This window comes from Uranotaenia lowii, chromosome 1 (genome assembly GCF_029784155.1).
Source record: "Uranotaenia lowii strain MFRU-FL chromosome 1, ASM2978415v1, whole genome shotgun sequence".
Classification (NCBI taxonomy): domain Eukaryota; kingdom Metazoa; phylum Arthropoda; class Insecta; order Diptera; family Culicidae; genus Uranotaenia; species Uranotaenia lowii.
This window is the reverse complement of record NC_073691.1, coordinates 121,041,252-121,113,340: the sequence shown is the minus strand read 5'-3', so window position 1 is coordinate 121,113,340 and position 72,089 is coordinate 121,041,252. Positions and strand designations below refer to the sequence as shown.

At 37.7% G+C, this 72,089-nt stretch overlaps 1 protein-coding gene across 1 annotated transcript; it reads right to left on the bottom strand.

Moving 5' to 3' along the window:
- Positions 1-20,264: 20,264 nt before the first annotated feature.
- LOC129737870 (uncharacterized) lies at positions 20,265-55,066 on the bottom strand. Its single transcript, XM_055729034.1, has 4 exons — positions 54,968-55,066; positions 54,814-54,906; positions 24,867-25,280; positions 20,265-24,788 (listed from the first exon to the last, which is right to left on the bottom strand). The coding sequence occupies exons 1-4, from the start codon at positions 55,064-55,066 to the stop codon at positions 20,265-20,267; spliced, it is 5,130 nt and encodes a 1,709-aa protein (XP_055585009.1).
- Positions 55,067-72,089: the final 17,023 nt, after the last annotated feature.

Below are 72,089 nucleotides of genomic sequence, written 5' to 3'. Positions count from 1 at the left end.
GTAGAATCTTTTTGAAGTTGGGAAAATTTTAGCTCTGAGACTAAGAACATGATACTTGAGACCTGAGACCTGGGACCTGAAACCTGAGACCTGAGACCTGAGACCTGAGACTTGAGACATGAGACATGAGATCTGAGACAAGAGACATGAAACTTTAGAAATTAGACATGAGACCTGAGACCTGAGACCTAAGACCCAAGACCTGAGACCTGGAACCTGAGACCAGGAATCTGAGAAAAGGGATATTAGACTTTAGACCTCAGCATAAGACATGAGATTTAGGACATGAGACAAGAACCATGAAACATGGGACTTTAGACCTGAAACATGTTGACCATGAGACATGAGACATGAGGCATGAAACATGAGACCTGAGACCTGAGACCTGAGACATGAGACTTTGGACCTGAGACCGAAGACAAGCTGCTAGTATTAGTACCGCGAGAAATTAGTTTAGCTCCGATTTCAACATGCGACCCCTCTAGTGAAAGGGTTTGACTTGTAGGTGACGAAAAATAATATCGCTAGATCGCTAGTTCGCTAGTCCCGAGCAGACTTTTTTAGCATAATTATAGCAAATTTTGCTATCACGCCCTGAGAGCCAAATCTGCTGTCAATTTGGTTGACATAAGGTGGTACACAGCAAAAATGAGAGCACAAATTTTCATACTTGGTTAGCAAAATGAGACCAAATTTTGCTAAAACTGAGGCCCTAACTACACCTCGTTTTCCGAGAGCTTGGAGAGTAAAATAATGCCAATATAAAGCATCACACATTTTTCGAAAGCAAAATTTGACATCATTATGCTCTCAAATCTTTCGATGAATGAGGTGTAGTTAAGGTCTCAATTTTATCAATATTTGACCAAGCACGAAAATTTTGCTTTCATTTTTGCTGTGCACCACTTTATGTCGAGCAAAATGGAAGCAAGTTTTAATCTCATAACGTGATAGCAAATTTTGTTATAATTTTGTCGTAGAATTATTTGTTTTCCTTTTTTTATAGGAATTGAACCTATAAGGTCATTCTAGCAAAAACATAATTTTGGAGTAAGCAGTTCTATTCAATTAAACGCCGGAATTTATATATTGATGTCTCTTGAAATTTGCGTTTAGATCAGAATCGTATTGAGGAAAGCGCCTATCATCATGAACTGCATATGCACGAAATAAAAAAATATTATAAAAACCTTGCCTACACAAAGGCGTTTAAAATAAGCTTTACACAAGTTACCGAACAAAATATGTTCTTGAGATGCAGCAAATCAAGAGAACAGAATTTGTTCTTACCTTATGTCGATCCGGAAAGAGCTGTCGCATCAGTCGCATCGTCCACAGTCGGTTCCCGGTTGAACATTTGACAATCGATGTATTCGGTTCGGCTTACTGGATTGTTCCGGGCTGTACCTTCGGTTCCAGAAGATATTTCGGAAGCGGGGATAGATCTTTCTTCTCACCGACCACCAGGTAATTTTAGAGTGATCGGTGACCGGGATTTGTTTCAGCAGTATTTTCTGCTGTGATGTTAGCTCGTCTTCCATTTCGAATCAATTCTTCATTACATCCTCCTATTCCGTTCTTCAAAATCTAGAAGTCCTACAGCAGGTTCCAGACAGTCGGACGGTTTCGTCTCCATTATAGCTCGTGACCAGGATTAATTATCTGAAACGATTCATCGAATAGTTGCAGTTATGGGTGCATTACTTAACTCAACGCTGAGAGTTTCTCCGGATGGTCTGGCGGAAACAAAAAGGATGCTGATTGCTGGTAATTTACCTTGCCTGTTGAAATCGCTGCTTTAACTGTTTACTTGATACTGGATCGGTTCCACTAACGTTATCGAACTTCTACTTCCGAACCGTTGATCTGCTGGCCCAGTGCCCAGCAGCGCAGGGGACGTTATTTTGCAGTTTCGTGTTTTCATAACAACATGACACTTTCTTGCGGTTTTACACTGTTGTGAAATAGAACTTATTTTTGGTTGAACACAAAAAAGTTGTTTACTTAAACTCAAAAGTGAGCATAATTTTATTTAACCAAAGAATTTTTATTTCGAAAAACATTAAGTTATGTTAAATTTAATTTTGCTTTAAAATTTTAGGTTGGAATTTAATTAAATAATGCCTTTTTTCAATAAAACCAGTCTTTATTTTGATTTAATAAAATATTATCAATACATTTTTCATGTGTTTTACGAACAATTTTCAATCAAACTTCTGCTTGCAATGAAAAATTGATTGATTAAACAACTAACAAAAACAATTTCACTTAATTTTGAGTTAATATTATAAACATTTTTGTGGTTTGCCAAAAGTTCTCTTTCTATTCTCTTAAAGTGGTCATGTAGACTGGTTGATTTTTTCAATCAGTGTGAAGCAAATAACAAATTGTGTCATGATGTTTTGAGATGGAGGATGCGTTAATATTTTCTCCATTTTCCCAATCGATCCTAATCTACCACTATTAATTGGACCATTCCAAACAATCGAATTGGAAACGGAACCGTTCTACCATCTGGAACACCTGGAGGTGAACTTCATCGAAATGGAAGACGAGCTGACATCCTAGGGGAATAAGTTGCTGCAACAAGTTTCATTTCCAGAGGTACAGACGAACGATAACTATAAAATAACCCGGAGAAATGAACAATCTGTTTTCGCTGCCGAAAATTGGCCCGGAACAGAAAGTGCGGCCACGGTAAAATCAGCGGAACCGAATCCACCGATTGTCAGAAACCGAGAGTTGACGCGACGATGGACAATAGGTGAAGATGGTTGCGCAGAACATCTCGAACCATAATAAGGTAATATCTGTTATTCTAAATTTATGTTTGAGTTCTTGAGATAAAGGCGATTAGGATCTCAGAGGTGCAAGTGTTTTTTAGTCAACACTGAGATAGGTAAACATTTTTGGAAAACTTTTAGAACATATCACAATGTAGGAGGCATAGGAAGAAACTAAACTTTTCATGGTATTTTAACTCATTGAAAATCGGTTCAATTAAAATTTGTTATCTTTAAAAATTAATGATATCTCAAAAATGCCTCATTTTGCTGTCAGACTAATTGTTACACCAAATTATGCTAAGTGGTTGCTTTAACTATCTTATTTTGGTCTCGGTTTGCTGTCAAATAAAAATGATAAAAACCTTAATGACGCCTAATTTCGCTGTCTTGAAAAAGTCAACAGCAAAATGATGATCTCATTTTGCTGTTGACACCTGATTTTGGTCTTAGTTTGCTATCGATTTGGGCATCAATGTCTGGTCGGGAAGCTAATAGGGTTAGTACCGCGAGAAAATAGTCAAGCTCCGATTTCAACTTGCGACCCATCTAGTGCTAGTGAAAGGGTTTGACTTGTAGATGACGAAAAATAGTGTCGCGAGATCGCTAGTACAAGCAACTAGTGTTATTACCGGTAGAAAGAAGTTTTACTTCCGGTTTCAACTTGTGACCAATCAAGTTTAAGTGTTTGAAGCAAACAGAACTCAAGGTAAGTTGTGAGATACGTCTCGGTGGTCGAGTGGTTAGCGTGGTAAGACGGTAATCGCTGGTCCACTGATGGCATGGGTTCAATTCCCATCTCGGTACTGGAGTTAAATGTTAATCTTAAGTTTTCAACGTAATTAATTCAGTCTGCAAAGCCTAAATCGGCTTAGAAGATGTATGTCTTTAAAACAGAGATGCCGTCTGGTGCATCTGGTGCATCATGCATCAGTTTTCAACTTCAATGGCCTTTAAAAACATAATTTCCGCAGAAAATCAAAAAAGTTTAAAAGTTGATTGCACATGAAATTGAGGTAGTCAGAAAAATTATTGGTTCCACCAGTTAATTAAATTTGTGATTTTCACCCTACTAAGAAAAAGGGCTAATTTGCTACAAACTTTGTTTTTATTCAAAATCTTTAAAAACTTTTGAAAATTTATAGTTTTTGATGCATTTGTGATGTCGTAACGCATTAAGCACCAATTGCAGTAATTTTTGGCTTTGTTCGAATTAAATTTTATGTTTTTTAAATCAAAAATGCTTTTATAGAAAAAAAACATGAGGGTACTACAAACATTTAGGGGTGAAAAATACTGCAACAAATTCTACTAGCTGAAATCATAAAAATTCATGATTGGATGGATAAAAATTTTGAAGTTATATTTTCATTAGCTGTCATTAGTTTCATTAGTGTCAGAACTTCAGAGCTGCAGAATTTGAATGTTCTTTTTTAACACGGTTTTCGGGAATTAACACGATTTTTTTTGCACGGTTTTTTTTACGCGGTTCGTATATCAGTGTAAAAAAAACCTTAACCCCGTTTGAAGATGGGGTTGAACACTTAAGGGTTAAGTGTATTATGTAGAAACCCCTTGAATTTGTAATGTTGATTTAAAAAAAAAGAAGCTAGAACGATTCATCCATTTGTAATTTTCCAAGAATCTGAACATGGTACAGCTTTTTAATTATGAATCGATCGATTTACCAAAGGGCAGAAAACTTGTTCCCAGTGTGACAAATTTCATCATACCACAGCTTGTGGCGTAGTGCATTAGCAAATTAAACACCGATTTTAGCACACGAAATCTGATTTGAATAATACAATGCGTTGTTGGTCTTCGGTCTTATTCAAGTTCTAAAATCAACCCCCAATACATTATGCCCCAAATTCGTCCCATAACATCCCCGGATTCTAGGCGAAGTTCCAATCCGAGCACATATTCGGACAACCGGGATTATGGGGAACCCAATTTAACAAATGGAATCACGCATTGTTGTGCATATCTGCTCGCTTGCCAGGTACCTACCTCTTATAGTTACTGTGTTAATGGGAGGACGCTTTTCATGGGAGATTTGAGTGCTTTCTACTCTGCGTTGATGCGGGTCGAAACATGTTTTCGAATGCGGATAAAAGGTATTTGGCAATCCAATTATTTTTCTATTGCATTCCAGCAACAACGAACTTCCTGCCGACGATTTTGAAACTCAATTTGATAAAGTAGGGCATTAAATGTATGCCGAATGAAGCCGCATATCTTTTTTATTTTGTTTATATTTTTTGAAAACGAAAACACACATACAAGGTTATATACGGTCGATGGTATTGATGGCTGATTGGCCTCAGACATAACCTCAAAACTTGATTTGGATTAGACCTCATCAGAGTTGCCAGGTTGTTAAGACAAAAATTAATATTTGTTCTCTTTCCATTTCTCGAATCTGAATCTTTTAATTCAATTTTAAACTATCAATATTCTGTACACATGTCTTGCGTATGAAAAAAAGATCATTTCAGTAGATGAAGAAAACTGTAAAATTTTGAGACATGATATCGTTTCAAATTTTGTGTGTTTAGGCAGTAGAGAGTGATAGAGAAGCTGAAAATGTTTCATATTACAGTTCAATCCACCACAAATAACAAGAATTTTGAGCATATTTAAAATCGATTGTTAAAGGTTGTTTTCAATCAAGTAACAATTACAAGCCTGAACAAATTTAATTCGGACTTAAGGAATGAAGTCACTACTGAACATGTGTACATTTTACGTTAAATTTATTACTTGAACTGAGATATGATGAGTAATTTTCAAATATTGTGAAATTTGTTTAAAAAATGGTAATGATTTACAGCTTAAAAACTAGTGCGAATTTTGAAAAATTATATTACTTGGCTCCACTTGGCAGTATTCAAATTAAAAACATTGAACACTCAACTAGTTTCTCGCAGAGGCGAAAACGGTTATTTTAACTAAGGAAAATCGCGTTTTGGGTACATCCTTTTGATAAAATTCATCGTCAGCCTAACTTTAAGAATCTCAGTAAAATTTTACACGCTCCTTTATTTTAACTCAAAATTAAGTATGACCGAGGTTCAAAACATAGTTCGATTCTATGAACTTAAAGTTAAGTACCGTAAACTGGGGGAACTTTGATCAGCGGGGTAACTTTGATCAACATGAAATTTTATCAGATAACCATCATTAATTAAGTATAAAGATAAAATATCTGAAAACTGTTAACTTCGTTCAAAAGCCTATAAAGTGAGTTACAAATAAGCTAAATTTGGATTTTCTTAGGAGATTTTTAATGTTACTTAAAATGTAATGTTTGTAGTGTGTTTTCCGTTTAAGAGATTGGTTTACTGGCAGCCCGGCGGGGCGAGCTGTCAGTTTGTGCGTTTCGTATGATTGCGTTTCCGTCAAATATGAATGTCTGAGTGTGTGAGTGAGAAAAGAGGCCTTTTGTGTGAAAACAAGAACGAACAAGTCAATTGTAATCCAACCGTCGAATAAACCAGTTCATATTTAAACCGCGTGTTTTTCTTTTATCCCGACTGACGCTACAACATCAGAAGTGGGATTCGTTTGGTGCTGGAAAATGGCCGCGCTCAGGATACTACAAAAAGCAAAACTAATTGCTGATCTTCGCCGGGAGCTGGCTGACACTCAGCCTTTACTCCAACCAGCCGGGTTCCAGGACGTGAAATGGCTCGTACCATCATTCGCGGGCGGTGACTCATGCGTCCCCGAGAGATGGTTGGAAATGTTCGAAAGTGCTTGTGATTCCGTCGGAGGAAATTCCGCATTCCGCCTGAAATGCATACGCCGACTGATGCAGCCGGATACCGAAGCCGGGTGGTTCCTACGACTTGACCGTTCCGACACCTACGAAGAATTCCCTGCAAGTTTTTTGGAAACTTTTGGACACTCCTGTACGTCAGTGGAAATCATCGAATTGCTCAAGAAAACTACGTTCGCCAGCAGCAAGATGTCGGTGTTGGGATATATTTTCAAGATGGAGGAAATTGCTTCGCGCGCCAATATTGAAGAAGCACAAACCGTTCTGTTTATCATCGATGGGTTCCGGGATCGTTCCGCAGACATTACAATTCTTTATCCGGACAAGGACGTGGCACAACTCAAGCAACTGTCTCGACGGTACGCAAGACTCCGAGAAATACGTTCCAGTTCCGTCACCATTCCGATGTCAAGAAGCAACACAACGAAAATCGAAAGTGGTTCCGAATCAAAATTGCGCTGCTATAACTGTTCCGAGAAGGGTCACATTTCCGCTCGGTGCTCGAAACCTCGTCGAGCACTGAGATCCCGTTTCCGCTGTGGTTCCGATAAACACGTCACCAAGGATTGCCAAACAAAAGCGCCAACCAACATGGATCGAGTGGCGCTTGTGGATGACTTCAGTCGCAGGAGGCCGCCAGACGTCAGCAACCAACCCATCGCAGCTCTCTCCGAAGTGAATCTGGTAAGTGTTGCTTTCCTTTCTGGCAAAAGAGTGCATTCAGTTAGAAGTTTCCTTTCGCTTTTTGATACGGGTAGTCCAATCAATTTGATTAAAAGGTCAGCTGTTCCTAGTGAGTTAGTTTTAGGAGAAAAGAAGTTTTCAGGATTCCGAAGTGTAGGTGGTTTTCCGTTGTGTGCTTACGCTATTGTTCCGGCTCGTGTTACTTTTTCCGCTCATTCCGAAAAAATTAAGTTTTACGTTGTCCCTGATCATTTTATGGTGCATCCTCTTTTGCTAGGCCGAGAATTTTTGAAGGCTTTTGGTATAATTTTGTATAATACACGATCGAATCAATACAAGATAGAAGTGAAAAACCAAAGGGAAATTAAAATATCCGATAGCTTGTTACATTGTGTGTACGATCTGTTCCGAAGTGACGATACGGGTACGTTGAGGAATTGTTCCGTTTGTTCGGCATATTTACGGTTAAATAATGTGAACAACTTGGTCGTTGATGTTCCCGACATTTTCGCAATTGAGGTCGATGAGCAAATCAGTATTAATCCGAAATTGAAATTAGTCACTCAACATGAGCTTATGAAAGTGATCAAAGATAACTATTTGAACCTCGAAAATATTCCGGAAAGACATCACTCTTATGAAATGAGGTTAAAATTGACTTCCGATATTCCCATTAGTTATGGTCCGCGGCGACTTTCTTATGCTGATAAAGTTGAGGTGGATAAAATTGTGGATGGGTTATTGTCTGCTGGTATAATCCGGCCCAGTCATTCCCCCTATTCGTTTCCTATTGTTTTGAGGACGAAGAAATCCGGTGAACGTCGTATGTGCATTGATTATAGGTCGTTGAACAAAATTACTGTACGTGATATTTATCCGATTCCGCTTATTGATGATTGCTTGGAGCGAGTTGAAGGGAAGAAATATTTCTCTGTTTTGGATTTGAAGAATGGATTCCATCAAGTAAACATGGCACCAGATTCTGTTCCGTTTACGGCTTTTGTGACACCCGTTGGACAATATGAGTATGTTAAGATGCGCTTTGGATTGCGGAATGCTCCTGCCGTGTTTCAGCGTTTTATCAACATGGTATTGGACACGTTTATCAAGGAAGGTTCCGTTGTGGTGTATATGGATGATGTTACGTTGGCCACTAATACGATTTCCGAGCATTTCGATTTGTTGCGCCGTGTTTTGCGAAGATTGGCTGAGTTCCGCTTGGAGATAAAATTAAAGAAGTGTCAGTTTTGTTTCACTGAAATAGAGTTGTTGGGCTTCCCAGTTAGTGATAAAGGTATAAGGCCAAACAATTCACATTTAGAAGCCATCCAGAAAATAAGCTATCCGACAGATGTCAAACAAGTGACCAAGTGTCTTGGGTTATTCTCTTATTTCCGGCGTTTTGTACCGTCTTTTTCTTCCATAGCATTAACATAACGAAACTTGGTAAAGCCAGGGAACAAGTTTGAGTTTGATGAAAGTTGTAAACGGGCATTTGAGTCTCTACGTGATAAGTTGATTTCTGCTCCCGTGTTGGCCCTGTACAATCCATCACGGGAAACTGAGTTACATTGTGATGCCAATTCTGAGGGGTTCGGTGGAATTTTATTGCAAAAACAAGATGATGGGAAGCTGCATGCGGTTGCTTATTTCTCTAAACGAACAACTTCTGCTGAGTCTCGTTATCATAGCTTTGAATTGGAAACATTAGCTATCATTTACTCATTGCGTAAGTTCCAAATCTACTTGGAAGGTATTCCGTTCCGGATTATTACGGATTGTAATTCTCTTGCTATGACGTTAAATAAGAAAAGCGTTAATGCCAGAATAGCACGATGGGCATTAGAGTTGGAGAACTTTCACTATACCATTCAGCATCGTAGTGGGACACTTATGAATCATGTTGATGCCTTGAGCCGTATTTATAGTAATCCTGATCAAATTGTTTCTGCTATTAGTCCTGATGACATTGATTTTCAATTGCAATTGGTTCAAGGACGGGATCCTACAATTCTAGTATTGAGAGAGGAACTCGAAAAGGGAATTGTTAAGAATTTCGCTTTGGATGATGGATTAGTTTATCGTTCGTCTGTTGAAGGAAAACTTTTGTTTTACGTTCCTGCCGAAATGGAAAATCATGTCATACGTAATGTCCATGAAAAGTTGTGTCATCTGGGTATCACGAAAACATTGTATCAATTGAAGATGCATTATTGGTTTCCGAAAATAAAGGATAAGGTTGGGAATTATGTCAAAAATTGTGTCCGTTGTATTATGTATTCCGATCCGAATTCCGATAGAGGTCGTATTCTGCATAGTATTCCGAAGAAACGTGTTCCGTTCGATACAATTCATGTTGACCATTTTGGGCCCCTTCCGTCGATTTTGTCTAAAAGAAAACATATTTTGTTGATGCTTTTACGAAGTTCGTCAAATTGTACGCTGTAAATTCTACGAGTACGAAGGAGGTATGCGCTTGTTTGGATAAATATTTTGAGTGTTATAGTAGACCACGAAGAATTATCAGTGATCGAGGATCGTGTTTTACCTCGTTAGACTTTGAAGCTTATCTGTTGGACAACAATATTGAGCATGTGAAAATAGCTACAGCGTCTGCTCAGGCCAATGGTCAGGTTGAACGAGTGAATCGTGTTCTTAAGTCTATGTTAGGGAAACTCTCAGAACCTGTTCAACATGCAGATTGGGTGAGAATGTTGTGTAAAGTTGAATACGCTATGAATAATTCCGTTCATTCGAGTACGAATGAAACTCCTTCAGTTCTGTTATTTGGTGTTGGTCAAAGAGGACGCGATATTGATAGTTTGTCTGAATATTTGGAAGATAGGTCTGACTTGAAAGTTGTTCGGGATTTGCCTGCATTGCGTGAAGCTGCTTCTAGTCGTATTGAAGATTCTCAGTCTAGGAATTCTGCCTCATATGGCAAGAACCATAAAGGTCCGCAAGTCTTTTCTGAAGGTGATTATGTTGTGATACGTAATGTTGACACTACTATTGGCACTAATGAGAAATTTATTCCGAAGTACAGAGGGCCTTATCGTGTTCATAAGGTGCTGCCAAACGACAGATACGTGATCCGAGACATAGAGAATTGTCAAATCTCCCAACTTCCTTATGATGGTATCATTGAGTCCGCTCGAATTAAGAAATGGGCCGATTGGAGGACCCCTTTTGAAGAAGGATGCACTCACGTAGAAAGCAACACTTGCCAGACGTAGTTAGTTATGTGTTTGTGTTTATGTGTTTACTAACCCCGAGCAGGACGCGGGTAATCGTCTTTTCTAACCTTTATGTGATCGAGACGATCATTAGTCAGGAATGGCCGAGTTGTAGTGTGTTTTCCGTTTGAGAGATTGGTTTACTGGCAGCCCGGCGGGGCGAGCTGTCAGTTTGTGCGTTTCGTATGATTGCGTTTCCGTCAAATATGAATGTCTGAGTGTGTGAGTGAGAAAAGAGGCCTTTTGTGTGAAAACAAGAACGAACAAGTCAATTGTAATCCAGCATTTAGGAGCAAATGGGTGATTTATTGTGAAAGATCAACTTTTTTTGGCTTAGGTTTAGTTTAAGTGTTATTTTTATGGTTATTTGATGATAATTTTTGGATGTTGAAAAAAAATGGTAATTTTCCATGAAAAAGCCCGTATAGAAAAAATGGTTCAAACCCCTATCAAATGATTAAGTTTGAAGAAAACAAGAACATGGGTACAGTGCGAGTACTTAGGGAATTGCATGAAGGTAAAATTTCAATTGTTTTTGAAGCCAAAAAATATTGAAAAATGTTTATAATTTTTGCCCCTAAATGTATGCAACAACTTTGATCATCTTTTAAGTAAATTTGTTTTTGAAAGAAAACGTTTAAAGTTCAATTAAGTCCAAACAAAAAATAACTGTTATCAATGTTTTGAGCCTGCTTTACTAAATGGCATCAAAACAATAAATTTTGAGACGTTGAGATACGTAAAAACCATAGTGATCAAAGTTGCCCCGAAACTCGAAGTCTGGTTTTGTAACAAACAATTAATTATTGCCACCAATGTCGTTTGAATTAACAGCAATCAATGATCATGTTTAATACTCCTTACCTCAGTAAATGTTTTAAAGCTTTCAGGTGTTACGAAAAAGCAACCTCTTCCAAAATATTTAAAAATGAATGAAAAAAGTGATCAAAGTTCCCCCAGTTTACGGTACCCTTTTTCATCCTTTTGTTCAAAACGAAGTTCGAACTGCGACCTCAAAATTGATCCATTTTTTTCTTTTTCGCGAGGGAGCAAAGCTGTTTTTTCTGGGATTTTAACACTGCTGAGTTCGAACTTATGAATTAAAAACTTAACTCTCTATGTTGGACTGAAAACACTTAGCGAGTTCACTTCGAACCGGAATAGCAACCAACGAACACGACGCAAAATTTTATCGTTCCGGAACAACTACCGGAAGACCATGAAGGAACTTCATAATGAAATGTTCACCGTGTCAGCGTAAAATTCTGTCCGTCATTGTCATCATAGGGTGAGCGTCTTGGAATGTCCGGAAACTTCCAGATGTTCCAGACAAAAACTATATACACGTGTGCAGGCATCTGTTTTCTATTCATTGTAGTAATTTTTATTTTAAAATTTTCTTCTGATTCCAAGGAAATGATTTTATTATAAGTGTTGTTTAAAATGCCGAACCACAAACCGTGCGGGCTAAATGCGCCTATTTATGTTTTGAACAAAATTTCTGTTTTTTGTGCAATATTTCCGTATAATTTCATTGAAACTGCTAGAAAGTAATAATTTCCGTACGACAAAGCTGAAGTTTTATAAAAATCTATGTATATTATAATGTTATAGAATAAAACAAAAGTTAGGGTTGCCATACTATGGAGGCAGTTCATCCATGAGAAAAACTTTATCAAATCTGTTTTTAGATCCTCAATTCTCTCTTAAGATGTTATTCAGAGCTTAGATTTGAAGGTTCAATGATAAAAATCATTTATTTATTCTATTTAACCTGTTATTTTAGGATGGAGGCATTTTACAAACATGATGGGGGCATACAAAAACACTCTATTATTCGACTATATAATCATTATTAAACCTCCACAAAAACTGAAATATGTTTAGTTTCTTAAGTTTATTTGAGTAAGAAACAGAAACTATCCAAGTTTTTGTTTTAAGCTTCTTTACGTATAATTTTTAAAAGTCGAAATATTATAACAAAATGTATCAAAACCTTGTATGATTTTTTAAATTTTTTGAGTTTGTAAATTCATAAAATTCTTACTTGCCTTATGTTCTAAGCGTATCACCCTCAAAATGCATTGGTTAGATAATCTGTCCAGTCAGCCATTTCATCAAACAGCCGTAGAGTCATTTTAACCCGATAGGCCCATTTAGGAAACCTTTCCTCTATAGAGTACTTTTTGAAATTTCTCACGCACATTAACTGGCATCCCACTGGCGTGTACGGACGAGAACGGGACAATTTACCTACAAATATTTCAGTGCAAAAAATCGAACAGTCGGCCGACGAACACGTTCGTATTTTAGGTTAATGTTCCCAAAATGAAAAAAGTGTCAGTGCAATGCTCTGAATTGTGACACGAATACTACTACAGTATTGTTCCGATTTTGTCAGCCCCATCTTGAATTTAGGGCTGACAAAACAGGGTACCTGACAAAATCGGGAAAAAAAATTTCTTGAAAATAATTTCAATTTTGATTTGAAAATTGTCGGTTTACTTGTTATTTTGATATTTTATGTCAATACCGTGATAAGGGGTGACATTGACCCCTTTTCTTTATTTTTTACCCTTCTTACAAGGAAGGGTATACATGTCGCTTGATAAACTAACTTTCGATCCGAGGCCCGGAGGGCCAAGTGTCATACTATTCGACTCAATTCGTCGAGATCGGAAAATGTCTGTATGTGTGTGTATGTATGTGTGTATGTGTGTGTGTGTGTATGTAACAAAATAATGTCACACACGTTTCTCGATGACCGCTTGACCGATTTGAATTCTTGAGGCATCAAATGAAAGGTCTTGCAAATAGCAAAATGGAGGACCTGTTCAAGAACTCAACCCTAAGTGATTGTTTACAAACATCATCAAGAACTTCGTTATAACAAACTTTAAAAAGCGTCACCATTAAAAGCTAAGCACTGTGTAGAGCAAGGTTTGTACTATCCTAAGTGCTTCAAATTGTATGGTTTTCAAAACAGATGGCTTTTTTTTTTTTAATTTACATATGTCTCCAAAAATAATGGCTATTGAGAAAAAAAAACGAAACTCGCTCAGCCTTAAGGAAAAAGTCAAAATCCTTCGGAATCTTGAGGACAAGGCTGTGAAGAAAGCAGACATCGCGAAGAAGTACAACATCCATCCAACAACCGTCAAAAAAATTCAAAAGAATGCTGACTCCATACTTCGTGCGGCATCCAACACCTCGTGTCGTCTTGGTAAGACTTTCAAATACGTTTCCACAGGTGCGTATAAAAATTTGGAGGATCTTTTGTTTCTTTGGTTTCTTAACCAACGACGCGTCGCAATTGACTAAAGCAATAATTAAACGACGCAAATTCGACTTTTCTACGAGAAATGCGGATGTTTTCTTTGAAAAAGGTCTTAAAATATGTGAATTTGTATTGAAAATTAACCAACTTTATTAAATCATTTGGCAAGGAACCCACGAGAACCAACCGACATTTTCTACATGCATTTAGATCATAATTACAACTGTCACTTCTCGAAAAATGAAGTGCGCCAAACTGCTAGCAAGTTATTGCTATTTGAAAAATGTATAATTTTAACCTACCTGCAAAAAGATTACATGTACATATGCTTAAAAAGTATCTAACATTGAATTTTGTTTGAAAGTTCTTAAAATATTGTTAAACGAGAAAAAGTTAAAAAAAACATAAAACTTCTATAACTGTTTTCGCAGAACTCAAAATTACTTGAAGTCTTGAGGAAAGTTGATGATACATTTAAAACTTATATTTTAAATGGAATGTTTTTAATTTGAGTTTTTGTAAAAGAACGTGCAGAAATTTCTCAAATACTTTTTACCTATTTTCAAAAGTCATTTCATAACAAAAGCTGATAGAAATATTGCATATTTAGATTCAGGGTACCCGAATAAGTCGAAATTACTTTTTGAATTCATTGCACCTCAGAAAAATATAAATTTTGTGCCCTTGTGTAAATTATTCGTTATGTTGAGCATTTAGAGGAACAAAAAACATGAAATAAAATTTAGTCTGAAATTGCTTTCTTGAAGAATGTTTCATATCAGCATAACGTTTGTAATGAAATAAAGGTTTTTTTAAAATAAAAAATGGTTAGTCTCAAACTCTGTTCTTATTTAGTTACAATTCCTCATGAAAACCCTTCTGAAGAGGTAAGGTTTTTGTCAAGTTTTGAGTTCCTGTACAAGAGATTCGTTGAATTGCAATTTAGAATCAAATTTAATTCAATTCGAAACGTCGAAAAGCGTCATAGATCGAAATGTTTCAAGCCAAGGGTGATTTAAGACTAAATTCTGACGGAGGCGAGAAAAATTTCTGGCTTGCTTGTTAACACTTATTTTCAAATACATTTAAGATCAAGTAATTTTCCGTTACTACGGTGAAAATTTTACATGGAAAAAATCTTCATGGGGGGGGGGGGGTTAAACCCCTAAACCCCCCCCCCGTTCGCACTGCCTTGACGTAGATTCATTTTCGGTCATTTCAGACCCCCCCCCCCCTTCCTCCCTCGTATACTTTTGTCCATATAAATTTTCGAAAATTTGTATGGAGTGTACACTTTGGCCAACCCCCCCTCCCCCCCTCTCCACCCTGAGGTCTACGTGGTTTATGGATAATCCCAAGGGCTATCCATAAACCATGTGATCAAAATGTGGTCAAGTTTCAACCTCCTTCCATTCGTCATCAATGAAAACTCTTATGAACCTTCAATCACCCCAACCCTTAAAATACCAACCCTTAAAATACCAAGTGGTTAATGGGTGGTCCTCTACGTGGGTCAGGTCAACCGCCAAAAAACATACAGTGTTAAATGACTGGGAATTTCAGTTGAAAAGCAGAAAATTTCAACTAAATTTAAAGGCTGACAAAATCGGGATAAAAAGCTGACAAAATCGGGGATAGACAAAATCGGGGGTAGACAAAATCGGGAGCTGACAAAATCGGAACACTACTGTAGCGGCAAATAGAACTATTGAGTATGCCTATCAGAACTTAGTTTTGTGATTGCCCAGTCGAATTCAAAGTGGAGGGCTGCCACTGAAGTGCTGTTTTGAACCAAAACTACTTAATTCTGAGTTTAAAAAAGGAGCGTGCATGTTTCAATGAAGAGAGCTTATTTACTTAAATCTAAGGCGTATACCTTCCGAGGATATGATTGCAAGCATCTCATAAACGCTTAAACCGCCAGACCAGAGAAAGGGTACCATGTGTTCCGTGACCAAAAACCAATCTCAAGACCTCTGGCCAGGATATTAAATTGATTTTTCATCCCTTCTAATCTAGGGTTACCAGATCCCGCAACACCAAAAAGAGTACATTGAGATCATTTATCCAAAAAGTCAGAAGAAATGATATAATTTCGGTTTTTTGAGCTTCCAGCCATCAGGTTGATACAAGATCCATTTTATTATTGAGCTTTGCTCCCGGATGGTATGCAAAACAAAAGGAAAAAGATGTACACTTCGTATTATCTGAGGAGGCCCCTACTACCTCGAATAAGCGGGATTCTACTGTAATTGAAAACCGAGATATTTCTATTCAATCAAATTCTGACAATTTGTCATGCTTACAAACCACAAAAAAATACACTATAAAACAATCCATTTCAAAAAGAGCTTTTTTTTATTGACGCGTTCATTTACTTTACAATCATTAGTTGAGATTAGACACAAATGCCATAGCGCTAGTAAAGTGTTGAAAATAAAACCTAAAAAAAAATATTTGAGATTTGTGCGAATTTTAGCATTGTACCTAAATGGTGTATATATTGATTACTGTTTGCATACTCAAAGGCGCTTATCGCGCTGACTTTATTACGACTAAAAATGCATGTTAATGAAAACAAAATGTTAAAGTAATTTGTTTTAAGTCGTATTCCTTTCGTAGTTTTAGCAAAAGATTTAAAACAACCTCATAAAATGGAAGAAATACGTAGGTTTTTCAGATCAAATGTCTTTCAACAATAAAAAGAGTACATTTGGTAAAATTTCACAAAAAGAAGAGTACGCCCATTTCTAGACCGAAAAAGAGTACATGTACTCTTAAAAGAGTACGTATGGTAACCCTATCCTAATCGTTCAGTGGATATTTTTCCCCATAACTAGGCAATGAAATGATACTTATTCATGAGTCTGAAATGATACTCATTCCAACATTAGGTCACATAATTTGGATGATTTTTTTGCTAATAACTTTAAAATATCAGAATTTTAATAAGCCAAATATATCGCCGCACTCTAAAAAAGATAACATACACGGAAAATAATAATAAAAAAAAAATTACCTTTTTGCGAGGTGATTTTTTTCCACCCCTCTTTTGAGGTAAATTTTACCTTTTTTTCATTCACCTAGCAAAATAGTAAATAATACCGTTTTCGCATTCACTGATTTAAAAGGTAAATGCTATTTGGTTTGGTTGGTTTCTTCAATAAAAATGAAAACAAAATTCATTCAAATATTTATATTTATTTGAAATAAATAGGGACTATTAATTATATTTATTTTTTTAATGTATCACCGTGTTTAAAAAAATTATTGAAGTAAATCCTTTTTCGCCAGGCTCGTGGCAATTCAGCTTCACCTTCTTCCGCGCCATAATGGTGACTAATCCAGTCAGATCCGGCTTTTCCGGAATGATATCTGGAGGATGACGTGAATAATACCTCGAAGCTGGGCCGATCTGAAACAAAAGTATAGTATTATGACGAGAACCAGCACAACTAAATGATATCTAAGAAAAAACTTACCATTCTGTTCCGATTTTCTCATATTGGCACGAAACATAACTTCCCTTCTGAACGACAAAACAGCTTAACCTCAATAAACGGATTCGTCAAATAGTTACTTTTGTTCGAGATGAATTGTACCGTTTTGTTTAGCTCAATCCAGGTCAATTTCACCGCTACGCTACGAGATAAGTTTTACCTTATTTGGATTTACCTTTTTTCTAGGTGAATTATACTTTTTTATTGAGCTCAATTCAGGTGAACTTCACCTCGCTACGAGATAAGATTTACCTTTTTTGGATTCACCTTTTTTCTGTGAATTCGGTGAATTGTACCTTTTTTCCAACCTCGATTCAGGTAAATTTTACCTCGCTGTGAGGTGAGTTTCACCTCGAAGAGGTAGAAGTTACCTTTTTGGCTTTCACGAGCGTTCACCTTTGCTAACTCGGTAAATTTTACCTTTTTATTATTTTCCGTGTATAATTTGCAACCAACAGAAGCAGTGGTTTTCAAGATCAAGGTCATTTCTTCCGTTGCATCACCTCGGGTCACTTTCGGCTTTTGTGCACAATGGTTTGAAATTTACATTTTCCGAGGTGATATCGATATGAAAGCTGATTTTCATTAATTTGTAGGCGCTGATTTCAAATATGCATTTAGCTTTTATTGAAAACTAAGTACTCGCTTATTTTAAGAATGCTCAGAGACCGACTCCATTTTACTCAAACATGGCCTGTTGTACGGCCAAAGGACTCAGTTTTTCCGAGTAACGGCTACTCAGTCGACTCGAGAATTGGCACTCAGCGAATTTGAGTGCTTGAAGGCGAAAACTCAGTAAATTTGGATCAGTTTGTGTGAGGCAGTCGACTTTGTTTGTTTTCCACAACAAAAAAATTGAAAATTTAGATGGTAAATGTACATTTTTAACGGTAACCTAATTTTAATAACGTAATTTTGATCATTTTATAGGGAATCGCAATGGCTTTTTCTCGAATCCAAAGTGAATTGGTCCCCGCAGGTCCCGCAGGAGACGAAACGCGCCGGGAGACTTACAGAAAAATGAAATGGTTCGACAAAACGATTTTTTTTTAATAAAGATTTTTGCGCAATATTTCGGCTTGTTATTTATTGAATCAACAAATCCATCATTTTTTCCAACAATTATTCAGGTTTTTACTTTTACAGCATAAAATTCACGCATTTTAAGTAACCCTGACTCAGAAGTCACGAAAAGGGCAGTTAGTCAGATCTGAGTAAAGGCCGTTTAGTCAGAACTGAGTAGGTGCGGTTTTGGCGATAACTGAGTAGCCACCACTCTGAACTGAGAAGCTGAAAGTTAGCGAGGAATAATGCAGGTTTCAGAAGTGGGAAAGCGTTATTTGTTTTAGGTTTGTTTGTCAAGTCCTCAAACAATTACCCATTACACAAACCGGGAAACTACTTATTTCTCAATGAGTATTCCGATGTCACTACTCATTTTTCCCTGCCAATACAGCAGTGTAACTGCTAACCACAGTTTGAGTTGTATCGGTTAACAGTGTGATGATGTAAACATTTGCACCGTGCCTACCATGATCACCTGCCATCAGCCATCATTGATCCATTGTTCTTCGATTGCAAATTGAACACAAAGCATGTGGAAAACCTTAACAAATCGTGTTTCGGTTCCGCGCGATGCAGCAGAAATCTTCTGCTCATGGATCGTTCTGATCCGCGCTTTTCTGGAGGATCCGAACGGCGAACTCAGAACCTCCCTTCGATTCGCCAATCGAGAATGCTAATCAGCTTGTAGGCCTCGCCTTGAGTAACGCTCTTCAGTCGAGATATGTCGTAAAGATAGCTGACCGCTTCCCCCAATCTCCCTGATGAAAGCATACTTCACGTCCAAATGCTTCATCCGCTGATAAGGCCGCGCCTCCTCCATGTACTGGATGCAAAGGATGTTATTTGCCCATCAATGTGAAAAAGTGATATCCACACCCAATTCCAAGAGGAAGTTTGTTAGCCACAAACCTTTCTTCACTCCTTTCTCAGCTTCAATCGACGACAGACTGACCGTCTACTGACGTTTCGTTGACCACGAAATTAGATTCCCAAAGATCATGTATGCGTTATCCGATAAAAACTCCGGTCATACACAGCAAAAATTATTTCCTGTAAAATTACGCAAATGTCCTGTAACAAAAAGGAGCAGGACATTTACCGTAATTTTAAAGGTCGGAAAACAAATTTCGAGATACTTAATTTTTAGTGTCAAACTTTTTTACAGGACATTTGCTGTAATAATAAATGAATCTTCGGAAAACAATTTAAAAATTTGTTTTATTTTCTGCATCTGCTTATCCGATTTGTGTTTCCGGTTCGCGTTTCTGCGATATAGGGTAAAACTGTACAAGACGCTCCAGCGGGGTAAGATGGCCTGTTGGCGGGTAGGGGGTCAACGACCTTTTTGTGGGCACCTTACCGTCTGGTCTTGATAGCTGGTGCCGCCGTTCCTCCGTCCAACATCGAAGGGGAAGGGTGGGTTGGTGTGGATGATTTCCAATTTGATGGCTGCTCTTGATGGTTGGTCGGTTCCAGGCAGATTGGAGTTTTTGGTTTGTTGGGCCTCTGGTTATCCAGACAAATAATTTAACACACGACTTCTAGTTAAAACACACTTTTTCTAATAACTTAATTTATTACAACTTGACTACATAGACTTATTCTAACGGACTCTACGACACGCGTGACAATAACTCGACGGACTCAGACTAGGACTGACTGACGATCATCGGCTAACAACCAGCCAGCCGGTGTGTGGTGAATATAGCCTTTTGGAGAGGATCGTCTTCGCTTGGCTATTGTTTTCCGATCGTGGAAATCTTCTCCCAATGGCCCACCGCACCGACAATAGGAGGGATTGATGGGCTGAAATCAGTAGCGTGCCTAGGGTCACCATCGTACATCCTCATCCACCCAGAAATAGCTCGATTTCTGAAATTAGAAAAAAAGGAAAATCCTCTTCTTGGGAAGGGAGGGGAAAGGAAAAGGTTGGGATTTCTACTCTACGTTTGACTCAACAACAACATCAATTTCTGGTTGAACGGGTAACAGACAAAGACGTTCTACTGCTCTTGTTTTAAACCCTGTAGCAGTCTTGAGCGTAACGACCCGTATGATCCCATCTTTTCCTGGGTGCACTGCGTGAATCCGGCCCATCTTCCAGTGTATTGGTGGAGAATTATCATCACAAATCACCACCAGTTTTCCGACTTCAATATTTACAGGTTTGTTCCACCTCTTCGTTCTGGCCTGTAGTTGACAGAGATACTCATGCTTCCACCGAGCCCATATCTGCTGCAGTTTTTGTTGCACAATTTGAGAATTATTCAGCCGGTTTGTGGACACATTTCTCAAATCACGTTCCGGTAGACCTTGCAGAGACGAACCAAGCCAGAAATGGGAAGGGGTAAGTGGCTCGAGATCATTAGGATCGTCTGTGAGCTGTGTAATTGGTCTTGAGTTCAGACAGCTCTCGACCTGAACCAACAAAGTACACATATCTTCGAATGGTAACGGTTGATCGCCTATCACTCTGAGGATGTGATGTTTTGCAGAGCGCACAGCTGCTTCCCAAAGCCCACCGAAATGTGGGGCACGGGGCGGATTCAAATGCCACTGAATCCCATCATCAGCGCAATGTTTGGATACCTTCTCTTGGTGTGGTTTTGAATTAAGCTGTTGGTAAAGTTCGTGTAAATAATTTTTGGCTCCTATAAAATTTGTCCCGTTGTCCGAGAAGATATCGGTGATTTTTCCCCATCTTCCAATAAATCTCCGAAGTGCCTGGAGAAAACGATCAGTAGAAAGATCGGAAACCAACTCCAAATGAACTGCCTTGGTTGAAAAGCAAACAAACAGAGCCACGTATGCCTTTGAAGCTGGTTTTCGAGGTCCGGGCCGAACGTAGATTGGACCAAAATAGTCAACGCCAGTTTTTGTGAATGGCCTAGACTCTGTCACTCTTTCTGCAGGCAATTCTCCCATAAATTGCTCTATTGGGGTCGGCTTTGCTTTGAAGCATTTCAGACAGCGGTGGACAACATGACGAACTCCACTTCTTCCTCCAAGTGGCCAAAATCGTTGCCTGATTGCGCTCAGCATCAAGGTCGGTCCACTATGAAGCAACCGTTCATGGTAATGTTGAAACAACAGTTTAGTGAAACAATGTTGCGCTGGGAGAACGAGAGGATGTTTGAAGGTTTCTGGTTCCATGGAGTGTTTCAATCGTCCACCCAATTTTATCAGATCGTTTTCTAAGAATGGGTTAAACCATCGAAGTGGGGATCGACGTGACACGAATTCCTGGCTTGAAAGCGCCCGAAGCTCTTCAGGGAAACTTTCCTTCTGAACAAGTCGTACCAAAACTAGTTCAGCTTCCGACAACTTCATGGTGGTAAGAAATCCGGAAATAATACCTTTCTTCGACCTTTTAAGCACTCGACACAATCTCATCCAAATGGCTGTACAACGTATCAATTTCGTGTAGGAGGAGAAGTGAGAAAGATACCAACGGATAAATTCTTGCTTCTCTGAACCTGTCGCAACAATTGTAGAACGCCTTCGTTCGTTTTCTTCGTCCCCTTCAGGGAATGTTTTCGTAGTATTAGGCCATCTATCTGGATTCTCCGATAACCAACTTGGACCATTCCACCAAAATTGGTTCTCTACTATTTCGTCCGGTGTTATTCCGCGGGATATAAGGTCAGCTGGATTTTCCTTTCCGGCAACGTGATTCCATTGACAGCCTTCTGTTAGAGTTTGGATTTTGCTAACTCGGTTTGCGACGAAAGTGGTCCAGGTTGACGGGATCGATTGAAGCCAACGCAGAACACAGGTAGAATCAGTCCAAAACACTGTTCGCAGACTCATTTTAACTGACCTTTTAATCTGCTCATTGAGCTCTGCGGCCACAAGGGCCCCGCAGAGTTCAAGCCTGGGAATACTCTGACATTTGAGTGGTGCTACTCGCGATTTTGAAGTGAGCAAACTGACGTTTACCTGACCCTCACGATTCTGACTGCGCACGTAGGCACACGCACCGTAAGCCTTCTCTGACGCATCAGAAAAGTAGTGTAATTCAATCGAGACCGGCTGAGGTATGATGACACAACGGTGGAGTTTGATTTGGTTCAAAAGCGGAAGTTGTTGGTAATATTTCTTCCACTGCTCACCCACCATTTGAGGTACTGGCTGATCCCAATTAAGTTTTTCTCCCCTTTCATCTTGCAACGTCCAAAGCAGTTGCATAAAGATCTTCGCGCTTGCAATTGTGGCTCCAAGTAGCCCCAGAGGATCAAACAATGTAGCAATTATTGCTAGAATTCGACGTTTGGTTATAGGCTCTCTATCGTCTAATGGTTGCAAGGAAAACTGAAAACTAAATTCGTCCGACACAGGCATCCAAGTAAGGCCCAAAGTTTTAACCGATGGATTGGGATCGAGTGGTATTCCTTCCGAACAAGGAATCGCCAAGTTTTCTTGGGGTATATTGGCTAAGATCTCCAAGCAATTAGACGCGTATTTCCTCAAGCGAAAGCCTCCACTTGACATTAAACCATCCAGTTGACTTCGTAAGATTCTGGCTTCTGAGGCATCATCTGTTCCTGTGATTACGTCATCCATATACGTATCTTCGAGAACAGACCTTGCTGCAAGTGGAAAGTTAACCTCTTCATCCATAGCTAGTTGTCGAAGCGTGCGTGTGGCCAAAAAAGGTGCCGGTTTTGTTCCGTAGGTCACCGTGCAAAGTTCGTAGATCGAAATCTCATCGGTAGGAGAAGATCTCCATAGAATCGACTGAAGAGATTGATCGGATGGGTGAACTTCAATCTGACGAAACATTTTTTCCACATCAGCGACTATCATGAACTGTTTGATGCGGCAACGTAGGATGATCGATCGTAGATCTTCTTGAACAACCGGACCGACAAGCAAAGAATCGTTAAGGGATATTCCCGAAGATGTTTTGCAAGAGGCATCGAATACCACTCTCACCTTCGTGGTGGTGCTGGCCTCTTTAACCACCGGGTGATGGGGCAAATAACAGCGTCTGACTGACAAATTTCTGACATTGTTTACTGACGCATTCACAGACATTGATCTTACTGACTTATCAACTGACTCATCAACTGACTTATCAACTGTTTGCGTAACAGACTCATTAACAGACTCATTAACAGACTCATTTACTGACTCATGAACTTTACGCATATGACCCAAACTGACATATTCTTCCATAAAGGCAATGTATTGGTTCCTCAGGTTCTCATCTCTGGCTAATCTTCGTTCCGTGGCTAGAAAACGCCGCAATGCGATCTCCTTAGATTCGCCAAGTTGCGCCAAAACGTTTTCATTCTTGGGTAAAGTGACTGTATAACGACCATTAGGCTGTCGCTGCACCGTCTGGGTAAATAGGCTTTCGCAGCGAGCTTCTTCAGGGGAAAATACGACCGGGGACTCGACCTCCTCTAAGGACCAAAATCGAGTCATCAAGGATTCTAGGGATTCTTCTGCCAAAATGGAATTATTTGCCACGGAGATAGAGGTTTTAGATAAAGAAACCCCACCACAAGCCACCCATCCAAATACGGAGTAATTTAATGTCGGTAATCCAGGTCCAAGATGAATTTTCTTGCCACTATCAAAGTACTCAAAGAACGCTTCAATGCCCAAAACGATATCAACTTGACCAGAAACCGAAAAGGAAGGATCAGCTAGGTCAATTCCCTTCGGAATCTTCCATCCCTTGGTATTTATCGAAGCGACAGGCAAGTTAGCAGTTACCTTAGGCAAAACGAGGAAACTCATCGACCTTTCGAATTCAGAAACGCGTGATTTGACCGTTGCTTGAATTCTCTGCTTAACCCTGGTGGATGCTTGCCCGATTCCAATCACCGAAATGTCCACCCTTTCCCTGGAAACCTTCAGGCGTTGGCTCATGCGCTCCGTGAGTAGGTTGCTCTCTGACCCCGAGTCCAAAAGAGCCCGTGCTGGATACCGATTACCGTAATCGTCTTCTAGAACCACCACTGCGGTTGCCAGAAGAATTTGCGCAGAGCATTGCGAAGCATTCGATGATTTTGTGACCGTTGTTGCTGCGTTGGTGACTTGTGTGGCGCTGGGTTTAGAATCCGTCCGTGCTGGCTCACTTCTGCGTTGATCTGAACTTGTTGATGCTGTCCTTTCCTGGTTAAAGCAGACCAAACTATGGTGCCGACCCTTGCAATGTCGGCAAGAGTATTTTGATCTGCATTCCACCGCCTTATGACCCTTGTTGAAACAATTTCGACACATTTGGTTTGTTCGCAAAAGCTTTTCCCTATCTGCTACTGCCAGCCGTTGGAAACTTGCGCATTGGTACAGAGGATGATCTGACGCACAAGCTACACAGCGTTTACCGGATGTTTGAACTATATTATAGCTCCCTCTTACGAATGGTTTTGGCTTTGTCGAAGGTTGATGCTGAGGAGGTTTTTGTTCAACTGGTTTTGCTGGCAACGATTCCAAAACGCGAACTCGCCTCTGCAGGAATTCCGTTAAATTTTTGATCAAATCCTGGTCCTCATTTGCCGAAAATTCTTCCCATCCTCAGCGTGTCACTGGATCGAGACGCGAGGAGAGAATCTGGACCAATAGTAGATCCTTATAATCCACAGGTTGAACGATTTGATCCAACGTCTGCACAATTCTTTCAAAACCTTCCAAAAGAACGTGCAAATCGGTGACGGATTCCTTGGTAAGCGTTGGCAGCTGGAACAGGGCTTGAACCTGTCTTTTCCGAAGTTGTTTGCTGTTGTTGTATCTTTTAACTAACAAATCCCAAGCGATTTGATAGTTTGCCTGGGTTATTTTCAAAGGGTCGATAAGGGCTTTAGGTTCACCTTGCAAACAGCCCTTTAAATAATGGAACTTTTCCACTTCTGGTAAATCTGGTTTCCAATGAATCAATGATGTAAAAAGGTCCCTAAAGCTTAACCATTCTTCAATGTCACCGTTGAAGGTCTGCAACTTGATCTGAGGAAGTCGAACATGATCAAGTGTAGATTGTGACAAGCTTTCGTTTGCCCTAGAGGTTTGTTCACCTTCCGGAACCCTCCTGCGCTCTTTAATTCTCTCCATCAAAAACGATTTAGCATGGTAATATTGCTCACTGTACAAAAGCCTATCTTTTTCACAGGTATTCTCAAACTCATCAAACTCCTCATGCGATTGAATGTCTACTTAGGCATCATTAAACCGTTCCCATAAACTGTCTAACTCCTCCAAGCGTATTTCAATTTCAGAAGTAGAACATTCATCTTGAAAATTATCGACGAAACGCCAGATGTCTCCCGCTGATATTTGAATCTGTCTAAGTTTAACGTTTAACACCTTCAAGGACGGCGTAGCAGCAGTTGTTGCTGCTGCAGAAGTCACCTTCTTCGTGACAGGCATATTGAATCAAAATCAAATCAATTCCAACAAAACTGACAAACACAAAGTGTTACTGACGGTTAACCAGCCCAAAGCTGATAAAAATCTCTGACACAATCTGACAATTCAATCTCATATAATCTTTCTCAAAACCAGCCCGAAGCTGATAAATCTCTGACACAATCAGATAACTTAATATCATATAATTTTTTATCGATTTCAGACGATTTTTTCCCAAAATGTTGATTAATTGTCCAAAACCAATCTGAAACAATACAAACTCAAATGGCCGGATTCACCTTTAGCACCAAATTCAACAACGTTGACCGAATGGGATAAATTTTCGAATGGGTAATTGTGTTTCGTATTATTGTTCCAAAAGCCAACCAAAATTGAAATGACGATGGTTCCGTTTCAAATATCACGCATATGCTAACCAGAAATCTCAATCACAAAATTACACCATAGCATTGCACAACTTCACTGTGACCGTAACGACAAATTTTAGAGTCCAAAACGTGTAATCTCCAACTCTAGGATTCAATCATAAACCATCGAACAAACTGTCGTATCCGGTGGTCACACAAATATCCAACACAAACTGACTCAAACGCCAAAATTCGGAAAAAACGATTTTCAAATTAACCAAGAATCCCGGGCAAAAGCACCAGGTAACCAACCAAACGATTCGTCAGACGAAAACAAAACTTTGAGTCATCGACCTCTTGTCGAATGACGCCAGGGCTCAGGTAAATAGGTTTGGGTTGAAGAGGGTGAAGTAATTACGGTTAAAAAATGTATTTTTATAGTTGAAAAATAACATTTGTTTTTTGATTTTCATCAACTTACGCAAAGTTAACTTCTTGCTGGGCAACGTAAGTTGAGCACCACTGAAGCGAGCCAATGTGTGCTGACCGTCGAACCAATCGGGTGGCAAAATCTATCGCCACGGCTGAACTGCACCCGATGATGATGATGATGACGATGATGATGATGATGATGACGATGATGATGATGATGATGATGATGACGAAGTTCCAATCACCGTCCGTGAACTGGAATGATGGCCAACAGCGATGTCCCAATCGCCGCCAATCGGGATGAACAGCCCAACAGATGATCCAGGGGAATTGTGGCTGAGTCCGAGTCACCGAGGTCCAAAACCAACGACCGAATTCGTTGGCACCACAAATTTAGTTGTCACGAGCAGGGATGGAAACGAAAGGATTTTGATCCGACAAACGTTTAGTCGTCAAGTGTACAAGTCGCGATCTGTACAAACCGAGAGCAAAATCATATCCCCTCGATAGAAGATCTTTATTGAAACGATGATGGTTGAATAACGACAAACACATTTTGAGACTGTGTGTAGCTCGGGGAGAAGAGCTACCCTTTTTGCTAGCGAACTTTAACCAATCGCAACGTACGCTTGGCTCGCTGAGAGTGAGTGTCTTACATACACAGATCCATGCGGATCCGAATCGGATGGCGCAAACGAAGCAACAACAGACGACGTGGATGGAAGTTCAACTGTCGGCCGGCACATGTTGAAGAATTTTTTTGGCTTAGCGCACGGGCATGGGAGTTTTTAACTGATTGATTCAAAATTTATTACTTTGTTTTAGATCACCATAGCGCTTAGATTAATAATTAGTTTGAATTGGTATTAATATGATTTTTTTTTGTTTCGATTATAGTCGTTTTACCGTCTTTATGGCATTCGCGACTTTATCAACGTTGCAGTTGGCGGATTGTTATTGAAAAACTATCCGGTACAACTGTGTTCGATGTTTACTCTTGGGCTCGAACTCGCGGACATCGGCTCAGGAGACAACAGACTTGCCAATGATTTTTTTTTAACTTTTGTATTGAAAGCTCCAAGCAGAAGCTGATAAAACTGGAATAAAATCAAGTTGGCTAAAATGAGGTGATTGGGAATAAGGAAAAATCCGGAAAATTTCTGGAATTTCAAAGTTTTGCCAGGAAGCTGGAAGTTTCCACAAATCACCGGGAAAGTGTTCTTTTTTTTAATGTTCATTTAATTGATATTTAATGATATTTCATTAAATCTTTGAACAGGTATCACCACCAGTTCGCTACATATGAACATAAAGATAAAGTTTTGCTCATTTTGTTGTAAACTGTTAACAGTTTGAAAACTCAATTAAATTTTTCTGAGTTAAATTAGGATGATTTAATGATTCCGTGATACGAAGTGATATTAAACGTCTAAGCTTGAAGAACATATTAGTTTTTTTCTAAACGCAGTTTGTGTTTGATATTTTTAGTTTTTCTTTATTAAAACCTTGATTTGATACCTCAAATATACCTTTTTACTATGCTATTATTTTCAATGTCAAGTCTGTTTTGATTCCATAAACCATTTTCATGAAACTCCCATATTTATAAAAATCTACCGCCAAACTTCACAGATTGTTTTTCGAGGCGTGGAACCCTTATCAATTAAAATACATACTTATGAAAATATTTTTTTTTGTTAAATGTATTGTGTTTTTTGTTTATTGTATACTAGCACTTTGCTACACTTTCTTGGAATAATTAAAATTATTTAAAAATAATTTTGATTTAATAAATTTGCATCTTCTTATAACATAATCAATCAGAAGCACACTTTTGAAAATGAAAGCTGCTGCTTACTTTTGTAATGTTAATGCGAATATAAATTAAAATCTTAAATTGTATATTGAAAAGACATACACCGTCTTAGCCGATTTAGGCTTTACAGACTGGATAAATGACGTGGACAACTTAAGATTAACATTTAACATCCAGTACCGAGATGGGAATCGAACCCATGCCATCAGTGGACCAGCGATCGTCTTACCACGCTAACCACTCGACCACCGAGACGTACATTGTTCATTGTATTCTGAACATGGATTTTTTTTACAAATATATGAATGTGTGAATATTTTGCAAAATACTGTTTGACTTTGATATTTTCAGTATGGCATGTTCTTTTTAATTTTCATTTCGAATTTCCTACGACCACGACACTTTTTCTTCTGAAACATATTACTTTTAATGTAGGATTTAAATTTTTGGTCCGTCAAAATTTAAAATCAATTAAAATTCAAATAAATGTTTAAAATTTTCAATATTGAAAGTTAACATTAAAGTGATTTTTGGGCTACAATCATGTCTACATGCCTGTATCTGATTTTCTTTCTAAGTGCATTCGCCAAGACTTCGTGATTTTCAAGATTCTCCGATATATGATTTTAAAGAAAGGTCCAATACGGACCTATGTCCACATAAAAAATAAGATTTTTTTTTTATAAATAATCTGAAATGGCCAAAAAGTCGTTTATTCTGTTTTATGTTCAATAAAAGGTTAAATTTTGATTCAATTTAAACAATTTAATTCCAATGACATCCAGAAGTTCATATTGCAAGTGGATATTCGAGTATGAGAACTCGTCTTACAAAATTGATAAACAAAAGTTCGAAAAAATTAATTATCTAGATCTGCAAAAACCAAAATAATCAAATAAAAAAATTTATTAGACTTTTTTTGTTCAAATACAAACACATCAATTTCGAAGAATCCTTTAAGTTATTATTCATTTCTTTTGAATATGCATTTTTAATTCATTATTCTAGCATAAAAGATTCAAAATCTTGTCAGATTATGAATTATACAATTAAATTGAGATATTTCATATTGATTTTTAATCCTCACACAAATAAGGGCACAATTTTAATTGCTTGATTGGTTCCTAACTCTTTTTTGTGGAAATATCTCCGTTTATTTAACGATATTCAATCGAAATTACCTTTAACTGATAAAACCCAAAAATCAGCTCAAACCTGATATGTTATTATATAGATTAAATGAGATACCCAACGCTACCAAATTCTCCTTCCTTTGAAGTGTCAAGAATAATTAAAAAGCGCTGAATGGACAATTAGTTTTTTCTACTAGATCTGGAAACTGGAATTCAAAGTTCAACACTTGAAAAAAAAAAACAAGTAAAATTATTTAAATTTCATTTGGACTTTTTGGTAAAACTATAGAATAATTCGAAGAAGCTCAAATAAAAGGTTTTAATTGAATTATAAAATTTCTCTAAGAACGCGGGTAGTTTTGACTTCTTAGAAAAAGTTGGAAAGGGTCACTCTTGCATGATTTTTCTTAGTTTGGTTTATATGTTAATGTTGAAAGAATGTTCAACCACGCTTATTTTAAGGCATAAATCAAAATATTCGTGGTTCTGTACTTGTTCTGAAAATTAAAAAGTTATGCAGAATTTAAATTCTATTTTAAATTAAGTACAACTACTTAGTTTGAATTTACTTCATGTTTTTTTTTTAAAGATTGTTGTTTCATAAGTTATGATTGATTGATTTCATCAATATCCCACACATGATTTGGATTCAGGATGCAAAATTCTATCTAAATATAATCAGGTTATCAGGTTTTTCACATAGACACTGATAATGTAGTTCCCATGTATTATTTAAATGGAACAGAATTTAATACATTTACAAAAAAATCAAGCATCGAAGTGTTAAATTAAAAACTGCAGTTTTAAAGGTTTACAAACAACAGTTTTTTACAATTACTAAAAATAACCTGGAGCGTATAACATATAACCAGTCAATACTAATGATTAGATATGGAAAAAGCAGTGTTGAAAAGAAGCACTTTTCAACATTGTTTTTAGCTAAATTTTACTAATTAAAAAAATGCCTCTGAAATCTTTTAACAGAATGATGGAAATAACATTCTGCACCTAAGCCAACGTAAATATGTAGTTCAGAAATTGAAATCTCAATGATTTTTTCAAATAGATATATCTTTTTTTATTTATGCTACAAGTTGCGAAAAGTAGATTTTCCAGCACGAGTCGAGGATTTATCTAACGAGGGTTACCGTGTGGTGAAAAATTCGATTTTTGCAACGAGTTGTATGCAATTTTATTCTTGCAATTTCGTCGGTAACCATCGGGCATCAAACAGAAAGGAAGTCTAAAAACAGTGCTGAAATTTAGAACACCGTTTCAACACATAATATCAAAAAAGTCAATAAAGTCAATAGATTCTGAATGTAATTTTTTTTAAAACTATTTCAATTTTTTTTTCGAAATTTCTTTCATTTTTGTGGATTTTTTTTACTTCTTGCAACAGTTTTCCCCCAGTTTTCCACCCACAACCTTCCGCCAACCCCCCCCCCCCCCCCTCATCGTTTGAATTGTTTTTCATCTTTTACTATATTACATTCCAAGGCTTATCTAATTAATTGCCGTTGCGTACTATTCCAAACAAACGACCAAGCAACACACAAATGTTGTTGCGAGCAAAAGCTACTCTTTGAATCTTGCGAAAAATCACAATCTTAACGCTATGATGGGATCCGATCGCATGTTGTACATATCGCGATCTGTGCTAAGTCAGGATCTGTACGTTTAGAGATTCGCATTTTGTTGCAACCACTCACAACAATCCGTATGTACGATATTGGAAGGCATAGCGAGTGCGCTCATCAAGGACTTTCTTTTTATCTTGCTTTTTAAAGATTGTGGTAACTCGTCACTCTCGGAGATCTCCCCACATAACAGTAACAGAGTAGAGAGTATCGCTTGCTAGGGCGATTTGAATGTGTCCTACGGTTGGTCGCTCCCTGCTCAAAAGTCGTTAGAACAGATTTTTTTTCCATCCCTGGTCACGAGTCGATGTGTGTTTTCCGCATGCAAGCATTCAGCAAATTCCACACAGTTGAGCCAATTCGCATGCAGTAATTGTTCGGCTGATCCCAAGCCAAGCCAAACGAGAAACAATGGCGCGCATGCAAAGGGTATTGTTTCTCAGAGCTTGGGTCCAATGGCGATTTCGGCGCGTGTGTGGCTTCCGTGGACAAAATGGTTCCTGGATGCTCCCGGAGATGGTCCAAAATCCGGTTCGAAGGACCAAAATGTTGGCGGGTAGGGGGTCAACGACCTTTTTGTGGGCACCTTACCGTCTGGTCTTGATAGCTGGTGCCGCCGTTCCTCCGTCCAACATCGAAGGGGAAGGGTGGGTTGGTGTGGATGATTTCCAATTTGATGGCTGCTCTTGATGGTTGGTCGGTTCCAGGCAGATTGGAGTTTTTGGTTTGTTGGGCCTCTGGTTATCCAGACAAATAATTTAACACACGACTTCTAGTTAAAACACACTTTTTCTAATAACTTAATTTATTACAACTTGACTACATAGACTTATTCTAACGGACTCTACGACACGCGTGACAATAACTCGACGGACTCAGACTAGGACTGACTGACGATCATCGGCTAACAACCAGCCAGCCGGTGTGTGGTGAATATAGCCTTTTGGAGAGGATCGTCTTCGCTTGGCTATTGTTTTCCGATCGTGGAAATCTTCTCCCAATGGCCCACCGCACCGACAATAGGAGGGATTGATGGGCTGAAATCAGTAGCGTGCCTAGGGTCACCATCGTACATGGCCCATACCATTATTTCTCAAATATACACTAACCTAAGGCTTTGAATGATGTTTTTCTTCATTTTTATTGAAGCAAACAAGCTGTTTCATCATTCAATACATTAAAAGTTCACAAAAACTACTTTAGTTCTAAGAAACAAAAGAATTAATAGAATCAGCGTGAAACTCTTTATTTGTAATAAGTAACATTTAAGGTTTTATGGTAAAACAGCCTGCGCAATCTGATGAAACTACAGCTTGTCATTTTTCCACTCGTATGCACTTTCGGAAGACTATAAATATTTTGTTGTATTTTATAAACTTCCTCCAAATTTTATCAAAAATCAATCATATGAAAACCGGGGCAGAATTCCCACAAAACCACGTGTTTTACGCTCAAATTTTGAATGCTGTCAACTGTTGGAAATACCTAAATATCAAAACAAAATGCCATTCTTTTTATTTGCTGACACCCAAATTACGATATCAATGCAAAATTCTAACAAATTTCGTCCTAGTTCGAGTTAAAAAGGTGCACCAATATTCGACTTGAAAAAATCATCTGCCTCCATGTTTGCCGCGATATCATTCAGGAAATTGAGTTTCATTGCCTACCTGAAGGCGTTTTACCTATAAGGCTATAAAAAAGTGAATTTCGAAAAGCGAAATTTGCGTTAGTTTTGCATTAGTAAATTTTTTTTTTTTGTTTCGATTATAGTCGTTTTACCATCATTATGGCATTCGCGACTTTATCAACGTTACAGTTGGCGGATCGTTATTGAAAAACTTATCCGGTACAACTGTGTTCGATGTTTACTCTTGGGCTCGAACTCGCGGACATCTGCTCAGGAGACAACAGACTTGCCAACTGAGCTATATCACAAGCCCAACATTAGTAAATGATTTTTTGCCAAAGTATGGTTAGTTTACAAAAATACGATGAACAAGTAATTAAACATTTTATTTTTCAATCATTACATTCCGTATAATCATTGTTTCATTACTTACCACCCTTCCCGTTTGGTGCGTTCTGTCCACTAGTTTTGACGTTCTACCCAAGGTTGCCGAAATCACAGAAAAATCTATAATTTCACAGAATTTTGAGCCAAATTTCATCACAGAATCTGTGTCACAGAACACAGAATTTTCGGAATATTCACAGATTTCACAGAATTTTAAAATTTTGGAGGTTTTTTCAAAATTATTTTTTTTATGTCAATTCAAATTTTGGATAATTATCTTTTAATTGGAGAAATATGATAAAATTTATAATGTTGATTGATTTTTTTTAGGTAAAATGTAAAAAAGAGGCAATTTGACAGGACTTTTGAATGAAATTAATGGAAAAAGCATCACAGAAAATCGTAACAGAATTTTTGGGAAAAATCACAGAAAGTCAGAATTTTTTTTCGTCTAAACACAGAATTATTTTCGGCAACCTTGGTTCTACCACGCAGTTTGTTTTCTGGCTGTTTTAGTTTTTTACAAAAATATAGTCAACATCGTGTTTTTATCATATTTTTTCTTTTCGATAATACGTATATTTCATCCTTGAATCGTCGTCAACTTTCAATTTGGTTCTTAAATGATTGGTATCGCTGTAAAAAGAAATTCTGCTTAACTGGTGCGTCTTGTACAGTTTTCCCCTACCGACGTTATATCGATCATACGTCGAAGGTATCGCAGAATAAAGCTTAGTTCTTTTAGAAATGGGACAGTTACAAAAAGGGGTAACTCAAAAACCATTCCTAACCTAAAATTTTTAGGTGGCTGCATCCTCCTTCTTCAATTTCTGCTACTTTTCGGTCCAATTTTTCTCTTTCAAAAGAAGCTGAGGGCAATTCAGTGGATACAATTGTTTGCAAATTAACAAAACTTGATAATTTTTGAGCCACTTAAAAGCGTTTTAAATGGAATTTTTGCTGGAAAAATCTGACAATAACGAATTAAAACCATCATGAGATTCAACTTAAAGTACAAACGGTTAGTATAGATCGTAAGTTCTGAAAAGTAAAAACAAGATTGCTCTTTTTAGGCTTTCGGTTTGCAAATTGTTGTTTTAATTTCACAGAAGCAGAATCTTGGCAAATCATTACATTTTTTTTTCAAAATAACCAGCAAATACATACTTTAATGTGTTAGGGACCTTGCCACGAGCAGACATGGTATATGATTTAAACGCTGGAAATTGTTTGAAATAGAGTTTTACATAACTTTTGTCGTCCATAAAAAATCATCTGTCTCATTGCCTCGGTACCGGCTACACAGCTTACGAGCTCTGGAACTGGCAAAAAATTGTTGTTTGAGGTTAGGTTTGAATGACTTATAACTAGGCAACACCTTCAGCTTATCGGAGAAAAAGTTTTTGGAAATTTCAGCGATCTACACTTAGTTTTTCGCTTATTCAAATTTCAAAGTGCTGGTATGAAACTTGATTTCCCTGATGACCTTTAACCAGTTGCCGATCATGTGCTTCACTCCAATGCTTGATTTGAACTTTGTGGACATTTTTGACAGTGTTTGCATACTTTTCCACCACTCACACACAGTAATTCTTTGAATAATCAATGATTTTGTCAGCTATCAATTTGATAATGACGGATTTTGAAGGAAACTGTGCAAAATATTTTTTGCAAAAAAGTGAAGTGTCCCATTTCTAAAACAACTAAGTTTTATGCTTCAGGCCTCGCCAGTGGCTATCCGCCGGGCTGGCCTGGTATTTACCTAATGCGTGAACCGCAGCACTGATATTCGACCTCGAAATAACTGCAAACAACCGATCAAATCATTCGAGGGCTGCTCAGTGATAACCTCACTTCGTCGTCCAAAAAAGTAAACTTATGTTCGATTTATTCGTTGAACTATCTCAAACAAATTTTTGAAGAACATGTTGACAATTTTCGATCCTTCATGGTTCAACAAACAAAACACACAGTGCTCTTATGTTTATTTCGTTCACTCTGGTTTAAGATTTTTAAATTACATTTTTTTCTAACAGCTATGAATTTATACAAACACAAAACAAATCAAACTTATTTAAAACTAAATTTATAGGCTTTTATTCGAAGAAAACAAATTTCAGATATTTAATCTTTAGACTTAGTTGTTGATGATTATGATGAAAAAAACTCATGTTGATCATGGTTATCCCACTGATCAAAGTAACTTCAGTTTACGATAGTAGTTTCAGGTGATATAGAGAAATGTGAAGCTTAAATTCCAATCCATTCCAAAAGTTTGTGGAAATTTTCATACCATCATAAGCTGCGCTTCATTCTCGATCACTCTCAGAGGATTTTTCAGGCACACCTAAGTTAGTTTCTGCACAAGCCTTACACAGCTTGTGGATTGCTAACATAGCTAATCATGCCATGTGGGCTAGGGAAAGTTTTTATCGCTCAACTTTTCTAATTACCGATTTATAGGGTGCTAAACATCCTTGTTTGAGAGCATCCGTTATCACGTATGGGAAATGAATTCCAATCACCTGTAAGCAAAGGTTTACTGCAGATGCATAACTTTGAGATCTCGTTTAACGCTTATTTCATTCGAAGGGAACAAGTTGTATTTACTCATCGCAAAGGAAACAACCTTCCAAACACAATCGTAATATTCACCAAAGAGCAGTAGAGCTTGAGGCTAAATGGAGCAATAGGAAACAAAATTTCTTGTTTTTTTCAGCTCAAACGATTATTTCATAATTGTACTACCAAATATGAATGACTGATCCCCTTCTTCATTTCAGGAAACATATTCTTCTATTTTAAGGCCGTAGGTGGTTGTTGTAAAATGCCTGTTCATTATTACCCCCTAAAACTGTCGTGTAACGATATTCGTCCACTACTTCTCCCTAGTAAAAATTTTAGCTTTATTCTGGTCAGCAAACTTTCGTTAGGACTATTGTATTATCTAATATATAAAGATGAGTTGGACTATATATGTTTGTATGCACCTTATACAAATCCACACCGCTTAACCGATCAGCCTGAAATTTGTTACAGTTATGTGTTTGGACCATGGGAAGGTTTTAGTAATAGTTTCGAGCCCCTCCCACCTGAGAAAAGGGACCCTCTCATAGAGCTTTCGTTTTTTTCCCACAAACCAAAAGTCATGGCACCCATTTTTCAGAATCAATTTTTTCCCTTTGGCGGGGTTGTTTTCACCATCACCATGGGCCGGGCATTAGAAACGACCATCAAGAGTTCACGTGGACTGGAAAGCAAATCAAAGCTTGCTGAGCATCAAAGATTTGAAAGGTAAAATTTTGGCGGGTGTTTTTTTCCTTCTACTGTTCAAAACACGTGGTACCGGTACGAGATATTTGGATGCAATAATGAGCCTACATTTTGTATTGAAAAATACAACTATCCTGTAAAGAATATATTGACTAAAATTGTAGTGATTTTCAATGGGCTGCCTACCGCCCCGCTGGGGGGCTTTGAGAGTTTACAAGGATGTACAGTGAACTGAACGGTCAACAGTGAATTGGCTTCTTCAGCTGAATAACTATTTGGACTGAATGCTGAAAAACTAATGAACCGATTTTCATAAACTCCAGCTTTTAACCAACCATTTTCAAATTTTTAGGATTCCTTATAGAGAAAGAAAAAATCATTAGATTCAGAGTTATATGTTGAAGGCTGCAATTTCAACGCTTTGATAGCCGCCGGGGAATCTAAATGGGGGATTAGAAAATTGATTAGATAATACAATCTGAGGTTTTTATTTCTTTACAATTCTATTTCTTTGGCCAATTTACTTATACTTTTTGATTTATTTTTGGTTATCAATGTGTTCAATTCTACCATCCAATTTTGTAAAAAACCGTTTGGTACTGCGAGTTCAAACAAATAGTTTCAAAGAATTTTAACATTGATCACTCTTCAAAATAATGAATGGAACTCAAATAAGACCATTTCCATAACATTTAAATGGTTATTTCGGTTCAGAGATGATTTCTTTTCTCCAAGAAACTTTAAGTGCAACTTTCAACATTCAAGAAAAACAGTGATAAATTAAAAAGCGAAAAAAGCACACATACAATTGAAAACATGCCAAATGAGTCTTAAACATGGTTCAACAAGGTTCGGAAGTGTTTTTAGAAATTGTTAATTAAATAAAACTTAAATATACCATTGTACAGGGAGATCATCCATCTTGAAAAGTGGGATAGTCTCCAAAAAAGATTAAAAGATTTTTTTTGTGATAGAGAAGAAGGAAATTATTTTGAAATTCAATTCATAATCCTTAAAACTATAAGCTTCTTCTAAAAAAATGAAATCGATAAACACAGTGAATAATCTCAATAAAAACGTTTAAAAGACTTACAAAACTTACGTGGCCAAACATGGGCCCAATTTCTTAAAATGATGAATATAAAGCTTCTAACATTTCGAAAAATCAAACGACTCAATTTGAATAATTTCTTTTGTGAACCCGAGCAAGGCCGGGTAAAATCAGCTAGTTCTTCATAAAAACCAATGTTTTGACCATATTAAATATGAGCATCTTTTCTACTGTCAGTCATGATTTTAAGTAAAATGTGTATCTTAAAATAAATGCGCTTCGACAAATCTGATGTCCAATCATGATGAAATTGATGGAAAATAGGCCTGAAAAAATATTTTCAAATACTTACTTTGTGTATCCATCAACATGGCGTCATTTTATACCCTTTGATTATGCAACTAACCAATTCAATGCATAATAGATTTTTTATGGTCAAATACATGGCTAATTATTTTCATAATGGTTTAATGATGACCAAGGTTTTTTTTAAACACGAGGTCCTCCGACTATCAGAATAAGTAGGCGAGGAGTGAGCGAGGCTCTCAATGAGTTTGTTTACAAACATAATATTATTTGCTTTCTGTGGTTTGTTGATAAACAAACTTCATGAGTTCCGTAGTTGCATATAGCCTTAATAGCCAAAATGGCTGAATTGGGAATTTTATATTCGGTAACACCTCCTATATATACTCACCTTGATGATGACCATATCAAAAGCTAAAACTTGACGTTTCTCTTGCAAGCCAACGCTCTTAGGTTGAGTTGCTCATTTCTGAGTTGTTAATCATTAGTACAGTAAATGAGGACAGACTTTCTGATTCAAGAGGGATTGGCTGTGAATGACCCGTGGAATAAACCATGAGTTTAATTCAAATTTCGATGTCTGACACCATCTTGAAATCCAAGATACAATATGAGTATTGAGAGAAATAGCTAGACTAGTAAAAGTCGAATTTAGCTATTCGACGACATCTTGAAATCAATATTGGCGGCTTCCACTGAACATTGAAAAGATTTTAATCACTGAAAATCGCTTGAAACTCCCACAATTTGTGTATTTGGTGTAGGGCTAAGTTAGAAGAAGTGGAATTTGGCTATCGGACGCCATGTTGAAATCTAAATTGGCGGCTTCCACTGAATTTTAAAATGCTGTAAATAACTAAAAGTCGTATGAAACCCCCACAGTATGAGTTTTGGCTGAAGGGCTAGAGTAGAAGAAGTCAAATTTCGCTATCAGGACAAAAAAAGAAATTGATATTTGTTCCAGCCTAATAGAAAAAAAAAACAAAAGAATTAAAATAAATCTGCTAAATATCAAAATAATTTATGTGTATGTAATATTACAGACCCCGTTCGATTTTGGCAACATCCGAGCAAAACCCGTTCGATTTTGGCAACATCCAAAAAATACGGTTTTTTGTCACTTTTTAATTTTTTATTTACAGTTCAAATTAATCAAAATTAATGTAAAACGTAATATAAGCATGAAATTTTTCAATTCGTTTTATTTATAATAGTAAACTGTAAAAACACGAATTTTCCATGTTTTACTGCTTAAATTTATTATAATTGAGCCGAATTGAAAAATGTTATGCTAATATAAGGTTTTATATCAATTTTGACTAATTTGAAATAAAAATTAAAAATAAAAAAGTGACAAAAAAAACCGTTCGATTATGACAAGATAAAATTTACGGGCGTGTTGCCAAAAACGAACGGGGTCTTTACAAAAACAAACCCCTTTTTCAGACAATCATGATACAATGAACGAATGATTGGACCGAAATGAATACCCGCTTGAAAAAAAAGACAAAATAACCTACGATATTCTACTCGAGCAATTGGATTGACTTAAATCCTAAATTTCTCAGGATAGAATTGATTGTTCCGGAATGTTAGATTTTGCTATGAACATTCCAATGAAAAGAAAGGATTGACTGAAACCCCATTTCCTTTTATGATTGATAATTGAGAATGAGATTCGTGCGTGCGTGCCTTTTTTTGACAATATTCTATCTTTCTAGTTAGCAACGTCCCCTCCGGTGGACGAAGAAAGCTCTTTATCATAGATATCGGCTCGAGCAAGAAATGATGGCTCAAGGCTTTTCAAATTACATTTCGTTTCACGAAGAATAAATAAACCTATCGCAATGCGAAAATTCAGGATTTTGTCATGATACACATTTTTTCATTTTGGAAGGCTGTTGAAAACTCACTTTATTTTCCTATTGGCTGAAATCGTGCAACTTTGAAATCATTGTTGATTATATTCGTTTTAATTGCTATGAATCTTAATATTTTCAGTCCGTTTTTGAATATCTGAAATGAATTGCATTTTTTGTGACTTTTATCAATTGAATTTCTGAAAAATTTTCCTAAATGTTCGGATTTCAACATTTTTATTATTCAAATATTAGAATGAGTCAATTCCAAATATCAACAGATGAATTTTTGTAGTGCTTTTTTACAAATTTGATTTTTAACTTTTCAGATCTATCAATACCAATCTTCAAGTTAAAATATGCTTCTGTCCATTGTGTAATGGAAACACAAGCAACAATGTGAAGGTATCTTGTTACGTCCATCGCTTCTTTTTGGGAATAATTTATTGAGTGATGTTGTTCCATTGTAAGGAAACGCTCATAAATCCAACGTCTTTTCGACAACAACAATCTACCTACTCTCTCCGTTAAGCGGTTTTATTTACCATTCAAACTCTATTGTCACCATTAAAAACTTCGCCCACAAAAGGAAAGGCACTTCAGGTGGCTCACAATGGAAAAAGTTAGTTGCGGTAAAAGTATGGTAAAGGGTAGTATAGTAGCAGGTAGTCTATTATCCAACCCAAGGCTCGGAGCCGGTCCCATGGGATTGGCGGTAAAGAAAAGGGAGAAGAAGAAGTCAGCAAAATAATGTTCCTCAAAAGAGATCATTATTATGAGAACCCTCGTCATCAACCGGCTCTCTCCAGGAGGCACTTTTTGTGGAGCTTTTCGGATGCGGAAACGTCCAATGTGTGCCTTATCTCATTACGTACGCCCGGCTTTTTGGAGCTCTTGGGTGTTTGTCCCCTGCCAAGGTTTTGAGCTCGCTTCCTTGAGTTGGCTGAAGGAATTTCCCTCAACACCTGGCCGGTTTACCATGGCTCTGGCGATGAAGGATGTCTTCACTTTGTCATTGATCAATTACTGTCATACCATTAGTGACGAAACTGGGAAGAAATGGCACAATACCGAGAATAGGTGCTACACACTGCTGCTTTGTGACAGGAAAATAGTATAGGGGCGAGAGCATTCTTGGTAGGAAATGGGATATTTTCAATAGAAAACCTTGCCTACGTCAGCATATGTGCACCGCCACTGGAAACGGGATATGTCCTCCGGATGACACAATACGGAAATAAGGCATGCACATTTTTCAACTTGTAATTGGTAACTTAAGCTTGTGGGTTTTATGTCGTGTTCATGTGCCCAGCAAGCGTCACAAAAAGGGTTGCAAAACTTGTTTATGTCAGTGGAAAAGAGATATTGGTTACCGTATCCTTTCGGTGATAAATCATGCTCCATATGGCGTGTTTTCAAGACATAATCTTGATTTTTCATACATATTAGCATAATATTAAATGAGAACACGAGAACATGGTTGGCTCAGAGTCGAACACACTTGAATGATGTCCATTTAAAATTGCACTTGTAATCGTTTCCTTTTTCAAATTAGAAGATATGAACTTATCAAATATTCAGATTCTGTAACAGGAACAATCGTAGAAAAGCTTTAAAAAATATATCAAAAAAGCTTTTTATGGAAAAAAGCGGTATGGTAGAATTAAGGAAGCAAAAGGGTTCGTAGTGTGCATAGGAATAACTTAATATGCTAGCAAAAACATTATTCACAATTTTCGGCATTTAAGAGCAAACGCACCAATAAGTGAGTATACGCGGCCCGGTTTTGCTCATTTCAGCGGACCGGTTTTAGGATACACACTCTTTCGCGCACCGCGCAGCATAATTATATTTTCAAATTCAGCATTGCACTGGGAAAACTTTTGAAGAAAATCTTAATCTTAAATTAATACGGACCGAGTAAATTTTCGTCGTCAGTTTTTTTTTGCTAAAATTTCGATTAATGTTGGTCTTAAAAGCTGCTATCCGTAACGTGACGTCAAAGTCTACATCCTGGTTGAACATGCCGTACAGCAGCAGCAATTGACTTAAGGCCAAGCACCTTAGACGACCAGCAATCGGGTCCGATGACGGATGCAGCAAGAACTTCTTAGCAGTTAGCAGGAGGATGTTTGCTTCGCTTGACCTCGTTATCATATCTATAGGACACCGCTTTCAACCGGTGGTGGTTGTTTTCGGCGACCGATTCAACTTTGATCCTTTCGGCAAAGCGTTGAATTTCCCTTACGGTGTTTCCAATTCCGTGTCACCCGTTTGCTGGATTGTGATTAAAAACTTATTGAATTGTAGGACGACTTGATTGAATAGAATAAGTTCAGATAAGAATGTATTTTCGAATTAAGCTCGATTTTGTTTTCAAAACGCCGGGCACTTATATTTCCTAACACATGGACCCGAAAAACAAAATTCAACAAACTAAACAGTTCAACTAAAATTCAACTTTATTTATTTATTATATTTCTATTAAAACCATACTTTTCTAAAAAATCTTCAACTTTTTTCTATCCAACGTGCTGACTGAAATAGTTGCTGCTCCGAAAAACGGGGAAAAACAGTACTGGAATGCCACCCATATTGGCCGGTTGGATACAAATATCCTGCACAGCGCACTGGTCTCGATTATTATTACTCCATTAAATCTTCAGGAAGCAATCGTCGGACTTGAAGGGCTTTTCGGAAATATTGCATGGAATTAGTTTTTGTGCAATAAAAAAAAAGTTTCTGCCCAAGATGCGATTTTAAACAACTCCGTTGAAGCCCTCGGCTCGTGTTTTGACATACATACAGTGGTTCGCTTCCGTCATAACGAGCCATATTGCTGGCCACTTCGCATTGATTCAGAATCGAGTAAACAACTTCGTTTGTTTAATTCTGCTTAAAACGGTAGAATTTTTTCAGTGCATGTTTGCTCTCGCCCCTTTCTAGTGAGCAAATTTGGTGATTTTGTCGGTCCCGACGGCAACGGCCCTATTTTGCTCACCTTGATACTAACCCCCGGTGCGGTATAGAAGTGATTAAATTCGCGAGCATTTTCACTTTGCTCGCGATTGCTGCGGATGCCCTAAGGACTAAAATAAGCTGAAGGTAGGATCACTCACTCTAAATATACACAATTCAAATTTTGCCTTTTTGGATGATTTCCTAGATCGTTGATATAACGTTTAAAAATGATGATATTTTCAAAATTTTGGAAAAAGAAAGAAGGTTCAGGGACGAGCAACGCCGGATAAAGGAAATGGGGGAGGAGGGCTACCAACATACCCAAATGTCCGGCGCCGATCGACCGACGCAGGTGAAAGATCTCAACTGCTGGCGATCCAGGGCCAGCGTCTTCACTTTCCGCCCATCTGGATTTCATTCAAGCGCCTCTCTGCAAATCTCGTTTTCATCTCTTCGCAGCGTGTGCACAATCCATCTACATATACCTTCCCGAATCTCTATTTCAGCGCCTTTCGTTGACACCGGCGATGTATTTCAACGTTTGAGATTCAGTTCCAGATCACCAAGCGCGGATGATGTTCCGCAGACAACGATTCACAAAAACTTGCAATTTGCGAGTCTTAACCGCATATATACACCAAGTTTCGCACCCGTACAACAATACGGATTCGACCTTTAAGTTGAAGATTCAGTACCACCATCAGGCGTTATCTGGTTACCAAGATACCAGACTGGAAGCACTCCACTTTCTCAATTTATTGTCCAGATACCACGAAACTGGAGGGATTTCCTGTGTTGATCTCCATCGACTTGGTCTTTCCGACATTGACTTTGAGACCCGCTGCCTTGGAACTTTCGGTGAGGTCGTCGAGTTTGCTCTGCATATCGCTTCTATTCCAGCCATTGCATTGAGGGCGCTTCCGAGTTGAGGCCATCGATGCGACTTACTGTTGGCGCTTCGAGCTGCGGGTTTTGTTGGTCATCGCTATTCGTGACTCGGAAAAGTTGTTCGAAATGCTAAGTCCATCGTTTGAGCTTATCTGTTCGATCGGTCAAAAACTGCTCGGTCTTTCAGCGGCATTCTAGCATTGGTCCTTGCGCCACTAAGGCGGCAAGAAATGTCATAAAGTAACCAGATATCTCCATTAGTGGCGGCTCTGTCTCCCTTACCGGCTAGGAAGTTTGTACAGGCTCTCTTGTCTCGTCTACAAGCTCAATCAACTGCCTTTTCCAGCTCCGCATATCGTAAGCGGGCGACTGCTTTGGCAGACTCGGTACATTCCGACTTTCGCCTTTCTCCGATCACCGTCCATCCTCCAAGTTTCATCCGACATCCATTCAATCCATCTTCCACAAACTTTACCGAGAGTTCCATGGCGTCGTGATAATGGCATATGATTCCACACAACTGTTCTTCGACTGTTCCGTCTGCCGGCAATTTCGAGGCTCGGGACTCCAGCTGTTCAACGTGTGCCCTTTTCACCTCTGGATTCTCCAACCGGTGGGCGTCGTATCGACACCCGACTTTTCTCCTCTCGTCGTTGGACACGCGCAACTCTCAGTCTTATATTTAAAAATTATGACTTTTTCAAAATACTTTTATCCTATAAAAGATTTTGAATCTTAATTTCTTAAACTTATTTTGGATTTACTGCGTTTTTTTTTTTAAGCAGAATTCAGAATTTATGAATGTATCATTCATTTTTTATTCTTTGTCATGTGTATGTGTCATGTGTATATGTGTGTTACTTACAGGCTGTAAGAAAAGCTACAATCCACTATCAAGTGTATTAAATCGGTTCTTTTTATCAAAACAAAATCTGGACATTTGATTTTGAATTTTTCAACACAAAATCCAAGCATAATCAAGTAATTATAATGTATTATAATGAATATATTTAAAAAAAATCAAGAAAAAGTCACAAAACACCTTGAGATTTCATTTTTATAGAACAACTCAGTAGCTCTCGTATCGTTTTTTAATCTCCCGAAAACGTCAATTTAGATAAAGCTTGGAAACTGACACCTAATTATAAAAGCTGAGAGTAGTGAATTTTGTTTTTAAAGTGAAAAAAAAACCAGCAAAATACGGACTTTTTTTCACAATACATATTTCGGAAACCGTTGATTGCTTCATTTGCCCACTTCACTTTGAATACCTGGGTATGTCCAAAAAATCTAAATCCGGTGAATCTGGAATGCTTACCCTACAATAAAGAATACATCGCTTTCTCCCAATTATTGAATCAGGAATATATTTTAGAAGGTTGCAGCTAATTAAACTTTAGGTTTGATTTTGATATATTTCCTTAAAAAAAATATTACGGATTATGCGGTGGCGGTGCGGTGGCGTTTTCTTAGCTATGTCGAAATTTGAATAAATAACAGTAGTTTTTAGTTTATGGAGAAAGAAGGTGTAGAATAAAAAAAAATCTCATTTTCATTAAGTACAAACGCCATGTAACTGAAAACTCACATTATATGTGAGGAACTTTATTAATATGCAATTACTAAAATGCTTCATGTTTACTTATATTATGTAGAAGACTTTTTTGATCAACACTCCAGAATTTTGAACGGGCGATATCCGGGTTAAAATCAGGTATCATTGAAATTAAATAAAAAATCATAGAAAGTAAAAAGAAAAATAGAAAATCATTCGAAAGTAAGAGTTTCTAAAACCTTTGCTGAGAATAAAGTAAATACAAATGGGCAATCTAGAATGCTTACTTCAAAAGTATAATTATAGGAATAAATAATACAAAATTAATGTACGCACCGTCTTTCCGATAACCAATTTTTAATAAAACATCAAGAATGGAAAAAATAGTCGTTGCTTAAATTTGTGCAATCGGATACTGAGTTTCTCTAGTGAGTTTGTATTCCAAATCCAGTATAAGATTTGAAATTCGATGGAAACTTTTCCAGCTGATAGAACAAAAGTCTTATACTATTAATTCTAAGGTATTTCATATTTATAATTATCCACACTGAAGTTAATATACTGAATTCAACATATAATTTTCCAATTGACCGTTTATTTCTCACATATTGTTCATCATGAAAAAAATTCTTATAGTTGAATAGCGAATTTCCATAAGTGATTCTTTTAAAATGAGTTTTTATTTTTCTTATCTTGTCTTCTTCTAGACTTCAAAGCAGAGAATTAATTCTGTCAGATTTTCAAGTCTTGTGTCGTTCCTCTATCTTCATGATTTTATTGAGTACTGGGAACGGGGATTATTTTCGAAGGTACTTAACTTAATTGGATTCCTTATTACTGATTACGTGTTTTAAACTTCTAATCACCATTTAGAAGTTATGCTTTCAACTTTTGTCTCAATGGAAAGAACTTTTTCAGAAAAGTTTCTGTTTTCTGTTTTTTTTCTGATGAGAATCGACATTATATTTAAAACTTTTGGCACATTAGATCAAAAATTAATTCTTCAGTTTCCTTTTCAATTTTGGGTTTTAAGTTTGAAATATGAATGTTACTTCTCAATTGTCATGACTAATATTCTGCTTTCGACGAGGCACTAACTGTGATACAAAATGATTAAGTTTAAAGCATTTATTTGTTTATCTTAATTATTTTTCAGAACAGGTAATTCTAGTTAGTTTAAAAAAAATTGCAATTGAATTTTGCATTTAACAGCTCTTATTAGAGTTTACATTTAAGATTAATTGATTAACTGTTTCGCGATGTTTGCACGTGATGGTTTAACAATTATTGTTTGGAGATATCAGAAACTACCTTCTACGAGATATAATGGTTATTTGAAAGCAATATGTTGAACTCATTGTCAGTTCCTTCGTATGTTCAAAAAACTATGAGTTCTCTGAGATGACATATCCAGAAAAAAAATAGATTCATGAGGGCCCCTGAGATAAATTGCCCCGGGCCTCCGATGGCTTAATCCGGTACTAGAGACGAGGCATCGACAGGTACCGTCAACTTTTTAACGAATAGTCACCGTTGATTGTTATTATATGATAGTTTAATGGCATTGCGGTGAACTTTTTACTACGAAAATTCTTTTATAGAAGAATTACAGACTGAAAATTAAATGACGGATAGATAAAGCAGATGCTTAGTAGGAGAAAATTTACAGATGTTGAAAATGAGCCAAGAGCATATTTTATGGAAAGCTTCAAAGGTGCGTTCTAGACCCTTTGTCCCACATCAGTTGAATGGCTGAGAGAAGTAATAGCGAGAGGCGCAATTACGTTCACCCATACATCCAACCCGATGGATTGGTAAAGCACGTGCTTCCCAATCGGACTGGGATTGGGATCCGATTGGGAAGCACGTGCTTTACCAATCCATCGGGTTGGATGTATGGGTGAACGTAATTGCGCCTCTCGCTATTACTTCTCTCAGCCATTCAACTGATGTGGGACAAAGGGTCTAGAACGCACCTTTGAAGCTTTCCATAAAATATGCTCTTGGCTCATTTTCTTTTCAACATCTGTAAATTTTCTCCTACTAAGCATCTGCTTTATCTATCCGTCATTTAATTTTCAGTCTGTAATTCTTCTATAAAAGAATTTTCGTAGTAAAAAGTTCACCGCAATGCCATTAAACTATCATATAATAGTACCTAATTCCCAAAATGTGGGATTTATTTTATTGACCACAAAGAGTCTTTCGGGAAAGTTTGGTATGATCATTGGTTGCTCAAAAATAACACAAATACATTCATGTCCCTTAAATTCGATATTCATCAATTTTTTATCAAAATAACACCAGATAGGCGTTAAATAAGTTGAACACGAACACATACAGGATCTCAATGAAACTTGATCTTTCATCGAAGAGATTCCTTTTTTCTTAACTCTAAGCGTACTTCTTTCGAGGATACGATGGCTAGCATCTTACAAATGCTTAAAACACCAATCCACAGAAAGTGTACTATGTCTGTCGTGACCGGGATTCGATCTCATGCCCGCTGGCTTAGAAGATTTGAAGGCTATCCTCTACGCCATGGGCTGCGGCATACGGCATGCGGCAAGGTATTTGACATTTCAAAAACATTTCCCACTATTATGTACGTTTTCACCAATCCCAATATACAAAATGTTCTTGTTGTCATGTTTGTTCAATTGGATGGTAAAACTATTTCAACAACCAATGGCATCAAGCATCCTTATCCTTATAGTTTTGTAAATCATACCGGCACATCTTTCCCGGTGCTAAAATTGAAAGCATCGTCAAATAATGCTTTGAGAATTGTATGCTATCAAGTATTGTATCAAACTAACATCATATAGATAGATTTATGTGTCTATATCAGTATTTTACTTGCGGTTCTGGTAAAATGCAGCTCAGCTCCGTCTGGCTCCTGGGGCAATGTTACATAAATCTCAGAACAGGCCTGAATATTCCCTGGACGCAGCTTTTCCCGGGCAGGGTCAACTTTCCACCCACTTTCAGCGGGCAATCGATATGCATTCTGGATGCCATTGTATATGCCAGCAAACAAGCAAATAAAACAATGCCCCAACTTCCGTTTAGCATTATTTAGGACTTTTGCAAAAGAACCCATCCATACCTTAATATACTCCGGTCGGCTTCCTCTAACGTTGCTGTATCGAGTTGTCCACAGGTGCTGGAAAGGGTGGCCATCCTCCGCTCGACCAAACGACCATAATGTGCACCGAAAATGCCGGCTAAAGCAACAACAACAAACACAAAAAATGACCGCCTTGCTATAGAACACAAGCTATTCACCGGAAAAGTATGCGGTGTAGACCGATTTGCTCCATAAACTCTGACCTGTGCTTTAAACGTTCGAGATGGTAACCTAGATGCCAGGTTTTTTTTTTAAACGGAATCTATCCATTAGTAACACAGTTTGTTTTTAGTCTGGTACACTATCAATTTTAGTTGAAACATGCACTCGTTCGTCAATTTCTACATTGATGGTTTTAATTTGAACGGGTATATTCTATGAGTTTGCCAACACTGACAGACTTACCAAATTCGCTGGTCCGAAAGCTACAGTTCATATTAGAATAGATGCCATAGCACAGTTGCACAAAACGAAGATTTTTGGCGGCCTGGAAATTGATACTTTGAATATTAATTATATAATGAACGTTCTGTCAAGTTAACTAGTATACTATTACTTAGTATACTAAACAATCACTATTGAAAAAAAAAATTAAAGCATTATTATTTCTAAAGATGAAAATTCTGAAAAGAAAATCTTGACGTTTATCACGTTTATCACTCCATCAATGTTTTCACTTAGCATAGCATAGCATAGCATTGGGTGACTACACACATCTTGCATTGGCTGATACACTAGATGCAGCTCATAATTAAAAGCAACACAAGATGCCAAAATTAGTACCGCAAACTTTGATCACCGGGGTAATTTTGACCATCGATAAATTTTTACAGATCATCATCAATAACTTGGTCTATAGTTTGAATTTTTGAAAACTGTTTTCTACGTTTGATAGCCTATTAATTGAGTATCAAATAGACAGAATACGGTTTGTGTTTGAAATTGTTTTCTGTTAGTAAAAATGTAATTTCAAAATCTTAAAATATCTATTTTTCCCAAGGCTCGCAAACAAACAGCTCTCCTGATGATACCAAAAAATATTACAAATGGCCACCTTAAGGAAAACGCTTATTAAACCCTAGAGAACAGCTATAATATGTGAATTACATAATTGTTTCGTGTTCAGACACTCAAATTGTCTATTGCCTAATTGGATGAAACTTGAAAAAGTAGATAAAAACGTTTAAAAATGCATTTTAAATTTTTTTGCCGAAAACTGAAAACCAGTCACTGTAGGGGCATAATGAGAACCCCTCTGAGGCAGAATAAGCACCATTAATCAAGGCAAGATGAGCGTTTTCTGCCGGGGAATCTAGCAGCGAATTCGACTCGATGAAGTCAAGGCTTGACTTGCTTCATCTGACGATTTGGCCTATTGGTAAGGTGTCGGAGAGGTAACCAGTAGACTCGAGTTCGATTCCTGATCAAGGTGATTTTTTTTTTTCATTTATCATTCATGATCGATGCATTTTGCAATAAACGGTGAGGCGTAGATTCATCAAACAAAGCAATAACAAAATAATCTAGGTCTGTTTGTAGAATTCAAAGGATTAACACATGCTCATACATTATGATTCTGGTGTTTTGTTTAACGGATGATGCTACTAGCCGTAAAATGTAACAATAAAAAAAACCAATCATGAATGGTATGTGAAAAAAAACCCCCTCGAACAGGAATCGAACTCGAGTCTACTGATTACCTTACCGACACCTTACCAAAAGGCCAAATCGACAGATGAAATAAGTCAAGTTGTAGCTCTATTATTCAGTAAACTTCATTGAGTTGAATTCGCTGCTAGATTATACGGCAGAAAAAGCTCATCTTGCCCTGATTAATAGTGCTCTGTTCGCCCCAGGTCAACAAATTTAAGTAAAACTGCGTTTTAAAATGAATTAAAATAAAAAAAAATTCATGATGGTGAAAATTGAGAAACAATGTGTAAATCATGTTGCAGTGCGTACATTTCAGATCAAGATAATTTAAAGGTCATAAAAGCTTATTTGCACAAGCAAACAGATTCGTGGGAAGTCATCAGGTCGGCTTTATGGAGGGACGGTCTACGACGGACCAGATATTCACATTACGGCAAATCCTCCAAAAATGCCGTGGACACTAAGTCCCTACGCACCATCTATTCATCGACTTCAAAGCCGCATACGACACGATCGACCGTAACGAGCTATGGAAAATCACGGACGAGAACGGCTTTTCCGGGAAGCTGATCAGACTGATCAAGGCGACGATGGATGGAACGCAGTGCTGTGTGCGGATTTCGGGTGAATTGTCGAGTTCATTCGAATCGCGCAGGGGGCTTCGACAAGGTGATGGTCTATATCCTGCATGATGTTCAACGTGGCGCTGGAAGGTGTTATTCGACGAGCGGTGGGCGAAATGCGGGGCACGATTTTCAACAGATCCAGTCAACTTATCTGCTTTGCCGATGACATTGATATAGTCGGCAGATCATCTGCGGCGGTGGAGGAGATCTACCGCAAACTGAAACGCGAAGCAGGAAGGATTGGGTTGATGATTAATACATCCAAGACGAAGTACATGCTGGCGTGCGGATCCGAGACCGACCGAACCCGCTTGTCCAGTAATAACAAGGTCACGATCGACGGCGATGAGCTGGAGATAGTCGAAGACTTTGTCTATCTCGGCTCACTGGTGACCGCAGACAATGACACCAGCCGTGAGATCCGGAGGCGAATTATCAGCGGAAGTCGTGCCTACTATGGACTCCACAAGCAACTGCGGTCGAGAAGACTTAGCCCTCGCACGAAGTGTAACCTGTATATGACGCTTATTAGACCGGTTGTTCTCTACGGGCACGAGACATGGATATTGCTCGAGGAGGACGTGCGTACACTCGGAGTATTCGAGCGACGAGTGTTAAGAACCATCTTTGGCGGCGTACAGGAGAACGGAGTGTGGAGGCGAAGGATGAACCACGAGCTCGCGCGACTCTACGGCGAACCCAGTATCCAGAAGGTGGTGAAGGCTGGCCAGATACGCTGGGCGGAGCATGTTGCGAGAATGCCGGATGACTGTCCTGCAAAACAGGTGTTCGCCACGAATCCGGTAGGAACAAGACGAGCAGGGGCGCAACGAGCGAGGTGGTTAGACCAAGTGGAGCGTGATCTGGCGAACGTGGGGTGCCCGAGAAATTGGAGAACGGTTGCCATGGACCGAGTGAATTTTAGGAATTATGTTCGTCAAGTTATGTCGTAAGACGGAATACTATGTAAATAAAATAAAATAAATAATAAAAGCTTATTTGGTGGTGCTCAAAAATTATAATATGTTCGTCACTTGAGAACCTAGCTGGTTATTATTTAATATTTCTGTAAAGATGAAAAGGATATTTCTTTTTTTGTGATAAATCAATTCTATAGTTAGTACGAAACAAATCCTCATGAATTTTTTTTTAAAGAAATTACATACTTTTGTAGAAAAAAAGAGTGCTTATTATGCCCTGGTTGCTCGTTATGCCCTTATCTTCCCTATATGTATAATTCTTACGCTATTTTTATAGTCATTTAATGATAAATTTATGATATTTAAAAAGTAAAAACATTTTCCAATGGTGTGCCTTTATTGGATAAATGAATGGATAGGAATCCTATCAAATGATCAACTTTGAAGAAAAATGAAAATGGAAATAGAGAGAGGGCCTAGGGCAATGTGTGAAGGTAAAATTTCATTTTTATTTTGAAGCTAAAACTATTAAGCAATTATCAAAATTTTTGCCCCTAGATGTATGCAGCATTAATGTTTTTTTCGATTATTAATGTTTTTAAAAGAAATCGTTAAAATGCAACGTATAATTGATAAATTAGAATTTGTTAACAAATATGAAGGTGTTTTGTTTCCTTTATGATCAAGAAAAATTCGATAAAACCGTCAAAATGAAGACTGATCAATGTGTAACCCCAAAGCATAAATTCCTGAACATCGACGAAATCGATTTTTAAATCAAATTATAAGTACCGTAAACTGGGGGAACTTTGATCACCGGGGTAACTTTGATGAACTTGAAATTTTTGCAGTTATTCATCATTGACTAATTAAAAATTTTAAATATCTGAAAACTGTTTACTATGTTTGAAAGCCTATTAATTGAGTTAAAAATAAGATAAATTCGGTTTTTATAAGAACATTATTGATATTACTCAAAATGTAATTTTAAAATCTTAAAATATCTGGTTTTTCGAAGTCTCATAAACAAACATCTCTCCTGATCAAATTTAAGCATTTAGGAGCAAATGGCTTGTTTAATGTGAAAGTTCAACTTTTTTCTTTGTTTAGTTTTAGTTTTAGTATTATTTTTTGGTCATCTGGTGATAATTTTTGGATATTGAAAAAAAACGGTGATTTTCCATGAGAAAGCCCTATAGTAAAAATGGCTAAAACCCTATCAAATGATTAAATTTCAAGAAAAAAAGAACATGTGAAGACCTGGGAAATTGCATGAAAGCAATATTTCATTTATTTTTGAGGCCAAAAAAATTTGAGAAATGTTTATAAATTTACCCCTAGATGTATGCAGCAACATTGTTCATCTTTTGATTATAAATGTGTTTGGAAAAAAAAACGTTCAAAATATCAGATTACTCCTAACAAAAATAACTGTTATTATTGATTATATTTTCTGTTCTAAATGGCACCATAACGATAATTTTGAAGATGTTGAGGTACGTAAAAATCATGGTGATTAAAGTTACCCCGAAAATCAAAATCTGGTTTTGTAACAAACATTTAATTATAACCACTTAATGTCGTTTAAATTTACTGTAATCAATTATCATTTTTTATACTCCTCACCTCAGTAAGTATTTTAAAACTTTTCGATATTACGAAAAAGCAACCTTTTCCAAAATATTAAAAAATGAATGAAAAAAGTGATCAAAGTTCCACCAGTTTACGGTAGTCCAAAAAATTTCTACAACCATGTTTTACGTTCATAGGAGTCCAGTACTGGTTTTAAAAATATGAAACATGCCACATTCCCCTTAACAGAAAAAATAATCGCAAAATATTGAAGAAAGTGATCAGCGGAGCTATGTACAAAATGAGCCATGAAGCTCGCTCAAATGAGCTTGATTTTCAATCCCTGCTCATTTGATTTCCCGCCTTTCTTGCCGATGTGTGAGTGAACCAACGTTCTGCGTCCTTTTCTGTCATGTGACAACTGCAGCAATTGGGCTCTTTACTCTTACACAGATTTCCATAAGAATGACAGCTAATCGGAGTGAAATTGGAGTGAAGGCTATTGCTTTCTCTGTTGAACACACGATACCGCGATTGCGAGCGCGCCCATCGCCCATAATTTTTCAAGGCTCGTTTTGAAAATGTTGTGTAGTGGACAATTCTCATCAGCATAGTTGATCGAGTAAAATTATCATAAAAATATCTTCCCGATCAGGAGAGCATATCAAAATAATAACTCAAACGTATCTAACCAAGATATTTATATCTGATTCAGTTATAATTAACTACTCTAAATTTTCGATTTTAAGTTTCTTCAATCTGAATAATATCTTATTCTGATTGACAGACTTGAATGGGGTTGAGCTCATCTTCAATGATAAAGATTTTTTTCGGATTGTCCTAAAATAAAATCATTCTATCATATTTTGCTATACGTGCAACTTTTTATGAAACACGGACATCGAAGTCAACGGCCTAAACAGTGCATTAATGAGTCTCCCTAAAATTGAAGCCAGTTTTTGGGAAACCAAAAATTGAGCACGAGTTTAGCAAAGAGTGTGGGTTACTGACATTGCACTAGAAAATTTTCTCAATGCATTTATTTCTTGATAAGTTATACTTCTGATAGGATTTGTTCTGCCCAATATCAAACTATGCTATCTGAACGAGATATAATTTTGATCGGAGCATATCAAAAACTGATATAATTTAGCAATGGTCGTATAGATTTTTGGATATAATTTGAGATATTTTAACATCCTACGAGTACTGAATTATAACTCATTTAGATAGAATATAAATAAGTATCAAAATATCTCATTTTGATATAATTTTGTTTTTCCCTCCTGATCGAGATTCTTTCAACATGCCAAAAGCAGCAAAAATTACTAACTCTAATGCAGCGCCATCAACAGCAGCGATTGAGTTCGTAGTTCTGATTTATTTTAGTATAGGTATGGAAGTAATGATGCTAGTGAGTTTACTCAATCAATGTAACAGTCAAATTTTCTATTTTTTTTTATAAAGCCTGAAGCAGTGTAATATAAAATTAATGAACAATTCACGACAAATATACAGATTGTTCAACCAAATCCAATCTGTTCCGGATATTCCTTAATCAACAACAAACACAGCAACAGGGATCGGATATGGCAATTGAAGTGCTTGAAGAAACTTCAAGCAATCAGAAGAAGAATTATTATGGTGCGTGCCGAAATGTTATGAAATATGTATGCATAGGTGAAAAGATTTTTATTTCAGTTAGCAGAAACTAAGACGAAGTGAAATATTAGTATGTATTGTACCACATATTAAAAAGGTGCACGACGGAATCAGCATCCCGTCGAAAAATGCCCTTCGTCGTCGCAAAGGTAACAATATTGTCTCGCTGCTGGACATACGCGGCCATCGTGTTTTCTGTCACAACAAGCACAGAGATTTCGACGACCAGTAGCGTTTTCCAGGACATCCTGGTACGCCTCAATCCTGCTTACCATAGAGTTGCTCGCCATTCTCCTTGGAGGAGCATACTCCCTCGGGGATCGAACTTGAAACGCTCGTACGGCAGCCCTTTTTCGCCCTCTAGTCTGGAAACATTAAAAACATTTGTTAAAATAAATACAATCTAAAACTAGCTATTTCAGTTACCTTTACTCGTTGACGTGCTGCTGCAACCGGGGCAGCTGCAATCGGAGCAGCTGAAACCGGACCGGTTGGACTGGCTACAACTGGAGTTGAAATAAGCATCAATAGAGCTGTTAAACACTGCTTGTGGTCATGAGAAATGTAAAATATCAATTGCCACTTTTTTAATCTTCGGGTGTTTCAACTTTGACGTTAAAAACCCGATCAGGAGGGGAAAACAAAATTATATCAAAATGAGATATTTGGATACTTATTTTTATTCTATCTAAATGAGTTATAATTCAGTACTCGTAGGATGTTAAAATATCTCAAATTATATCAGAAAATCTATACGATCATTGCTAAATTATATCAGTTTTTGATATACTCCGATCAAGATTATATCTCGTTCAGATAGCATAGTTTGATATTAGGCAGACCAAAACCTATCAGAATAATAACTTATCTAGATATGCAAGCTTCGAAAAACTTTCTAGTGGAATGTCAATAACCCACATTATTTGCTAAAACTATGTTTCATTTATGGTTTCCTAAAATTTGGATTCTATTTCAAGAATCTGTTGAGCGAAACCAATTAAAGTACGGTTTGGGCCGTTGACTTCGATGTCCGTGTTTCAGAAAAAGTTGTTCGTATATCAAAATAAGATATTATCTTTTTCTTTAAGGACAATCCGAAAAAAAAAATCAATCATTGAAAATGAGCTCAACCCCATTCAATTCTGTCAATCGGAATAAGATATAATTCATATTGGAGAAACTTGAAATCAAAAATTTTAAGTACTTAATTAGAACTGAATCAGATGTAAATATCTTGGCGAGATACGTTTGAGTTATTATTTTTATATGCACTTCTGATCGGGAAGTCGCGGTGTGCCAAAATATAATAAAATAGGGCCCTATTACAGAAGACGAGTCGAGTAACTCGACTCGACTCCAGTCACTGTCGATTCGAGCGAAATGTCGTATTACGGTAGTCGAGTGAAACAGCTGAGTCACGAACCTTCAAGCAGTCGACTCAGTCGAGCTACTCGACTGAAATTCGACTCAACTCGACTACTGTAATACTGAAATGGCTCACTCGAGTTAAATGACTCGTGACTCGTTTTATCTAATAGGGCCAATGATATAAATTGTGTAAACTGAAGTTCATTTTCATCATAATTTAACATAGATAATGTGCAACTCGAAACCCCTTGCACCAAACCTTTGGGAAGTGATGATATCACCTTTTGTCTTACAACTCCGATGCTCAGCTTTGCGAAGTAGTTCCACTTCCCCGTGGTGCAGAAAGGAAACGTGTCTGCAGACTTGTCACCTGCAGGTACACGTCACACTTGGTGCAGCCAGCCCGCCAACAGCCCCGATATACGGGGCGATCAAAAAGTGTTCACGCGGTTGATCGGGTGGTCCTACCCTCGATTCTCAGATATGATTGGCTGGCACACGACGCACAGAGAAGAGGGCCTTGTGCTGAAAACATGTGGCGCTCAGACCTCAAGTCTTACGAGGTCGGGCTTTATATTGAGTCTCAGGTCTCAACACGTTAAGTAAGGTGTTTATCTCCAGACTCGATGAGAGGCGAGTTTCTGAGACGGAAGGAAAGAGGGCCTTGCCTACAAAAAATATAATCAACGAACAATGAACAAGAAATTCCGGAAAGAAATCGACAATGAACCGCGCGACGAAAAGGGACCACGGTTGGAAACTTGGAACATGGAACTGCTGATCTCTGAATTTCATTAGCAGTACAGACGTGCTCTCCAACGAATTGATGAGCCGCAAATTCGACATCGTAGCGCTGCAGGAGGTATGCTGGGAGGGCTTCACTGTACGAACGTTCCAAGATAGTCATAGCATTTACCATAGCAGTGGCAACACACACGAGCTTGGAATAGCTTTTATAGTGATGGGAACTTGAATACAACCGCTGCCCAAACATGATATCAAGATCGTTATCGGAGATTTAACGCTGGCCAGGAGAAGGTATAAAAACCGACAATTGTAAGGTTCAGTGCGCACCAGCTGACCAATTAAAACGGCCTAAGACTTATAGATTTCGCAGTTTCCAAACAAATGGCCGTACGTAGTACCTTTTTCCAGCACCGCCTCCCACACAATAACACCTGACGATCACCGTACCAAACGCAATCACAGATCAACCACACATCAAAAATTATTTCCTGTAAAATTACGCAAATATCCTGTAACAAAAAGGAGCAGGACATTTACCGTAATTTTACAGATCGAAAAACAAATTACGTGAACGCGCCTCAATCGAGGGATTTGCAGCAGATAAGCTGCAGTGGAAAAATGTACCGAACATAACAATCGATAAAAACAAGGAAGATACGGATATGGGACTCCTGTTTGAAGAAGAGAAGCAGGAAAAAAGTTGAGTTTACACCTGTGTAGTACATTTTACCTAAATAATTTTAACTTTTTCATTCTTCTAAATATTGGTTTTTTGGTTTTCTAGGTTCTGTGAAAACACCTAGTGATATGTTTATTTGTGTAAAAACATCAAAAAATTACAAGTTGATCCTAATGATAGCTTAATAGAATAATCAATCACAAACAAATTGAAAACGCAAAATTCCTATTAAAGCACACCATAGTTGTTTAGCCGGATTGGAACATAGAGCTGCAGATTTTGGTTCCTGAATCCTCGGGGTCGCACACTGATGGGAATAGCTTCCAGCAACACGGGAGAATCAAACTCTGGACACCATCAACTGGGAATCTGAACTGGACCCTTCTGATCCAAACGCTGCTGCCGTTAAGTTCACTCACATTGTCAACTACATTATCGACCGCCATGTGCCGAAACGCTCTGCAGTCTCAAATCTACGAGCACAGTGGGTCACGAAAGAATTGCGGCAAATGAAAACGCTGACAAATAAAGCCCTTCGTTATTACACCAGGCACAAGACTTCCCAGGACAAAAATCAGTATCGCAATCTTAACTCAGCCTATAAAATACTTAGCACGCGTTGCTATCAGAGCTACCTAATCCGGATTCAGCGTGGTTTTAAAACTAAACCTAAATCCTTCTGGCACTACATCAAGGATCAACGGAAGGAATCCGGCTTACCATCATACATGTTCTTGGATGATACGTCGGCAACATCGGGCCGTGAAATCTGCAATCTCTTCGCACAGAAATTCCGTAGTATTTTCGGCTTTGGCTTAATATCCTCGGAGCAGTTAAATAGTGCAACAAGCTGTCGTAACCAGGGCCGTCTTCAATGCCATGTCGTCGGTATCTCCGAAAAGCTTGCGGGATGCCATCGATTTCATCGGCTGGCTGGACCTCGGCTGGCTTGAACCCGGACGGCTGGGACCCGAATGGCTAGAAACCAGCTGTTTGCTGGCCATCTTGCTGGAACACGGCTTGCCAGTTCCAGTTCCGTAGAACTAGGTTTTTCCATCACTAATATAATTTAACAACTGTTACAATGTCTTTCTTGGTCACACCCTGCATGTACAACCAAAGAGATGTCCGTGATAGAGACACTCTTTCCAAATGCATTTCCAAAACCTCTTTTTTGGAGGAACTCGATAAGTGATTTCGAACGTTTTCTCTAAATATTTTTAATATAGAGCTTAATTTATGTATTTTAAGTTATCCAAAGAAAAGCTTGAAGTATTAGGCTACATACAAACCATATTTAGCTTAAAATACCGAATAACTCAGCAGTTATAAGCCGAAACTGGTATCATTTTAATCGGATTTCTAAATCATTGATCCTTATTCTTTTTTCCTATTAACTGGTATGTACCACACAAGCAACGTTCCTCATTTGAGCACTTCATTTGATAATTTCACACTCGACGAAGATACCATCTTGAAGGCTTCCGTGAAGCTGAAACACAGTTATTCTGCAGGACCGGACGGTATACCAGCCACTTTTTTGAAGCGCTGCATATCACATATGCTAACACCTATAAAACGAATCTTCCAAGCATCGCTAAACACGTCTACGTTCCCCTCTACATGGAAAGAAGCCTACATGTTTCCGGTCTACAAGAGAGGCGACAGCAGGAATATCAACAACTATCACGGTATTTCTGCCTTATGTGCTATTGCCAAGTTATTTGAGCTGGTTGTTTAGACCCTATCTTTTCGTACTGCAAACCATATTTTTTCTTATGATCAACATGGCTTTATGCCTAAGCGCTCTACGACCACAAACCTGCTGGCGTTTACGTCTAAGGTGCAAGACAGTTTTGCTTCAGGATTCCAAACAAACGCCATCTACACCGACCAGTCAGCCGCTTTCGACCAAGTGAACCATGAAATTGCTATCGCCAAACTCGACCGCATTGGTTTTTGTGGGTCTCTACTGGAATGGTTTCGGAAATGGTCGGAAACTTATTGTCCGAACTGCAGAATCCTTCTCGCCACCTCTGGAGTGCCTCAAGGGAGCCATTTAGGACCAATACTATTCTTGATTTATTTCAACGACGTGCTGCTGCTCCTCTATGAACCAAAATTAGCTAACGCAGACGACCTGAAGTTGTTCTATCCCATCTCCGGCCCTGACAATGCCAAGTTCCTGAAGGACCAGTTCAACCTCTTTGCTCCTGGTGCGATGTCAATTGTCTGCCCTTGAATCGTAGTAAATGCGCAGCAATTTCTTTTTCCCGTAAGTGGCTTCCATCAAATGCAGTGTATTTTCTCGGCGTCGAGGCTATTGCTCGAGTTGAGCACGTGAAAGATCTTGGTGTCATTCTTGACAAACGGATGGATTTCAAAATTCACACCAATTGCATCGTCGATAAAGCTTCTAGAAGCCTAGGTCTACTGTTCTGCATGGCAAAAGACTTCAAAGATATTTACTGTTTGAAGAGTCTTTATTGCAGTTTGGTTCGTTCGATCCTTGAATACGCCTCTGCTATCTGGTTCCCTTATTACCAAAACGGCTCCGAGCGTATTGAGGCTATCCAACGGCGCTTTATGAGATTCGCCCTTCGACACCTGAGCTGGCAAGACCCGTTCCAACTTCCCAGCTATGAGAGCCGCTGTCGCTTAATCGAGCCTCTGTCGTAGCTGATTTGCTTTCATCCAGAACTGATTGTCCCGCACTGTTGGAAGGTCTTCAACTAAACATACGACCACGTGGTTTGAGAAATCGTGATTTCCTGCTCTACGTCCTTCTTCGTTTGAATAATTATGGGGCTAACACAGCACTCATTGGTGTAATCAAGACATTCAACTGCTTCTCCGAACATTTTGATTTTGATGTTTCGAGGGATGCATTCCGAAAAAAAATCCTTAAAGCTTTAAGTTTTGTGTAGACAATTGTATTTGTAGTTTTCAAGCCGAATCAGCTTGAAAGATTTCGTTCTGGAAACTTCGTTCCAGAATGATCCAGAAACTGTATCATTCTTTCCTTTTCATTCCTATTTGGAAGGTTCTTGAATATTAACCGATATTCTTGCGCACGCATCGAAGATTCCAGATTATTCCTGTTTTTACTTTCGTTTGTTCGAATGTTCGTTCCAGAACATTCGATTTGTCTTGAAATAGAGGTGCGTGACGTACAGACAAGGCAATATGAATTATATCCGCGTCTTTAAGATCGTACGTTCGTGAATTAATCTTCCAAATTAAGTGAATGGTTGAATAATTTATCTAGAGAAAGTGTAACAATAAAGGAATAAATTCTATGAAGAATTAATCGTTTATCACTCAGAAGTGCATCCGGAACTTAAGATTGATTGGTTTGCCGCATATACAGTCCACTGCCAAAACATTTTTTTTTCTCCTTTGGATCAATATGTGATCTGTTCATGTACAATAAATAAAAACACAGGAGAGTCAATTGTCGACGCAAGGAGATCCGCTACTACTAAAACACGTGCATAATTTCGGCGGACATGAATGTGTCCAAATCAATTGAGCGGCAACGGCTTTTGTAACTGGGTAAACGAAACGGATCTAGCCAGTTCAAGTGTCTCATTGCATACCGCATGAATCGCCGCTGGATAGCCTCTATTCGTTCGTCTCCATTTTGGTAAAATGGGCACTAAACTGCTGATGCATATTCGAGAGTTGAGTGAATTATGCTGCAATACAAGCTTTTTAGGCAGTACACATCCTTAAACTCCTTGGTTACGCGAAATAAGAAGCCAAGACTTCTAGAAGCTTTATCAACGATGTAATTCGTATGAGTCTTAAACTCCAGCCGATGGTCTCTAGGATAACGCCCAGATCGTTGATTTGTTCCACCCGGGCGACGGTTTCGTTACCAAGAGTGTACTCCGCGTGAAGAGGGTCCCACTGAAATGTCCCAAATGAAATGACAGCACATTTATTCCGGTTCAGAGGCAGACAGTTGGTTTCACACCAGTGCAGTGAGCGAAGGTATTGAACTGCCTTTGCAAGAAATCGATGTCCTCTTGGCCGTTGATGGTGTGGAAAAGTTTGAGGTCATCAGCATACGCAAGTTTAGATCCATCAAGGATAGTGAGTGGTACATCATTAAAATATATGACAAAAATTATCGGTCCCAAGTGGCTTCCCTGGGGCACGCCTGAACAAGCGGAGAATTGTCTTGAGAAAAAGTTTCCAGTTTGAACTGATAACTTTCGTCCCGTTAAGCAGCTTCGAAACCAATTCAGTAAAGATCCACAGAATCCTATGTTTAGCGATTGCAATTTCGTGGTTTACTTTATCGAAAGCAGCAGACAGATCAGTATAGATGGCGTCGTTTGGGACTTCATGGCAAAACTATCTTGCACGAACGATCTGAAAGTCAGTAAATTCGTTGTCGTGGATCGTTTTGGCAAAAATCTGTGATGATCGTTGGAAAAGTATTGCTTAGTGGACGAGAAAATCGGATCCAGAACAACCAATTCGAACAGTTTTGCTATCGAACAGAGAGCTGAAATGCCGCGGTAGTTGTTTATATCTTTCTGTTGCGCCCACTGCTAAAAAACTGCTCCTGCGGTGTAATTTCATGGTAGAACTACACGGTAATTGCAAATTATTCAGAGACTGATTTGTTTTGGTTCAGAAGTCCCACCATGTATGAAGATGAAAACAACCGAGTTGGAATTAATCAAAATTCTGAGTTGTTTTCATCTAGGGAGTTTCAAAACATGGGACTTAGCGAAGACGCACACTTTTTCGTGCAAAATAGATGAAAACAACTCAGAGACTTCCAAAACCTAATTTGATTGTTTAGATGCGATGGTCGGACACAGTTAACGAAATAATCATGGTGAGTATAACTTTCAATTACATTTAAGATTGACAAAATACAGAATGAAAAAAGTTATGTGATTTCAAAAAAATAAAAACAAAATTAAACTAATTTATTCTTCTTCCAGCAATCTCTACGGAAGCCACCATTCACAACTGTAAGTATAATTTTCTCAATATTTTAAGTGTAAATCATTTTCTTCTATGGCGTTTCCCTTTTTCAAATCAGCTCAAAACAAACCGAGAGGGCTGGCGGCTGAGTGTGACAAATTGGACAGCACGTAGTTCCACCGGCTGGATGCGGTCAAATGGACCAAATTTTTCGAGGTAAAAATAAAATAAATTGGATATAAATATACGCAATCATATCCTAAATAGCCTTAGCCGCAGCCCGTGGAGTAGAGGATAGCTTTTAAGTCTTCTAAGCCAGCGGGTATGAGATCGAATCCCGGTCACGGCATACATAGTACACTTTCTGTGGGTTGGTGGTTTTAGCATTTGTAAGATGCTAGCCATCATATCCTCGAAAGATGTACGCTTAAAGTTAAGAAAAAAGGAATCTCTTCGAGGAAACATCAAGTTTCATTGAGATCCTGTATGTGTTTGTGTTCGTTTTTAAAAAAAAAAAAAAAAAAATACACCGCACAACAGTCTTTTTCTTTTTCAAATCCGAAATTCTATTTAAAACCGCTTAAAAAATTTCATAATTTTTTGATTTTTTCCATTCAGTCGATCCCTGAACAAGTCTGAACCACCCTGAACAAAAACAACTCAAAATGCGCGAAAACCCCTAGTATTCATTTCTGAGTTGTGCCGTTCTAATCAAAATTTGAGTTTTCCCAGTTTTGGCGCATTTTGAATTGTTTTCCTTCAAATCTGAGTCAAGGAGAATTAGAGTGTAGGTAGCCGAACCCCATCAACTGACAGTTGCGAATATCACTTGCACCGCCGTTGGTCAAATAAAATCGAAGTCCGTTGCGTAAGGCCGATGACTTAGTGAGTGCGATGCGATGCAAACCGGCGAATGCGATTCAATGCGGCGAACCACATTTGATGAAAATGTATGTGAATCGCTTAAACCTGACATACTCAACGCGGCGAAGCAGATGTCAATTTGTTCCGCCGCTCGAGTTCGCGTTGGCCGCGTTAGCCAATTCGCATCGCATCGCTCTCACTATGTCATCGGCCTAAGACGTGAGTGCTTTTAAATTGAGTGGATCCGGAAAGAAAAATCAGAACACAACGTAGGGTCCGGTTATCGCTCGACGGTACACTTTCTTATCTCCTTTTCTGTGAACAGGGATCATGTAAGCTTCTTTCCAAAGCGAGGGAAAGATTGCGAAGTCCAACGAAGCTCGGAAAAAAATGCCTAATGGGTGTCAATAAGTGTGACATGCAACGTTTCAAGAAGATAGCTGGTATCCCGTCCGGACCAGTAGATGATGAATATTCAAGCTTAGCTGTCGCCTTCAAAATGGCTACGTCATCGAGTGGGATACCGTTGAAGGAAGAATCTAGAGGTGAAATATTACTTACAGCCATGTCCAGTTGCTCTGAGGAAATGGATCCCGTTGTGAAAACGCTTGAAAATTTTTCAGCAAAAAGCTAAAATATTTCAGGATCGGTGTTTGCTGTGTAGCAGTTCAAGAACATTCGAGATGGAAGTCCGGTTTCTTTCTGATTTTTGACGTACTTTTAGAAAGATCTCGGGTTAATCTTAAAATTGCGCTGTAGCCGGTGAAGATAGTTCTGGTAGCAACGCCTGCTTCTTTTTTTTGTACGCCATGTTTAGCTTGTGATATTCTTCTTTTGTGCAGAGGGACTTGTGCTTGCTGTAGTATCGAAGAGTACGGTTTTAAACCGTCTTCAATTGTCGCAGTTGATAAGCGACCCAGGGAGCTCGAGGGTTGGGAGGTAAGCTACGTTTTGGAATATGACGATCGATTATGAGTTCAGTATGTTTGAAAATTCGCGCGAGGGGTTCGAGAGATCGAACTCGTTCTCCCATTCGATGGAACCTAGGACGAGGAAGATAGCTACGTAATCGACGTTTTTGAAGTCCTGGTAGAAGGAAGCAGTTTCCTTTATGTGGGCGTTAATGTTAGTGACATCGAGTGAGACCACTAAAGCTGGATGATGAGAAACAACTTCGTTTATGAAGCAGAGGCCGTTGGACGGCCGTTTTCTTTTTCCAAGCTGTTGATCTGGCAAAGAGTCGCGATGCTCAAAGAGTCAAGGAAGATCTGCCAAGTAGGTGGAAAGATCTGAAATAAGCGCTTGACAAATAGTGGTTTAAATTCAATTTAAATATTTTTCCGAATCCCGTTTTGACTACGGTAGCTCTCAAGAAGTATGATTTCAATACAAAGCCGAGCAAGTAACAGTATACTGTAGTTCTGCAAGGAATTGGAAATCATTCCTGCTGTTATTGCTTACAGCTGCCCCTGTTCATAAGCAATCAATGGAAATAGAAAATAATATTCTGCTCAAAATTGCACCTTGTTGATTGTGAAACGCTGAAAACTCATAAAAGACAAACGCCGTATTAGATTTAGACTTCACAGACTGAATAGATGACATGAACAACTTAGGATTATTATTTAACTCCCAGTACCGAGATGAGAATTGAACCCATGCCCTTACCGTCTTCCCACGACATACAGTAAAACGAGTTAATCCACAAACTACGATTATGGTTATTTTTCAAGCATTAATGGTTCAACATAACCAAGTGCGTAGTCTAAGAGGAAAATCGTAAAATAAAGAAATCTTTGTGGACCCCTTATTGGTTAACATATTTGTTTTACATCATTAGTTTTTCATGGACGCTTCATGAAAACCCAGTAAAAATCTAATGAATGCAATTCTCTAATGTTTTTTAATTAATTTGAACAAAATTTCTAATTTTGGACAACTCGTGATATAACTCACATATGATTCCCAGACAATATTCAGGCAAATAATTAATTTTTACTTTTATTTAAGTCGAAACAAAAAAACTATTTAATTGTTAAATGGTTTAGCTTCAAACAAGTTTACAAATTTATCTTTCAAATGAATTACATATTTTCGAGACCACAGAACCTACTGTGCTAATGCTTTGCTTTTCCGGACTGCCGCCAAGAAATGTAAATACTCCTTCTCACCGTAACGATTTATTTAAGGTAAACGTCTCATCTTTGACTAACATCGACCGATATGCGGCTAAATGCTTGTGAATAAACGAAACTGTCCAAACAGGATTTTCATTCAACTTTAAACTGTCCCAAACGGCAATGTTTGTATGTATGCCCAACTTTTGGTGTGCTGCCTAAGTAATCGTTGTTGTGTATTATGTACGAATGATAAGTCCAGGTCGTGAACACTCACCAGTAGAGTGTCTAATCCCGGGATTTCCCAACCGGCTATTCCCGGTAACTAACAAGTTCCGGGAATTCTCGAATCGAGCTGATTTTGGGAATTGATCTAGTTCTTTTGCATTAAATATTTTCGTAACTTTTGAAAAAAATTCTTATAGCTTTTAAAAGGTATGCCAGGATTGTACAAGAATTTCTTTTTTTTTTAGAAAGCCTTCCATTTCTTAAAAATAAAAATTATTCCTACACCCAAAATAATTTTGAAATTATTTCTACGGTATTTTTCACGTAAACTAAGATTTTGATGCATCATATCGATTCTACGTGAATTTTGTATTAACCCCAGTGTAGCAAGGACGCCCCGGTAGCAACTACTTTACTTCCACATAATTGTTGCATGAATTTCACGTAAAATCTAAGTGGATGCTTTAAATCGGTTTCGACTTTTTTTTTCTCTCCAATTCTTATAGGAAAATGTCCGGTAAAGCAAACTTATTTACTATTCATAAAATTTATTTTTATTTATTCAATTTTTTATTTTATTGTATGTATGTATGTAGGTAATCCACCATGGGTGCACGGATTCACCGCAGTTTTACCAAAGTATGAACATCTCTGCATCCCTTAGATCAAAAGTTTTGGCTTATCTCCAATGCAAAGTGTGACATACCCGGCACCATGGCTTCGTGTTTTTTGTTGTGGATGTATGTATATCGTGTTGCTGTTTGTATATTCTGGACGAATATTTCAATCATCTGCGCATCCAGTTCACAATTTATGAAATTTTTAATTTCATATATTTCCACAGGTATTCCGGCATCCGTGTATATACCTGGCCAGTTGGCATATGATTGAAAATTCTATTATATAGTCATATAATTATTGAAAAATATAATATTTACTGGAACATCTTACCTCATTGCTAGTTTTTGACCAAACTTACCTGATCCAAACCAATAATTTAACCAGCTTTGAGCTTCCTTTTTGGTTTAACTCTACTAGCTAACCTGAACCGGGTTTCTTATTTCTCTTTGTATTTGAATTTTCACTTTCCCAGTCACCATACGCCTGGTTACACTTGCACAACCACATTTGCTCTCCTTCGTTAAACTGCTCCCTTCTTCCTCTCTCTCCCTCACCAACACTAATTTCAATCTCTCTATTCACCACTCAGGCCTTCCGTGTGCAACACTCTTTTCCCACACTCTTTTCTGCCGACTCTCCCAGGGCGAGATTTCTCTTGCTTCTCCACTTCTCACGTACTTCTTCCAAAACCACTACCACTTTAAGCGCTGCTATTTCTCGCTTTCAATTTTCTTAACTCGGTCAAACTAGCGCTTTTTTCCATGAGAATATGCTGATTTTAACACACGTAGGCCCCCAACACTTCCCAACTCATTTTCTTTTTTATTTCCAAGACCAACTTTCACTCCACTTCAAGGAAAACCAGACCAAAACCGATCAAGCTTTCAAGATGGCTCGTCTACACATTTGCTCGCCCTACCCAACCTTTCCCAAAATGGCCGAAATGGCGTGCTAGTGCCAATTTCAATTCACGCACTTAGAACACCTTTTCCAGGATCAAAACACACGAAAATTCAATCGCCCGACTTAATACCGTTTGGAACTTCAGTAGCCGCCGAAAAGACTAGATACGCCAATGAAAAAAACTGTAACAACCTCCGCGTGATCCAATCCGACCGCACTGTCTCGCCGACGCACTGAGAATGTATTCAATTTTTTATTTTATTCTACAGGAAACCGCAATCGAACCAGGCACGGAATGCGGATTGTTGCTGATTTTTTTGTGATTAAGTGTTGAAGTAAAATTCGGTTTGTGTAGTGCAAAATGAAATTTTGAATAAAATTCTCTATAAAGAAACTTCTTGTTTTTTTAAATAAAAATGAAAAGAAAAACAAAACAAAAGCAACGAGCGAATCAACCATAGTTACATTTCAATACTAAACGAATTTCACAAATCTTTCATTATCACATCATGTTGTACTCACTTAAAATTCACGTAAATTTTATTTGATGTTCATTATGCACCGATTCTTATAGCGACGCGTTTAAATGTTTATACCGTAGCATCAACGTGAAAATCAATTGGATAAAAACTATGTAGTTTTTCACGTAACCGCTACGTGCAGATTATTTTGGGTGTATTATGCTTAAATAAAATAAGATAAATCTACCAAAAAGAAAAAAAAGTTTTTTATTTTTAAATTGCGACCCAGAGGGTCTTGACTCAAACATTCAGTCAGCGAAACTTTTTTTTGTAGAGAAATGAATCCAACTTAGATGAAATTTCAGGGACTACATAAGAGAAAATCGATGTTGAAAAACATGCGAAAAAAATTCGCCTTGTCTCCCGGTGAGACTTGAACCCACATCTTGCGCCTCTCCGGGGCCCATGTATTAACATTCTACTACAGGAGACCAACCTGGCGTATTATACGCCAGGTTGGTCTCCTGTAGTGAAAATATGAAAATAGAAAAACAATTTTTATTTTGATAAAAGGGAACCTCTATAAGGAGTTTGATTTCATTAAAATTTCAATATTTAAAAAATCTTAACATATATTTGATTTTTTTTGGGTTTTATAATTGCTTATTGGATACTATTACTAGTCAAAAATTTAAAAGAACCGTAGAGATAAGGTTTCGTACGCAGTAGAGTAATAAAATCTTCTATTTTCATTTTTCCCGGATCCCGGTTATTCCCTAGTAAAGGATCATCAGATTTGCTGATTCCGGGAACGTTAAAATGGCCGGGAATGGACACTCCACTTACAAGTCGACCACACCGCGTGACCGCAAATACAAAAAACTACCTTTGCCAAAGTTTCTCATCTGTTTTTTTTTCAGCTGGTTTGGGGAAACATACAATTTGTAGTCGCTACATACATAGATCTAGTTTAGGAGTCTAAAGGCCGCAACCGAGACCAAAGAATGTACTTTGCTACTTTCAAGGGATATGCATTTAGCTTTCCTCGTTCAAATGCAAGGCAATTTAGAAGTTATTTTTTTACCAACTTCGTTTGTATGCACATTCGCGTTTTTTATCCTTTGAAAGGGAGAATCATAAGGAAATCGAAAACTTCGGATGTTTGGATATGCTTGTTTTATTTGTTTTTATAATTCTGCGAATTTTGGGAAACGATGGATTCTTTTTAATAATCAGAAATGAATGTGACAATAATGTTTGAGAAAATATTTTTGCTGATGTGAATTTTAGGTATGGTCAAAAACCAAAAATAAGTACCGATCAAAGACCTCATAAAATTAATACTTCAACAATAATTGAGTAGATATTGGTTTTGTTGTCATTTAAGGCAAATGTTCAGTTGTCACTGATAATATGTAATGTGAAAATTGCACCCTTTCCGTGACAACGAACAAACATATTTGGCGTGCGACTTTCGACAGGAACGTAATATACACGTATACATAATTTTCAATTGAAAGTTAGCATCATCACTCAAAAGGTTGTTTTCAGATGGATGTATGAACGAGAGCAGGTATAAAACAGAAGTCTACAGCGCAGAAACAGGATGCAAGCAACCCGATCAGGAGAGTGAACCAAAACGATATCAAGATGAGATATTTTGATACTTATTTTTTTGTATTTAAATTAGATATAATTTAGCACTCGTATGATGTAAAAATATCTCAAATTATATTAAAAAGCCCATAATTATAACCAAATTATATAAATTTTTAATATAATTTTAGCAAGGTTATGTCTCACTTAGATAGAACATTTTTCAATTGTACAGAAAAAAATCTCACATAAAAATATCTCACCGTGAAGGTAAGGAATGTTAATAAACCGTCTTGTTCGACTTAAGTACATCTGAATACCTTTAAAATCTTAGTTTTCCAACTTTTGATAATTTTTTCTGTGTCTGTTGTGTCCAACTAATTGAGAGCCGTTTAGGATAGTTGATTTCGATGTTCGTGATTCATAAAATGTTGAATGCACAGACTGCCCCAAATTTGTATGAGAAATTTCAAGCTTGTGAAATGTTATGCGCTCGTAGGCCTTGTACAAGGTCTCATGCCGAATTTGGGCCAGATCGAATCACGGGAAAGGGCTGCTCAACGAGCCTAAAGTTTGCATGGGATTTTGAAACATTTTGTTGGGGAGGAACATGAAAATCCAGTTTTCATGAATAACTTTGGCCCCCCGTGACCGGTTTTTCATAATTCAGAAATATTATGAAACTGAACCTCAGTAGCTGAAGAAACATCACAAGACTTGAAAAACTCAATGAATTGAATCTGGAAAAAGATAAGATAAAGATAATAGAAATAATCATGATTATTAAGAAAATCACTCAATGATACTAGCAACTCAACTATCAGATCGTTTTTATGATAATTTGAGAACGATTATTTGGAAAATGATATACTGAATTCAGGATATTCACTTCAGTAGATCAGTGTTCGGCAAAAAAGCGCTAATCCGTTATTCGCTAGTTAGTCCGCTAACTTTTCGTTAGCGGTTTGATTTTGCCGCTAAGTTTTGATTGTTTTAGCGAATTAAAAAGTTTCGCTATTATTTGGTTCCGCTAATTGAAGATCGCTAACTCCCATATATTTGTATCAATCTCTCGAATTATTAGTGATAGAATAAACTTTTTGTCATTAATCAAGTTAAGGTGACATTGGACAGCATTCCGATTGCCTAATCGGATTGATTGGAGGAAAACGTACTCGAGAAAAGAAGTATTAAGTGACATTTTTCTCTCTTTCAGCACTTTCTTTTCGCATCATTTACAGAAGAAGATAACAATGAACGGTGTTAAACAGTATAAAACTATTTTAACATCTCCTCATCAGCATTTGTTTTCAAGTGGCTGAGATATTAACTTTTCACAGTTCATTTTTTTGGAGATTTATAGATCAGTTCATATAAAAATAAGATAAAATCACCATTGTAGACTTCGGTTAAAATTCAAATAGAAATTGTATAAATGTTCACGTTTGACAATGCTCCTGCAAGTTTGAAAAAGGGGAAAACGGGTTGGGGATTTTAAATGAGGATAGTATAAAATAATGCCAAAAACAACAAAATGGAATGGATTACACAACAGATTGTTTGCTGTGAAATTGCATACTATCTACTTCGCTCAAAACCGATAAATCGAGTAAATTTTTATCCAAAATTTAAATTAAAAAAAAAATAGCTCCCATCTTCCACGTTCTGTTCGTTAGCTCTTATAATTGTTCGAAAATTTGGTTGTTTTTATTTGTAGAACACAGAGATTTGTTTAACGTTGCTATCTTTGACAGTTTTGGTTTTGCTTATATAATTTTATGAAAATTCAATAAATTTATCTAATTTTTACTAAAACATTTGAAACTTTATTTATTTCCCCTTGCGGAGTTGTAAAAATGTAAAGGGCGTGACTAAAGTAGAATTTGATATTTGTTCTGGCCTTAATGTTGGTCAACAGTTAGCGATTAGCGCTTTAAGCTTAAAGCGCTAACTTTTTTGGCACATTTAGCGTATTTAATTAGTGATCGCTAACTTTGTATGAGTTAGCGATGTAATTAGCGGCGCTAACTTTACAGTTAGCGATGCCGAACACTGCAGTAGATGATAAAATTTTGGTTAAATCAGTTGAAAATGTTCCAATACAAATTTCAAGTCTAAGACAGAAATTGGGATGGAAATTCAATTAAGAAACCCTGTACGGTCAATTGGTCAATTGGTCCAACTTAAGCAACTACAGTTTTTTTTTAAGATTTTACTTTCAAAAAAAGGGAGGGAAAAGGGTTTAGAATTTATAAACCAAAAAAAAATTCAATAATAATGATTGAAAGGTGAAAAGTTATTATAAAGTCTGCTTCATTTAATATTGGAACAAATTCTTTTGCTCATTGTGGCGCTCCTAGTGGACGGATTTGGAAACTTTTTTCACCCACGTGTCGGGAAATTCATTACCTTTCACCATGTATTTATGTCATAACACCAAACGATAGCATTTTGTAAACAACCGCCATGGATGCCGAACGGAGAGATCAAATTGTGCACAGTTTTCTTACGAGTACGAGTACGAGAATTTCTTCGAAACAGCAATGAATAATTTTTTTAATTTTTTTTTATGAAAGAGTAAAGAAAATGCTACATTTGTATGAAAAATAAATTATGAATTCGTTAATAAATGACTGAACTACACGCAATTGTTTGTGTTCCAATATTAAATGAAGCAGACTTTACATCCGTCGAACTTGGTCAGCACTTGGTCGTACAGCTTTCGAGCACGGATTCTGGCCACATTGTTCTGCTTCAGCGTCCGATTTGGCTGTTTGCTGGCTCGGAATGACCTTATTCCTTCCCGGAGACGAATTCGTCGCACCGTACTGTGAGCGGCCTGGAACTTATTGACCAAATCGCGGTTTGAAAGATTGGGATTCCTCTTGACGGCCTTGATGACTTTCCCACGCAGTTTCCGGTCGACAGTTCCACTCCGACGCTTCGAATGCGGCTTCCGAGCCGTCGTCAATGTTTCCTTGTACTGCTTGATAACACGCCATACGGTATTTCTGGGC

What these genes read in the sequence shown, in the direction of transcription:
- LOC129737870 (XM_055729034.1), bottom strand. Translation starts at nt 55,066, where the DNA reads ATGCTTATTTCAACTCCAGTTGTAGCCAGTCCAACCGGTCCGGTTTCA. An exon ending in GAATGGCGAGCAACTCTATG is followed by an intron (nt 25,281 to 54,813) that starts GTAAGCAGGATT and finishes CGACTTCCTCAG; the next exon opens with ATCAAGTTGCAGACCTTCAA. An exon ending in TCTCCTCGCGTCTCGATCCA is followed by an intron (nt 24,789 to 24,866) that starts GTGACACGCTGA and finishes GAATTCCTGCAG; the next exon opens with AGGCGAGTTCGCGTTTTGGA.